At 36.8% G+C, this 72,089-nt stretch overlaps 6 protein-coding genes across 7 annotated transcripts; all 6 read right to left on the bottom strand.

The window, feature by feature from the left end:
- Nucleotides 1-21,637: 21,637 nt before the first annotated feature.
- On the bottom strand, nt 21,638-24,586 carry si:cabz01093077.1 (C-C chemokine receptor type 4). The gene is made up of 2 exons (XM_053494890.1): nt 24,322-24,586; nt 21,638-23,532 (listed from the first exon to the last, which is right to left on the bottom strand). The coding sequence occupies exons 1-2, from the start codon at nt 24,345-24,347 to the stop codon at nt 22,497-22,499; spliced, it is 1,062 nt and encodes a 353-aa protein (XP_053350865.1). The 5' UTR covers nt 24,348-24,586; the 3' UTR covers nt 21,638-22,496.
- An 18,711-nt stretch (nt 24,587-43,297) lies between these two features.
- Nucleotides 43,298-45,448, bottom strand: LOC128520386 (C-C chemokine receptor type 5-like). The gene is made up of 2 exons (XM_053494605.1): nt 45,101-45,448; nt 43,298-44,531 (listed from the first exon to the last, which is right to left on the bottom strand). The coding sequence occupies exons 1-2, from the start codon at nt 45,195-45,197 to the stop codon at nt 43,483-43,485; spliced, it is 1,146 nt and encodes a 381-aa protein (XP_053350580.1). The 5' UTR covers nt 45,198-45,448; the 3' UTR covers nt 43,298-43,482.
- A 221-nt stretch (nt 45,449-45,669) lies between these two features.
- On the bottom strand, nt 45,670-47,662 carry LOC128520779 (C-C chemokine receptor type 5-like). 2 transcript variants are annotated; one of them, XM_053495169.1, is made up of 2 exons: nt 47,537-47,662; nt 45,670-47,084 (listed from the first exon to the last, which is right to left on the bottom strand). In XM_053495169.1, the coding sequence occupies exons 1-2, from the start codon at nt 47,580-47,582 to the stop codon at nt 46,039-46,041; spliced, it is 1,092 nt and encodes a 363-aa protein (XP_053351144.1). In that variant the 5' UTR covers nt 47,583-47,662; the 3' UTR covers nt 45,670-46,038. The 2 variants fall into 2 exon arrangements, with proteins under 2 accessions (XP_053351144.1, XP_053351145.1); XM_053495170.1 differs by lacking the exon at nt 47,537-47,662 and having other exon boundaries at nt 45,670-46,925; nt 47,020-47,412.
- Nucleotides 47,663-48,328: 666 nt separating this feature from the next.
- Nucleotides 48,329-49,831, bottom strand: LOC128520003 (C-C chemokine receptor type 5-like). The gene is made up of 2 exons (XM_053494020.1): nt 49,772-49,831; nt 48,329-49,428 (listed from the first exon to the last, which is right to left on the bottom strand). Exons 1-2 carry the CDS (start codon nt 49,829-49,831, stop codon nt 48,331-48,333), a joined length of 1,158 nt encoding a protein of 385 aa, XP_053349995.1. The 3' UTR covers nt 48,329-48,330.
- An 8,263-nt stretch (nt 49,832-58,094) lies between these two features.
- On the bottom strand, nt 58,095-60,161 carry LOC128519811 (C-C chemokine receptor type 4-like). Its single transcript, XM_053493692.1, has 2 exons — nt 60,081-60,161; nt 58,095-59,150 (listed from the first exon to the last, which is right to left on the bottom strand). Exons 1-2 carry the CDS (start codon nt 60,097-60,099, stop codon nt 58,108-58,110), a joined length of 1,062 nt encoding a protein of 353 aa, XP_053349667.1. The 5' UTR covers nt 60,100-60,161; the 3' UTR covers nt 58,095-58,107.
- Nucleotides 60,162-65,291: 5,130 nt separating this feature from the next.
- LOC128520426 (C-C chemokine receptor type 5-like) lies at nt 65,292-66,939 on the bottom strand. Its single transcript, XM_053494664.1, has 2 exons — nt 66,887-66,939; nt 65,292-66,701 (listed from the first exon to the last, which is right to left on the bottom strand). Exons 1-2 carry the CDS (start codon nt 66,915-66,917, stop codon nt 65,653-65,655), a joined length of 1,080 nt encoding a protein of 359 aa, XP_053350639.1. The 5' UTR covers nt 66,918-66,939; the 3' UTR covers nt 65,292-65,652.
- Between the last annotated feature and the right edge of the window lie 5,150 nt (nt 66,940-72,089).

Genomic DNA, 72,089 nt, shown 5'->3' with positions numbered 1-72,089 from the left:
CAGTGAGTGTATGCACGACGGATTCACAGGTAGGATGAATTTAAAGAACACCGGCTAAAGATTTTTTTCCACTATGCCGCTGATTGGTCAACCGGAGTCACGTGATTATTGTTGCTGCGTCTGATTGGCGGTAGATCCACCAGCTGCATGTGTAGAATAAATGGTTAGAAAAGTAACTTCTCGATGGTAGCCGAGTGTAGCGGCAAATCTACTCAAGTAAAATTTAAAAGTATGGTGCAGAAAAAATACTCATAGAAGTAATTTTTTTCCCTCCAAAAAAAGTTACTCAGGTAAATGTAATGGAGTAAATGTAACTCGTTACTACCCGCATTCAGGGTATTCATGGCATTGTGGCCTTAATCTTCTAGGAAAGGCTTCAGGCTCCATGTGATCCTACACACCGCATAAGCAGTATGGATATGTTTGTGTTTTAAAATGTTCTCCAACAAACTTTGAGGATAGTATTTTTATTCAATTTAAAATTACAACTTTTGCACTTAATAATTACAGTATTTTCTTGTTGTTGTAGTAAATAAATAGGTTGACATTTTCTTTAAGTTTTTATTCCAGGTAAGTCCATTTCAGTTCCAAATTGTAACAAAATGCAGTAATGTTTGAAGTTGCTGAATTTTACATTCAGAAGTAAGTGATTCTAAGTACGTTGTGTAGGGTTGGTCTTCTAGACATGGTTCTTGTTTACACCTGGCTGTTACATCACTACAGACTGTGGGCTTGCAACCTTTTCATAACCACAATTAGAAAGAATTTAATAGGAAATCCAGAAAAGCCACCCAAAGAAACCAATATATTAGAAGTCTTATGGCTTGTACGCCTACTTTTTAGGGTTATGATGGTGCTCGGGAAAAACCTGGCCTCTCATATAGTGCGAGGCGACGTCAGAAATGTGGGTCAGTTGGTGAACGCTGTCTCGAATTCTTTTTGAGTTCTTTCGAACGCTGTCTCTGTTTTTCTTTTCTTTTCTTTTTTTAGCTTTGTACACTTAAACACTCACTTTTCGTTGCCGAAGGCTGAATAAAATGTAAAAAAATGTTTTCGAATGACTGGGGATAAAACAAAATTATATAAGTGCATTTTTCAGCACATAACATCAGCTTAAAAAAAACTATTAAGAGGGAATTCATGTAAAATTACTCCAAGCACTTAATTGATTAAATAACTAATTTTTAAAAGGGGTGAAATAAGATGGAACAATAAAAGTATTCAAGTTACATCAATGATACAATTTTATTTATTATAGGAAGTCACCTACACTAGTGATTCATTGATAGATTTTGTAATGTTCGCAAAACTTTTCTTCTTCTTGTAAACTTTCCTAGCTGCGGCTTTTTTTTTTTTTCACACAAGTACGTCGTTTTTACCATAAACACCCCACCTACCCAATCATCGCCACCCCTTCCCCCACGGAAATACACATTGTTCCTCTTCAGGCTTAGCAGATCTGTATACATGCCTCTGTTTGTCTTGTTATACTTTAGTTCTGAGCTGTGGTTTCTTGGTTTCCTCTTTTCCTAGTTGTCAAAGTCTGGTTTCAGGCCAGGTTCATCTGATAAAATATACACTTCATATTTTTAAAACTATTTATCTATATCCCAAAAGTGTTCAAGTCAAACCGGGACTTTTGCTTGTTCAGCATGACATAAGGTTCTGTATGGCACTGTAAAGCCACGTTACATAGAAAGAACTTAACCTCCATGAGAGGTATGTGGGTGTTGGGCCGTTTTTAGCTTTGAAGGCGAGCATCAGGATTTTAGATTTGATGCGGACGCCAATGCAAGGAGCAGAGAAATTGGGTGGATTGGGAGAACTTGGCAAGGTTGAAAACGAGACGTGCAGTTGCATCCCAGATCGGCTGCAGAGGACGAAAGGTGCACAGAGGCAGACCTGCTTGGAACAAGTTGCCGTAGTCCAGTCTTGAAATAACAAGGAACCGAACAAGCACCCAAGTAAGCTGTAAAGAAAGAAACGGCAAATTCTTCGACAAGTTTGAGTAAGGTTAGCAGTGTGTGGGGGGAAAAAAGGCAGTGGCTGAAGGAGTGGTCTGATTGTTGTCCAGGGAGATCGCAAGGTCTTGACCATGGGGTCATTGACTATGGTCCTGACCAAAAGTTTTTTTTGTCCAAACATGTTGAAATGCCTTGGCACAAGGTCAAGACTGTATGAGGGATATGGCAATAACTCCAAAGTGTGGCTTGGGGTCCCGTCAGGTTCTTGACATTTCCACACAAACGCACACATATGAAGCTAATTTATACCCATTATTCATTAATATAAAATTATATACATGTATGTCCTTTTCTATGAGCTTACTTTATACATACACTACAGTTACCAACTGAGTATAAAGGCTATGATATGCTGCCCAGTGTTGGGTGTAATGCGTTTTAAAAATGTAATCCGTTATTCAATTTGTGTAACTGTGCGCCAGACAGCAGTGATTCTGTTAGTGTGTGTGTGTGTGTGTGTGTGTATGTGTGTAAGTAAGAGAGAGAGAGCGAAAATCTTACAAGCCCCACCCTAGATAACCAGCCCCTCTCTGTTATTCCTGCTGTTAGTAGTTAACAGATTATGGGCCAAACTTAATGATAGTAGAGTAATTATAAATGTCTTGACTAAAACAACATGCATGAAAAATCACAAAGGAGTTTTAATTTTCTGCAATGGAAAAGTACTCTAACTAGTTACTTTTATCAGAAGGTAATGTTGTAATGTAACTGATTACCTTTTAATGACAGTCATTTTGTAATGCAGTTAGTTACTTTAAAAAGTAAGGCCTCCAACACTGATGCTGCCCTTGGTACATGTGTACATTATTATTATTTAGTTTTAACACAAAAAGTTTGGAAAGACAATCACAAGTACAGTCCAATAAATTAAGATCAACATTGTAAATTGATTAAAAATCAAAATATAATGAAGACAAAGATTAAGAGCCAGAGAGTAATCCAGGGTACCAAGTCCGAAAAAGAGACAAAAGTTGACCGGTCAGAACTTGCAGAAGAGAAGAATTGTGGTTGGGCCAAGATCTACCTCCAGGTCCGGGGGACAATTAGATCTGGATAAGGGTCTAAGATGTCCAGAAACCTAAGACCATACCCAACCCTGTCCATAGACACTGTCAATCGGTTAAGTTCTTTGTATAAGTTATTCATAACCACCCTCAATGTTCAGAAGGGGTAGTGGTTTAAGTGGTGATGTTCACCCCAGTGGCTCTTCTTGTTGGGCTCATAAAGTCTAATAGATAATTTTCTATTGAACAGGGTTGACATTCTATCTAAAGGGAAGAATGAGATTAACAGGGCATTTACCTAAAAATCCCATATTTTTAGGAAACTTTATTGTCACTATAAACCAGATTTTGAACGCTATTTAATTGACATTATGTTGAGGTGCGTAATTCGTTAGTAAGATCACAATGAAAAGCATGCCTGCAAATGCCACCATTTCTGCCTCCTGACACCGTGATATTTATTTTATCCTGAATGTAAATCACAAAGATGCATTTACTGAGCATCGAGTTTCAGTTCATGCTTTTAATATTATACTTTCTCATTATAAGAAAGTAAATCAACTAAAATAACTTAAATTAAATTGTCTGCACTCTGACAATAATTTAGAAAAGTTTGGTACAGTGGTAAAATATGCTACTAAATACGGTATTAAAATTAATAAAAATAAGTCAAAATGTTACCTTCATCCAGATTCATTTATGGAAACCTGTCCATTTGCTAAAAATATCCTTTTTTTTTTTTTTGCTTTATAAAAAGGCATTCGCACATCATAATCATTCGACTTTGTTTAAAATAGGCGGAACTGTAAAAATAACTTCCTTACAGTGTTTTTCTGTGGTCTTTAAGTTTTTTTAATAAATATTTTCAGTTCTTCTTTCCAAGAAATCGGAGACAAGCTTTTTCTAGGAGTTAGAGGGAAATATCTCTGCATGGCAACCTGTAAACAGATTCTAAGCAGAACTTACATGGTCCCCATCCACAAAAATATATAAAAAAGAAGAAGATAGCATTTAAGAAGGGTCAAGTTATTGAGCTTCATCAAGCAAAGAAGAAAGGAGAATTGAAATTTTCTTTATTGTTTAAAATGCTTCATATTTCAAAGCAGTAATATCTAAACATAAAGTATATACCGTAATCATGAACACGATATAGTGATACAGGTAAACCTTTAAAATCCTTGCATGCATAATTCGTTCCAGAAGCATGCTTGTATATCATTGCACTTGTATATCAAAGTGAATTTCCCCAAGGAAATAATGCAAACTCCGATGATTCATTTCACAACTCAAAAATATTTATATAAAAATAATTGATACAAAATATAAAGTAAAAATAAAACAAATTAACCTGCACTTTAAAAAGAATCCTGACAGAGCAGTGTTTCCGTTAGAGTGAAACAGTGTTTCCGTTTTACACAATAGCCCCCCCACCAAATAAAGTAGCCCACTCATATGCGTGCACGTGCATGCACAAACACGCACAAACGGAAACACTGCTCTGTTAAGAAACTTCAACAAGCAACCTCTCTAATGACACTTGCTTTTGCTTTATGTGCACACCCGCATGGTCACAATGTATGTACTACTACAGTGTACTACTATAATAAATAGTAGACGTGTGCATGGATGTTAAGTATATGTGTGGCGCACGTGTACTGAGACTGTGCATGGGAGATGATTACCTATAATCCCGCAGAGCAAGAGAGAAGAACCAGTGGCTCAGTTGTGATCACGTGACGCTTGGCAGACAAAGCGCATGCGTACTACTCGTATATCAAGACACACTTATTAATTAAGGTAAAAAAATATATATTTTTTAGCTTGTCTTGCAAAACGCTTGCAGACAGAGTTACTTACAATCCAAGGTACTGTATATTACTTTTATAAATACACTTATAGACAAAGTATTTGGCCAAACCTGTTAATTTTTGAATTCAGGTGTTTCAATCAATCAGGCCTTTTATCCTCAGTGAAGGGCAATCTTAATGCTTTATCATACCAAGACATCCTGGATGCTACGCTTACAACTTTGTGGCCACATGACTGTACCCCAGTGCACGAAGCAAGGACTATAAAGACATGGTACAGTGTGGAAGAGCTTGACCTGCCTGCACATGTCCCTGACCTCAAACCCCATTGAGCAAGTTTGGGATGAACTGGAACGTAGATTGTGAGCCAGGCCTTCTCGTCCAACATCAATGTCTGCCCTCATATCTAATTCCCACTGAAACACTCCATGATTTTGTGGACAGACTTCCATGAACAGTGGAAGCTGTTATAGCTGCAAGTATTGAAGTAAATGTGTTTGGATACAGTGTCATTGCAGGTTTGGCCAAATACTTTTGTCCATATAGTGTATACCAAAGGTAGCAAGCATTTCGGATCATGTAGCTTATTTAGCTACCATGTATACATGCATAACATTTGCCATTAGAATGGGGGAAAAACAGAAAAGTACAGTTTAAAGAACATATTTAGAGCTCCTTTTATGATGAGCCAATTCTATGACCATGCATACTGTGAGACACCAGAAGATGACTTATGATTGCATCAAATTGGCAGATACAGCACTAATGATTATTAAAATATGCAAATGCTAAGTTCTACTTATACATCTTTCACCTGTGCAATATATTAATTTTGCTGTTATCTGGAAAACGGTTTTGAATCTTTGTGTCGACTGACTGAGCTACCGTAGTTTGTCACAGGAAGAGCAGGGCTAAAAGCAGTGTTTGGAATATACATGCAAAGCCAAGAAAAAGTTGACAATGTTGTCAAGTTCAGAAGACAACGAGGAGCCATCGTCTGTAAGGCCTTAGTGAACCTAGAGATCATGTGACATTCTTGGCGAAGTTATACAGAGCAGAACCAGGACTGACAGGGATGATGACCTCAATAGAGCTACAGTAGACGACAGAGCAAAGACCTCAGTAAATCTTTTGGAGGAGAGTAATCCTCAGACATGGAACAACAACCACCTTGGTGAAGGGGCAGATCACCCTTTTTTTGATGAAGCCTGCATGCTGGGCTGTATCTACGTCTGTCTCGGCCTCGTAAGGTGGTGCCGGTGCCATGCCTGGTTCGACCTGCTTAGAGTCAGTCTTAATAGAACCTGAAAATTATAGAACTAAGCAATATTAGCATGCATATCGTAATTATATAAAAAAAAGCCTGAACACAAAGACCAAGAAATGTATATAAACTTGTCATTAAATCAAGATAAAGATTAATATTGGGTTAGGGTTTTACATGTATATCATTACCATCCTTGAATAAATGTAATTAATATTAAAATAGGTGGGTTGGGGTTTTATGTGTATCGTCACCGTCTTTTCAAGAAGTAGCAGCAGAAGTTTGTACACTTCCTGTAGTAGCTTAACCTTGACACTTCCTGCTGTATTCTTTCATAAACCCTGAAAGGCCCAATAGACTTGATGCCCTATTCTGCTTACTTTGGCTGATTGTTACTTCCATCATTTTTCTTTTTTTTATTTTTAGAAATACCTTCCTAAGCTGTTGCCTATACATAAAAGTACTATAGATAAGCTGTTGAAAAGACAACAATGAGAATTGTTTTTAAATTGGGCAGAATGTTTAAATGTGAGTTAATTTACCCTCAAGACTTATTTTAAGTCTGTTATATAAATATAATCCAGTGGAGGGCAGTAACAACTCTTTGTGTCATACTCAGGGGATTTTTCTGTGATATGCCCCAAATCTTAAAGTTTCAGAACCTACGTGAGCAATAGCAGGCACTCAAATGCTAATTATCTGCATCCGTCATAAAAATAAATAGTATGGCACAGTATAATGGTCTCACCCCAGGTCAATATACAGCCTATAGGCTAATTTACCTTGAATTATTACTAAGATGCCTAGTTTAAAAGTATAATATATATCAGTGTTTTGCTCTGCTAATTTTTGTAATTTACTTGTGTATGTAAGGGCTGAGAATAAAAATAAATAAATAAATAAATAAATAAATGACTAGCTTAATTAATCACACACTTTTTAATTAATTGAAAATGATTGCAATTAAATTTAATTACAAAATTGCAATAATATCTGTTTAAACTAATATTAAAATTATATGTGAATACTATAAATAATGTTATTTTACAATATTATCATATTATAATACTTTATTATTATATATTTAATATATTCGTACTAAAACTTTAACCAGTTAATTACCAATTTCTATAAAAATACCAATGAAACAAGTTCAAATTCAATTTCAGTGCTTTAAAGACAATTGAATGAGATCGATAGTGCCTCTGTTTGTCCATCAATGGTAAAACGATGCAGAAGTGCATGTTTAGCAAAAGCTCCAGAGAGGGAAATCAATGATATCTTTGAGACATTACAATATTATTGTGTTCATTCCCACATTTCTCTATATTTATATACACTGATAAACCATAACCACCTGTCTAAGATCAGGAGGGTCCTCTTTGTGTCATCAAAACATCTCTGACCTGTTGAGACACAGACTCCACAAACGTCTGAAGGTATTTTGTGGAATCTGACACCAGCAGACCCTTCAAGTCCGGTAAGTTGTGAGGTGGGCCCTGCATGGATCAGATTAGTTTATCCAGCACATCACACAGACACTCAGTTGGATTCAGACCTGAGAATTAGGAAGGGCAAATGAAAAGCTTAACCTCCTTGTCATGTTGCTTAAACTGTCCCTGAACCATTTTTGCAGTGTGGCAGGGCTCATATTACTGCTGGAAATCACACATATTTCATTAGACAAGGTAACCTTCTTCCCTTGCTACATGATCTTGCTCTGATGTTTATAAGCCCACTGTACGTGGTTTGGTGATGGACATGGGTCCTAATGGGCACAATGACCAGTCTGTAGATACACAGGCACATTACACAGGAAACTGTTGCGCATTGTGTTCTGACACTATTCTATCAAAACCGGCATTCATTTTTTAGTAGCTCACCTGTGGTCTGTGTAAACACTTAATAAAAATTATCTGATCATAGCAGGTCTTAGTATTAGGCAGATACAGCCTCAGGCAAACAAAAACATATAGCGTTTTTTGCCTGGCCATTATTTGTTTAACAAAAATGAAGAAAAAAAAATGTGGTCAATACTAAATATCCATATGAGTCAATCAATTGAAAATCCATCTTTAGTTGCAATAATTAGAAGTATTTATCAGTCTTTCACATTGTTTGGTCTGTTCTTCTTTATAACATTGCACTAAGGTTTTTATCATTGCATTGTCAGGGCCCGTATTCACAAAGCTCCTTAAGCCTAAAAGTTGGTCCTAGTCATGAAATTCTAAGAAAATTCTTAGAATTATAACATTTTCTTAGAATTTCACCTTAAATTTAGGACTAAATCTGAGTAAAGATAAAAACGATTTACAAAACATCTTGGCACTAAAAACAGCTCCTAAGGTTATAATTGTAAAGATGAGGACTTTTATGGCTTAAGAGTTTCTATAGCAGAGGACAAAATGGTGGAAAAAATGAATATTTTCTAAACACTGAATGTAAAGCTAAAAGTAAACACTGTCCAATTTGGTTTTCTTGTTGTTTTACTTCCTTCCATTTCTCTTGGATTTTTGGCTACATACCATCCAAAAGTGCAACTAAAAATAGACTGTCCTGCAATCATGTACGGTAAACTGGTAAAAGGTGAGCCATTTTGCTTCTATCAATCTGAAATGGATTACAAGTAGTAAAATCAGTATGGTAAATAAATGTAAGAACTTAAATATTAGTAACTACTGCGTGAAAATTGATTGCTTTAAAAGTAGACTCATTTTCAACATTTGACTGTTAAATTATCTTTAAGATATTTAGCATATAACAGAAACTTTGTATAAAGTAGCCTGTAGTCATGATTATACAAACATTATGATTTCACTGTCTGTTCTATTATCATGTATTCTATTTTCACGAAGAGCGCACTTCAAGACCTTTGCAGAGGTCAAAGGTAATTTTTTATCAATCAATCACAGTCTTTGAATTGCTGCATCATCCCTAGCAATGGGGTCAACCACACCTCCTCACTAAGATGAAGGTTTTTGTACTTTCTTTACTCAGAGTAGCTCTGAGAAGTTTCTTTAATCACTTTTAGTCTAGGCCTCCCAGCTAGGACTTTTAAGCTAAGATAGGAGATCTCTCATAAAATTCTAAGAAGCTTTGTGAATACGGGCCCTGGCCTTTCAGTCTTATCTTGGCCATTCTGAAGTAGATTTACTGATGTGCCCAAATTATCACACCTCTACTGCTGTGATTGACAGTCGGTATGAGGTGATCCTGCTAAAACTTCTTTTTTGTCTTTTGGCTGTCCCCTTTCAGGGGTCGCCACAGCGAATCATCTGCCTCCATCTAACCCCATCCTCTGCATCCTCTCTCAGAGCTGATTCTTGATGCAGACCCACCTCCACCTTGAACTCTTTTGTCACACCTACAGCACATCTCATCACGCTCTTACAGCTCTCATACATGTCCAGCACCACTCTAACATACTTCTCTTCCACTCCAGACTTCCTCATACAACACCACAGCTCCTCTCTCAGCACCCTGTCGTACGCTTTCTCTAGATCTACAAAGACACAATACAACTCTTTACCTTCTCTGTACTTCTCCATCAGCATCCTCAAAGCAAATATTGCATCTGATGTACTCTTTCTAGACATGAAACCATATTGCTGCTCACAAATGCTCGCCTCTGCCCTTAACCTAGCTTCCACTACTCTTTCCCACAGCTTCATTGTATGGCTCATTAACTTTATGCCTCTGTAATTGCCACAGCTCTGCACATCTCCCTTGTTCTTAAAAATCGGCACCTATACATTTCTCCTCCATTCTTCTGAAATCCTCTCTCTCTCCAAGATCTTGTTAAACAAACTAGTCAGAAACTTTACTGCCACCTCTCCCAAGCACTTCCATACCTCCACAGGTATGTCATCAGGACCAACAGCCTTTCCATTCTTCATCCTCTTCAACGCCCTTCTCACCTGACTTTATTATACACAATATTTGCTACTTCCTGCTCCACAACAGTCACTAAACTGCTAAAACACAGTTTGTTTGTTTTTGCCAAACATGGCACTGGCCATTAAGGCCAGACAACTCCACTTTAGTCTCATTTGTAAGACATTATTCTGGAAGCCCTGTGTGTTGTTCAGGTGCAGTTTTGTGAGCTGTGCTTCCATGTTCTTTTTAGACAAAAGAGCAACCCTTTCAAACAAACCATTTTTGTTCAGCGTTCTTCTAACTGTGCTGTCACAGATATTTAACATGCTTCGTGAGGCCTGTAGTGTCTGAGATGTAGCTCTAGTGTATTTCTCTGAGGATTGCTTGGTCCGACCTTAGGTTTAATTCTAGCACATCTACATCTACAGACTGGCAACTGTCTTAAATGCATTTCACTTGTGAATTTTTTTATTTTTGTACCTTTACAGATTAACGTGCAAATTGCTTTGCTAAGACCACTGCTTATGTCTAACCCTCTCGGCATTGTGTTAACACACCTGAACTGCTTAAACGTCTGCTTTTTTAGAGGTCTGCACATCTGCTCATGATTAGTCAATGAAGGGGTGATGATTAGCAGCACTTGGCTAATGGGGGTATTTTGTATTTGAGTTTTTTGGCATCTTTTTTGTTAAATAAATGAGGCATAGAGAAAAAATGTTATCTGTGGTTATATTTTCCAATACTAAGACCCACTATAATCAGGTTAGAAACACATCACATTAAAAAAGAGACATTAAGTTTTATACCTGACTGTAGGACCACATGGATTTGCTGCTCACGCATATCAGTGAGTCTTGCTTTCCTATCACTGTTTGACCGAGTGTTCTTTTTTGGACCACTTTTGGTACAAACTAACACCTTCAATAGCTAGTTCATTTGGCCCACCCATTAGATATGCTGGTAAACACCCTAAAGTTTTAACCTAAAACTTTAACCTTTTTTTTTTTAAATGAGTTGCTTGTTTTGGTAAGTTAATTCTGTTGACTAAATTTATTTAGAATTGAGTGACTGGCTTGTTCATTCATTTTCTATGCTACTTATTTTGTGTAGCGTTGTCAGGGGCCAATACAGGGGACACCCTAGTCTAATAAAGTAAAAAATACACTTTAGTGTATTACAAATATTTTCAGATCTTATTAAAAAAATGATAACATATAAAAAAAATTTCCTATAACTAAGATGAGACGATAACGAGGCATCATGGATATCAATGAACATTGACGAAATTTGTGTGCAACATTGTTGACGAGAAAAGATGAGACTAATTTGTGGTTTAAAAAATAAAAACTAATACTGTCTTTAGTTTGGTCAACATTTAATTTTTGTCACAATCCTCTGTGATACAGTGTTGATTTATTATGCCATGAGCTGCAGTGTTTCTCGCATCACGGCATTAACAGAAGTAGGTTGCTTGCGCAGCGATGGGATGTTACAAGCTCAGTTAGCTTTAACTCTTCGTTATATATCGAGTAATACACAGCAGTATTACTCGGGCTGATATTTAGGGCTATTTTCTTTATATTGAATCAGTAAAAAAAGCCAAGGTGTAGTAATATCAGAGGGGAAACAGTGTGGGCACACAATTGTTTTTACAGCAGTTTTATCCTCTTTGTAGAAATTTTTTACTTAATTATGTTGCGAGGGTGTAACAATGCAGGTCTCACGAGGGGCATAACCACGCATAAATACATTGAACAGGCAGAGGCACAGCCTTTTATACATGCGGGTGCCAGGCAATGCTGCCGCAAAGCAATCAGCCTGAATACGCTGCACATGGCGGCATGTATATTTAAGGGTCTTAATACCACCGCACTTGGTGCGATCGTTACGTACTGTAGCACCGGTAAAGTATCAGGGCCAAAGACAAATATAAACAAAAGAGAAGAAAAAAAACAAAGTGCACAGAAAAGCCCAAGAGGATGTAGTTTTTTATTTTTAGTTTCCAGAGTCCTGTCCGGTTACGCATAGACGTTTAATAACCCCACGCTATCTCCAAATGGGAAGGTCTTCCCATGCGTATTATAAGCACACTCACAACCTCCTGTTTCATTGACCCCCTCTGAAGCCCTGCATTAGGGCTCTTATAAATAATATTACATCTCGCGGTGGGACTCTCCATACCACACCACATAACAGAGGTATTTTATTTAATTTTATAGATAAACCGTTGCCAAACACATTAAGCTAATAGGTTAGCAAATGATTGTGACTCATATGAGCTAGCCCTACAACTGTGCATGTGTGTAAATTCATAATTATAAATATATATATATATATATAAAGTTTCAAAATCGGTCCAAAATATTGTCTATACTGCTCCTTTTGTATTGTAGTTAAAAAAATATGGACATGCAGCAGTTGTTGTGATGCTTAAAACAAATATAATTAGCTGAAATGTTAGGATAATTATTTTGTTAAAAAAACAAACATTAAAATGATGTTGGCTAGACTAGATTGACTGTAGGGTTAATTAATAATAATCTTACTGCTGAAATTGTATGTTTTCATTGATAAAAACTACATTATAATACTTAGTTTCCTTTGACTAAAACTAGACTAAAATGTCCAGACATTAAGTCGACTAAAACTTGACTAAACAAAAATAGAAATAGACTAAATATGATAAAAACTAACAGGGACATTTATCCCGGTACTAAGACTAAAATTTAAAATAGCTAACAAAATGAACACTATACTGTACCTGTATATTTTTGTTTGTTCAGACAACAGTTTAAATTTTTGTTTGTGTTTGTGAGACGTTTTTGACGTTTTGTTAAACACAGACTATGGTACTGTTTACCTTGTGCAAAATAAATCTGTTGAACTTAAAATAAAATATGCCTCATAACTGATGTAATGTGTTTGAAAAACATGTTATAGTGTAGAAAATGCATTCAGTATTTGTAAAAGTTTCTAAACTCGTTTATTGTTCTGGTAACGCATTTGTACACTATTATAGAAGACTGTGTGCACCATATTATATAATTAAGTATATTTTGATTAACCACAAAGTGTACTTTTTTAGTATTTGTAATTGGACAGAAGTATAACAGCATGCTACTGCTACAATAAAAATATGTTCATAGTATATTATGTATTTTTAAAACAGTGAAAATTCCTGTAATGTACTTATAATACGTTAAATATATACTTTCATTTTATTAATTACTGTCAGGTATGTGCATTAGTACACATCCAGCCATATACTTTAAGTGTACTAAGTATGCTTAGTTGTTCCACTTTAGCACACAAACATATACTTAATACATTTAAAATTGTGCTTTTGTGCAATTAAATTACAATCTAAATGCATAGTACAAAATTAACTGTTCCAAAATGGCAAACTTTAAGTAAACTAGTCATTAGTCTGGCTGCAAGTACACTTGCATGCTTTGGCATGCTAGGATTTAATATCCTTACAGTACCATATGTTTTTTTGACTTGCGAAAAGCAGCCACACACGTTCAATCACACACTAGGGGCAACTTTGAAACATCAATCATCCTACCACGTACGCTTTTCGACTGTGGGAGGAAACCGGAGTACCCAGAGGAAACCCCCAAAGCATGGGGAGAACATGAATCTCCACACACAGAGACCGGAGGCGAGAATTAAACCCTCAAGCTTAGATGCAAAAGGCAATAATGCTAACCACCAAGCCACCATACCGCCACACGCTGCTGTAGAATGAAATGTATAGTCAGTTTGTTCTGTTACTAGAGGGGATTAAGGATACATAATAACAAATAAATAAACAGGGTTTGGAAACATTGCATACAAAAAAGGAAATGCAAAACTGACAAACATAATTAAGTTAATTTAAGTTAATTAATTAAGTCATCCAGTTAAGGAAGATGTAAAAAGCATGTAATTATTTTATATTTACATGAGGCAAGGGTCTGTGCAAATTTAGGTCATGTGCAAATTAGTTGTTTTCAGGTACTGTAAAGTGCTGCATTTATTCAGTGCATCAGAATGTAAAAGGAAGACAGGGGTGGAAGTGGTTGAGGTGTGGTTGTTGTTTATAAGTCTGAAAGCCAGAAGAGTCTGGATGTTCTAAAGAATTAAGGAACAAAAAATTCTTGAGCCTATTGTAGAAAAAATGTAAACTTTATCGCTAGTATAAAAAGTGTGTGTGCCATGAGGTTAGCTCTACCTTATTTGCAACACCAGATCTGCTGATGTTACACAATTCCTTCAAGATAAGAACTCTTTCAAAATTTGTCTTATGAATCAGATTTCCTGCCACAATGATGCTGGTGTAGAATATCTTCATCTCCTAAGAATTTTCTCAATATATTTTTTACAATGTTTTCCAACTTTTTAGAAAGAGTTTAGAATCTTTTTCTTGACTTTAATTAACATCAACTCGATTAATTTACATGCCATTTTAAATGTTAGAAATTTCAAAGTCCCATTTAAAGTCTTATTTGTTACAGCATGAATTTGAGTGCTTGATTGTTATCAAAACCTGTGATTGGTCCGTGAGGATGCAGATAGTGAGGCTGATAAAATTCTGTTTAGAATGAGAGCACCGCCTCTGCCTTCTCAGAACTGTATACAAATCATGTCTCTGATAAAAATCAGAAGCTTGCTCACAGCAAGGAAGTGGGCTGTTAATCTATAGCTCTAGATTCAAAACTAGTTTATTTTTCATTTTAAAATGTGGGCTCACAACGCTGCTTCCTGCACTGGCTTCTTAACTTGTGCGTAACTGCCTGTGATGAGAGTTTCCAATTAACATTATTAAAAAATGCTATAAGTCAAAGATTGCCAAACAAAGTAATAAAACCTATATAAAAAATATGAAAAATATTTGCAAATAAAATAGACACAGAAAGTATAGACTATAACAATCAGGTTGTTGAGCAAGTCAAGGGTGATGGGGTGGCCCCAGGGTCAACTGTCCTAAGGTGACAATAGGAAAAAAAAAAAACTTTAGAGAAATCTAGTCTAAGACCATCTTCATTGCCATCAAGTAGAACCATCCTCAGTTACCACATGTATCCCATGCAGACCTGACCTCATATAATGCAATACCCTTCTCTGGCTTCTTGCTCAGCTTTGTCATTCTCTGGTGGACGTGGCTCGTCAATTGCTCATTTACACAGACACTGAAATAGCTCATTTGGAGGAGGAGCAAAGTAAATGGAGAATAAATTATTTAAAAAAATACTTTTATTTAGGGGTGTTTTAGCTGGATAATTAGTACCCACACTTTGGGTGACCTCTCAGACTTGTGTTTACTTTCAAGAAACCTTTAACGGGACCTTTAACATACCTAAAGGCAGGTTTTCTCAGTCATCATCGAGTTCACAATTGTTTAAACAGGTGTGTTTACTAATGCTACATTGTTTGGAATTACTTTAAGACTGTTAACATTGTCAGCTAGCATATTAACTAAGTTGCTAAAAATGCTGTAGCCTCTTGCAGCTGGGGGCCAAGAGAGAGCTGATTGGCTGAACTCTCTCAACTGAGTGGGATAAAAGGCACTTAGTTCTCTCACATCAATCACTGACCTACAGCCAATCATGTGTGTCTGAGAGTTCACACAAGTAAAATGAGCAGATAGCGCTGTCCTCCAAGTGTTTTACGCTGCCCCAACAATGTTTGAACGAGCAGTTCAAAAAGATGCGTTCATGGTGCAGAGGAAACACATGATAGTTTTCGGCCCTTCCTGACTAGTAGTAGCCATAATTCCCACCCTAGTGACCGATGGTTTAAAGGTTAAAGCTAAAAATAAGGTGATAAGCTTTAGTGTAAACAGTGATATCAATTCAGGTTATAGCCCATGTACATATCTGTCTGTCTTTCTGTTTGGCAGAACTTATTAATATAAAGAAATAGAATTTGTAAGAATTAATATCTTGCACCTTGTTCATGCTAAGTTGTATTTTTATTTTGTCGGTAGCCAAATGCACTCCTTTCAGTAATTCCTTTCGGAAATTACTCACTCATACCACTTCAGCTGGTATACCTATAAGACCTCCCATTCTGAAGAGGTCCTGACGCAGTCATCTAGTTAGTTCATTTGGCCCACCCATTAGGCTTACTTATTTTTCTTGCTTTCACCTGCTTACAGCTTTGATAAGTAAATGTGGACTTCTCGCTTTGTGTTTTCCACCTCCTTGTAACAAGATAATCTATGTCACTTACTTTATTTGTCAGTAAAGTTAATTTTTAATGTAGCAACTAAAATATACTGGTAAACCACCTTTAGAATTTTTATGCGTTTCTTATTTTCTTATTTAATTCTGTTGATTGAGTTTATTTAGAAATGGATGACTGTTTTGTTAATTGATTTTTTATACCACATATTCTGTGTAGGGTTGTCAGGGTCCTGGAGAGAACACAAGTCACAATACAGGGGACACCCTAGATAAGGTGCAGGACACAAGCAGACACACACTTTTAAAGGTCACCCTAGGGGCAATTTCAAAACATCCATCATCCTACAACGTGCGTCCTTTGACTGTGGGTGGAAAATGGAGTACCCAGAGGAAACCCCCAAAGCATGGGCAGAACATAAACCTCCACACGCAGAGACCGGAGGCACAATTTAAACCCCCAACTAAAGGAGCGGATAGCTGCTGTTATCCGAGTGTGTTATGCCACCCCTAACAGTGCGTGAACGAACAGTTCGAAAAAATTTGGTCAGCTGGTGTCTTATGGTTTGTAGGAAACACCTGATAGTCTTTGCCCTAACCTGACTGGTAGTAGTAGTAGCCTTATTTCCACCCTAGTGACTGGTGGCAATTGGATATTACAGACCGATTTCAGACCGATTTCAAACCTTCCATTCATATTAAAAATATTAGAAAAAGTAGTATCAGCTCAAATATGCACATTCTTGCAGGAAAACAACATCCTAGAAGAATTTCAGTCAGGTTTCAGGCCCCATCATAGTACAGAAACTGCACTAGTTAAGATTGCGAACGACTTGTTTTTAGCTTCAGACCAAGGCTGCATCTCAATACTAGTCTTACTTGATCTTAGTGCTGCATTCGACACCATAGATCATAATATTCTAATAGATCGCCTACAAAATAATATAGGTATTCAGGGGCAGGCATTAAAATGGTTTAGATCTTACCTGTCTGATCAATACCATTTTGTAGATCTAAATAGAGTACCGTCTGATGTAATGCCAGTGAAATATGGGGTCCCGCAAGGGTTAGTTTTAGGACCTCTGCTGTTCTCAATATACATGCTTCCCTTGGGAAACATCATTAGAAGGCATGGGATTAGTTTCTATTGTTATGCTGATGATACCCAATTGTACATCTCAACAAAACCAGATGAAGTACCCAAGTTGTCTAGATTAACCGAGTGTGTCCAGGACATAAAAGATTGGATGACCAATAACTTTCTTTTACTAAATTCAGATAAGACAGAGATATTACCCATCGGCCCAAAAAACAGCACACAACAGCTTTCACAATTCAGCCTGCGTTTAGAAGGATGTATTGTTACTACCAGCTCAACAGTAAAAAACCTGGGCGTAATATTAGACCCTAACTTGTCTTTTGAAAATCATATTTCCAATATCACAAAAACAGCCTTTTTCCATCTTAGAAATATTGCCAAACGTAGGAGTATCCTATCCGTATCTGATGCAGAAAAGCTAGTTCCTGCATTCATGACCTCCAGACTGACTATTGTAATGCATTACTAGGTGGTTGTCCTGCATCCTCAATTACCAAGCTAGAGTTAGTCCAAAATGCAGCCGCCAGGGTTCTCACTAGATCCAGAAAATATGATCATATAACACCTATATTATCATCCCTGCACTGGCTACCTGTTCAATTTAGAATTATTTACAAAATAGTACTACTTACATACAAGGCTTTAAATGGTTTAGCTCCCACATACCTAACCAGTCTTTTGATACGCTATAATCCACCACGTCCCTTAAGATCACAAAACTCCGGACTTCTGGTAATTCCCAGAATTTTAAAATCTACAAAAGGTGGCAGGGCATTTTCATATTTGGCTCCAAAACTTTGGAGTAGCCTTCCAGACAGTGTTCGGGGAGCAGACAGGGTTTCCCAATTTAAAAGTAGACTCAAGACACATCTCTTTAATCTGGCATACGCGTAACTCATCCCATAACCTCATACTCCAGTACACCTATCCTGAATGGCAACTACGCTAATTCTCTCCATCTTTTCTGTATTTTTTTACCCATCCCGAGGCATCTGGAGATTGTGGCAGCTTTAGTAGACAAAGGCCAACCCTGCAAGGTTTCTAAGGCATCCAGAGAAGGACCAGCTCCAGCTGGATTCTGCTTTATGATGGCTGGAGCTACACATCCTGCTCCTGTGCTTCCAGTGATCCAGACCCCATCTGCCCTCTGCACCTACTGACTCCCTGTGCTGAACTGGAGTTCATGTTAATCTACACAACTTCTGTTATATTGAACTTTCACCTGCACAACACACATGATGTTATTTCTATCTTTTATCACCCAGATGAGGATGGGTTCCCTGATTGAGTCTGGTTCCTCTCAAGGTTTCTTCCTATTGCCATCTCAGGGAGTTTTTCCTTGCCACTGTCGCCGTCACCCTTGGATGGCTCATCAGAGACATTTTATTCATCATTCATTCATCTCATTATTATCTAGACATATTTTTCTCACACACACACACTTCCAAATATTTTCTTTTCTTTTCTAAAAAGAAAAAAACAATTCTTTAATTTTTTGTGAAGCTGCTTTGAGACAATGACCATTGTTAAAAGCGCTATATAAATAAAATTGAATTGAATATTACTTAATTAGCTAAAAAATCAGGGGGAAAATATTTTGCTAGGTTGCATAGCTGGCAGTTGTATGTTGTGTCTTGGTTTATTTATTAATATAAAGAAATAAAATGTGTAAGGATTAGTATCTTGCACCTTGTTTAGGCTAGTACTTCTTTCGTTGTTAGCCAAATACACCCTGTTCGGTAATTGGAGAGTAAATTACAAATGTTTCATTCTCCAATTACCGAATGGTAATCATTAGCCAATGATAGCTAGATACTCTGTAAGGCCAAAGATATGTGAAAACTTCACCATCACACTTACATGTAAGTTGGAAGCACATCCAAGAAATGCCGTAGAACTTATTGGCTGATATACCACATGGATCACGCTATCGTACAAGGTTCTACCTGTATGGTAATATGGATGTACCAGTGCACTGACAAAAGTATTTAAACTTTTTAATACAAAGTAATCAAATTTTTTAAGGATTAGTATCTTGTGCTTTGTTTACGCTAAGGTTTAGAGAAAACATAAAGATATCATTGAAAGAGCAAGTTCTGACCAATGACAAAATATTTATTGTATATTTTAATAGTGATTATGAAGGGAGCAATCTGTGCCAGGAGAGCATTATGGTGCATAACACTGGTTTCTTAATTTTACCTCGGGAATGCTGTGGATACTGTATGTTTGCTCTAACAAACCGTGTTTTATCTCACAGTGGTGCTTCAAATCACTGCTTTTTTTTTAACACCACAGTTTTGGAACAGTTTGAAAAACAGCAAACTGGTTTTACATTTACATGTAGGCATTTGGCAGGCAGACGGTCTTATCCAGAGTGACTTACATTTTTATCTCATTATACATCTGAGCAATTGAGGGTTAAGGGCCTTGCTTAAGGGCCCAACAGTGGCAACTTGGTGGTTGTGAGGTTTGAACCTGGGATCTTCCGAACCGTAGTCCAATACCTTAACCACTGAGCTACCCCTGGCCCCAAGGGTTTTAAACTTCCCGTAGGGAGAATAAACATACATTAATCTGTCCATTAATTTTTGAATGTTTAGTTTTCATGGTCTACTTGGTGTAGTTTTTGCTGTCTTGTGGTTTCATTTGTGATACTTGGGGATTTTGGCAGCTTGTAGGTACAGTACATTACAATCATTTCTGTGTCTTCCACATACTCTGTCTATAAATGGTAAACTATCGCATTCATTGGCTTTAAGTGATACGAATAGCCATGCCTATTTCAAGAGGAAAATCCCTAAATTATTTTTTAAAAAGCGCTAGATGCTATGACATAATCTGGCACATACTTGCTTTAACTAATTAAGTTCATTTATGGCACAGGTTTACCTTCAGGCAAATTCCTAATTACTACCCAAGATAGTACTTACACAGTAGTCTGGACTCCATAAACAAATTTTGGAATGTACTTTGGGTGTCTGACACTCCCATTATCAATACAAGATCTTGAAGTGTAATTAATGTGCCTTTGAAATAAATGTTGTGGCATTGCTTAAGCTTCTTAGAATATCGCCCTGGCTGAAATAAAAGCAAAAGGCTGTCTAATAAAATATTATGTTTTTTTTGTTTGTTTGTTTGATTTTGGCCAGGCAGTGTATACCTATATTTATTTGAAAACGCATTCACTAAAAAATATTGGATTCAATTTGTATAGCACTTTTAACAATGATCATTGTCTCAAAACAGTTTTACACAAATAAAAGACATTATGGAACTTTGTATGAAATATGAATGTGTATGAACTAAAATGATAAGATTGTCCCTGGTGAGAAAGCTAAGGGTGACGGCAACAGTGGCAAGGAAAAACTCCCTGAAATGGCAACAGGAAGAAACCTTGAGAGGAGGGAACTCATTCTCATTTGGGTGATAACGGACAGCAGGGATTGATCTGCAGTCATACTGTGTGTTAGGAGGCTGGAAGTTCAATATACCAGTTGATGTCTTTAAGTTTAAATAGAGCTTATTTGTTTTTGGAGGCTCAGGTAATTCCAGCCCTGAACTATCGAGCGACTGCAGTACAAATACAGTACATTTACAGAAAATAACGTGAAAATACGGGGAAAACAATGTCTTAAATTTTTAGTTCAAACTAAATTTGGTTTAAATCAAAGCTACTGTCAGGTATCATTTACAGTCATAAAGTCAAGGATGTTAGTAGTTTCTCTATTTAGTGCCTCATTTGCATATTGCAACTCAGTTTTACTTGATGCAGCACTATCCTGTAAGACTAGTAATAATACATCCCACAGAAAAATCTGTCATGCATACCTACAGCTTTTTCAATATGCTATTGTTTTATAAAATCTATAGAAATGTTTGTCTCATTGTGCTCAAAATACCTACTTGAATTTATTCTGCACTTCTGCCTCAGCTCAAAAGGTAAGCAAAAATGTATTTTATGCTAAGTGTTTGCTCTATGAATTATGAATTGGTTTTGTGTATGGCTCTATGTTGGCAGTTCATGGTCATGATCTTCTTTAGGCCCTTTTAAACCCACAATCTATGGCTTTACTTAGTGCAACGCAACTGCGCCATGCAGAAAGGAAATAGGTGAGGAAATCACCTGACGTGTAATATACTGCTGTTACAATGATAGACCATACATGTAGTTATGCACACCACAGCATTTTGACAGATTTAAGTTTCTTCATCTTCAATTGTTACATGCAAGTTGAAGTGGTTTCTTGTAAGAACAATATGTGCAGGAAATCCGGTTCATACAGTTTCATGCTCTACAGTGGATCTTTCCACAAAAAAAAAAAAAAAACGTCTGTGGTTTGATGCCAGGAAAGGTTAAACTGTACATATTTTAACAATATAAACATGATTTAATGTTTCCAATGATGCACATTTGGCCATTTAAATGATTTTCATTATATTATATACATGTACATTTAATACATGATTCATATACTGTATAAACCATCATTCAGATAATATTGGAAGGACTGAACCTTGAGCTTTAAATATAGTACATTTCATTGTTTGTAAAAATGTTATGGCAGCTTGACTTATTGCTTCCTGTTTTAATCTTTAATACGTAATTTAGTAGGTGATATTCATTTAAATAAATATGAAAAAAATCTTTTAAAAAATTGAATTCGGACATAAAAATGGGTCTTAAATAATGGATCTGTGACTGAACGATTGAGAATGGATTTGTGGTTATAGTTTATAGCTGTTTTTTTTTTTTTAACCTTCGTCAAACACAATTGACTTAGCTTAATTTTCTTATGACTTTGATATTATTTATATAGCAAATGTAATATATGAGTATTATATGGAAATGCAGCATTTAGTAATATTGAAAAGTTATGTAATGGCATATGGTGTTTATTCTACAAAGTGTACAGTAGCAATGGATCTAAACTGTGTTCTGGAGCGACTGAGCATGACGTGGGAATACACATTTAATGGGACCATTCCATCTCACAGTGGTTGCACTGGTGGTTGGTGGAAACCAAAAAACCCAGGGAAAAAAACATAAAATGTTAAAGCAGACACAGACAGCAACCAGAGCTCAGGCTTGAACCAGGAACCCTGGAGTTGCAAGGTAGCATTGATACCCTAATATGGAAACTGGTATGGATAAAAGAAGCGTGTATATACAGTTTAACTGACTGTATATTCTGTAGCAGTTAAACAAATACATAAATATTTACAGATATTTTAAACAATGTATACAGTTCTCTTATAAAGGTGTGTTGGATGTTTCATTTTCTGATGTTTTTGAATACATAGATGTCGGTTTGTAAAACTTTGCACAAAGTAGCCATTTTGAAAACTCTCTGGCCAGAAATTTCCTGAATTTTTCTCCAACAAAAGCGTATATCACAGGATTCACACAGCAGTGGGATAATGCAATGGTCTCAGTTACAGTTAGGGCAGTGCTTATATGTTTACTGATCTCACAGTCATCAATGACTTCGTAGTCTTGCAGAGTCTGGAGGAACACGGCTATGTTGTACGGCACCCAGAAAACCACAAAGATGGCGACGATTGCAAAAATTAATTTCATGGCTCGACCTCGCTTCGAGTTCTTTGTCCTTCTAAGCACTAGGAGTATCCTGACGTAGCAGTAGATTGTGACAGGCAGTGACACCAAGACCCCCGCTGTATTTTGGCCAAAATTAAGGAATAGCTTCCACGTCTTGACTGAGCCTTCCCTGTAATCCCACTCACACTGTGTGTTGTTTTCCGAACTTTCAATCATGTTGTGAAAAATGACCCCTGGGAGTGCAGCACAGAAGGATATAGTCCAGATGACAAGACTGGCTGCAATACCATAACGCAAAGTCCGTGCTCCCAAAGATGCTACGGCATGCACAATGGCCAGGTAGCGATCAATGCTCATTAGCGTCACAAAAAATATGCTGCTGTAGAAGCCCAGGTGATAAGTACCAACCATGAGTTTGCATAAAGCATTAGAGTTGGATAAATGTCCCTTTATGTAAAGCGCCCATGATGGCAGTGAAAGCACAGTGATCAGGTCAGAAATTGCCAGGTTCAGCAGGCACACATCTGTCATGGTCTTTATGCGCATGATTTTCAGCAACATCCACAATATCGTGCTGTTCCCCAGAAGTCCAAGAACGAAAACCAGGAAGAAGACAGATGCCATGGCCATTGGTTTTAACACAGGAGTATAAGAGCAAGGTGAAGTGACATCATCATAATAATAATAAATATAAGTTGTGCTAATATTGTACATCTTCGAAGAAGTCATTCTGAAAGAACAGAAATTAGCAGTTATTATTCAGAAAAACTGTAGGAAGGAGAAATGTGGGGGGAGGCTTGATCAAGACATTCATTTGCATATTAAGCGAGAACAGAGATTTTAATGTTACTCATGGAAAAAAAAGTATTTTTCTAAATTTTTGAAATATTGAATTTCCTGGTAATCTTTCGGAAATGTGCAAAATTTCCAACGCTAGTATTTCGTTGTTGCTTTGGAGAATAAATAAACAATTGTTCATTAAAAATAGAAAGCAGTTATACATTATATACATTATATACATTACATACATTTTATTTAAATACCTTATTCATTAGGTTAGGTATACATATTCTTTTTTTTTTTTTTTCTTAGAAAACTAACTTTTACTCTCTCTACCATGAAAATCAGGTCAGTTCGTCCACTAGATATGAAAGATGAACTTCTGTCATTCCGTTCTGTCATTTTTTGGAATGTCTGCATTTATTACATTGAACTAAATTCTTAGCGCTGATTAAACGACACTAATTTCTCCCTAATATTAGAATCGATTGGACCAAGGCCTGAAATATTGCGCTGCACAAATATACAAACTTCTTCCAGCTGTGTTAATCCAACCACAACATATGCTCCTTTTCTAAACCACAGGCCCCTTAAAGAGCCCACCACAATCTTGCTACTCTGCTACAATTTTTTTTATCAGTGTGGTTTGATCTGTAGTTCCTGTATTATGATCATCTCACAACTGACACACACAAAGCTTAGGCCACCATACTGTATACAGATTTAGATTTCAGGTTACCTTTCTGTGCTCCCGGTTTCATCCATAATGGAAAAAAAAAATCTGTTGTTCTCTCTGGTGTTGTTTGGTGTCCTAGGCAAACTTTCAACTGAGACAAGGGCATTTCGTCGTGCTGTTTTTCTTGAACCCTAGCTCGAGCAAATTTCCTGTAAAATGCGGCCTGTATGAGTGTATGCATGAGTGTTTTTTTTCTGTATCTCTCAGAAGTACAGGGGGGGAAGATGAGGTGAGACTTCCTGCCATTTGCAAGTTAGCTTGTCTGGATGCACTGCAGAAATTCCAACAGAAGAGATAAGATGGCGCGTGACTCATTTAATCTAAGCAGCACTTTCTACCTAAAAGTTATTCGAGCTCCCCCACCCACGGCATTACTCTTAAAGAACAATAAAGGACATGGTCAAAACTACCATAGAATTCTTCAATAACTAATGATTGAGCAGTTATTTTCATTTTGACCTTTTAAGCATTTTGACCTTTTTAAACAGTTCTAGATTACAGGAAGCTTTAGTCACTTTTTTTTCATAGAGGCCCCCATGCTTTTTGCAAGCCTAAAAACCTCACTGATATAATTTTGCCAGGAAATTGACCGAATATTCAGATGTTAATGCATTTGCTTCATCAGGGTTTTTTGTTATTATTATGTTAACACTACTGCTGTGCACTAGACATATGACAGCACTGGAAAAAAAACAAAAAACAAGGCTGCTGGGGAAAAAAAAGTGCTTTTTCAATTCAATAATTCAACTGTAGAAACCTCAATATGTTAATATATTGTAATAAAAAAATAGATTTTAATTATTTATTCATTTTAATCTATGTATTAATTGTGCCACATCGACTGTAGAATCTTTAAAACTTACCTGTTGGATTGTAGACAGACAAGACTAAGGATAAAATAGAAACACACTAGTCGTAGTTGCTACGGAATGATAAGGTGAAGACATCTGGTCCGAGTCAGGTGAAAAAAAAAAATCAGCTCCTGTAATGTAGGAACATCATGTATGGGGTGTAGATTACATTAGCAGAGATGTTTGTGTATAAAATAGAACAACTCCATACTTTAACTGTTAAACTGTTTAAAATAAAACCATTGTTACTTTGCTCTCACTTGTGTTTTATAGGGTTTTCATGATTTCCAGGGGAGACACAAGCGCTGGCGCCTTACAGGCTTTTCACTTCATCCTCAATGGCCAATTGGCAATCGAGCATGAGACGACTGGGGATTCACCATATTGCCTCAACACCGGGATTAATTAAAATAACTAAAATTGTGTGGTAGGGATATGTAGTATAGGCTATTGATTGATGTAAGAATTGCACTTTCTCACAGTGACTCGATTTAGACTTGGCTCTATCACATGGGTAAGCGACCTGTGGCGTACCCAAAAGTGCAAGGTGCACAAAAAAGAGAGTGGCTATATTATGGTTTTGACGGTTTACGAAAACCTAGCCCCGCATCGGGGTGCAAGGTGCACAGGTAACAGTCAATGTGACTGAGAGTAAAAGTCAAAGGGACTGAGTTCACTGCGAAATAGTGGCACAGACAAATTGACGAGTAAATTATGGGTAAGAGCAAAATTAAAGAAATATCTTGTGGAGATGTGGTAAAGATAACATCGACAATCATCATGTTTGAAAATGATGGTTCTAAGTCTGTGACAGAAGTAGAAATGTGACATTCTAGAGAGAAAAAATTATTAAATTATTTAAATTAAAATTTAAATAAAATTAAATTATTGTGAACTGAGCTCCCTTTGATATAAGTATGTGTAAAGCACGTGTTAGGGACAGAAAAACATTGCAGAAAGGGACAGGTCAAATCACACAATCCCTTTAGTGTGTTAAGACAGATCCTCATCTGGATGGCTGCCCACCTTGAAGACATCCACAACCTACTGCTCCTGACCACCCTCCACCACCTCAGCTCTGCAGCACACACAGAAACAACAATCCTGATCTCACATGTGTCATCATATCTCAGAGGAATAGAATAAACAGAAGCCGGCAAATCGACACAGCAGTGAGTCTCTGAAGCATGATGAGAAATTAATAATAGGTAAATCATTACTTCTAATAAATAATAGTTAATTAATTACTCCACTCCACTCTGTAAAATGCCCATAGTCGAACTGGCAGAGTCTGATGGAAACCAAACAGCTGTCAGACAGAAGAAGGCTGGAGGACATAATTTTGGAGATGAACTGCTTGTATTTTGCCAGTGATTCAGACCAACTTTCCATCAGCCTAGAGGACTGCTCATGTCTAAACTGGGAGCTGATTTTCACAAAACTCAGGCAATTGGCCATAATCAGGAGTATGTGATGCGGATTACAGTGTTAATTGCAAACTGACAGATGCCTTCCCAGAGAGAATGACATGACAAACATACAGTATCTGCTTGAGGTTGAGGAACCGCGCAGAGAGCAAGAGAATGGGATGAGAGAATAACACAGAAGATGAAGGAGTAGGGGCAGGTGACTGAACTGAGGTGATGCAGCCAGAAGAGTAGTATGAAGTAAAAAGAAGAGTAAAAAAAAAAAAAAAAAATGATCTGTATTCCTACTAACACTTATTGCTCTGATGATTCTTGTGTGACTGATTAAGCAATATTTTATTTTTAAAACATCCACTGTAGGAACATATGTTAAATATGATCTTGAAACATACCAAGAAAATGCCAGTAAAATTGCAGCTGTATGGCAAAAACATAAAATTTTTGGTAGATTCTGTACAGTTTGTTCAGTCATCAAGGCATGTGAATTTTACAATGTAGTGAAACTGAGTGGCAGATTCCTGAACTTGGTGGGCACTTCCGGACTGGCAGCTCGAGAGAACTTTACACAGCCAAGTGTGTCCAAGTATGCATGAAAAAATTATTTAACAAATTTTTTAAATTTTGCTTTCTTATTGTTGCTCAGTGAATAAATGGTAGAAAGATTTGATATGTTACTTTGGTATAAAACGTCTGAGAGTAAAAAGTGATATCGAGCCTGAAGAATTTTGTCTTCTGAAATGTGATTAAATGTGGGTTACAGTAATTTGACATTTTTAGTTCCTAATGCAGTTTCAGTGCTTTTTTTTTAAATAAAGGAAAGCATCACATTTATCTGCAATGGAGTGGTTAAGATACAATGCTAAACTGAAATGTGAAAAAGGAGAAACCTTACTGTGGAACGATGAATAGTTCTAAACTCTGTAACTGTTCTTTCTAAAGAAGGCCAAGAACCACCAATGTGTTTCCCACTGTTAATCAACTTTGTTCCCGTATTTATTACTTTGATCCATAGGAAGTGCTGCATATGTCAAAAGGGGAATGGTTGATAGTATACAGTATGTGTATTGGAATACTAGAGGCTTAACAAACTACTCCTAAAAATTTTGTGAAGAATGGGTCATGTGTGTTATTAATAAAATAGGAAGAGAAATCAAGATGAGTCTGGGTGAGAAATCAGAATGAGTAAATTTAAAAGGGCATGAAGATGTGGTGTTATTGTGCAGGACTCTGTGGTTTCATCTTAAGTTCAGGCCCATTGAAAGTGTTTCTAAAACCACAAGCAGCAGTAAAGATAGCAAAAAGAGTGATGTGGATACATGCCAGCCACCGCAAACATGTTCCAGAACCCGAGAACCTGAGAGAAGACAACACAGAGTAAGCAGTTAAGTGTTAGTGATGGGTCGTTTATGAACGATTGGTTCTTTTTGATAATTCTTTAATGTGACTCAGAAGAATGAGTAGTCCCGTTTATTGTCTACTGGGTGTGCATGCGCAAAGCATCGCAAAACCTCCATAGGTTATGTACAGGAAACAGAACTGAGCAAAATTACCTTTGGGTCTTTTAGTCTGAGTCATTCGTTCTTTTGTCACTTGACTCCCCTAGACACTATGCAGTGCAATAGATTAAAAAAAATGAACGACTCAGACTAGAAAATATGAGAGGTGAGCTGCTCATTCTGTTTATTATCATATGCCTTCAGCTGCATTGTAATATTTTTATTACTGGAACTATAGCCAAAAGTTGTGTATGTAGACCTGTTGGGGGTCTGTTCATTCAAAATGTAACATTTTATTTTGAAAAAATAAAATGAGCTAAATGACTCAAAAAAGATTTGTTAATTTAAATGGACGAGATTCAAAGAACCTAGTTACTAAAATGATTCAAACATCCCATCACTATTAAGTTATAGTAACCTCTTCTGTAAACCCCAACAGACCCTCACCTACACACAAAGTGCATGGGTCTAAAGAACCAACTAGAGTGACATAAACACTGCAGAACCATGACTTTCCAGTCGAATCAATTCCCTGTTTAGAGAAAAAGCAACAATACTTCTGAGGCCACCACTCAAGGAAATTAGGTGTCAAAGTGCACTGCAAGCTTAAAACCATGTTGAAGTGACAATGTCTGATAAATATACCCAAAGAACTGTCTTACTGTTGGTTATAGTTTAATATAGTTTTGAAACGTGTAATGTTAAAATGTTTAAGTTGTCCCAGAATGACAATAAGGAAAACGTGTAACAGAAAAGTCACATATTGTATAATATTGCATATCCAAGATGGCGCCGGTGAGGTCGGCTGCCGTCACGACTGCTCCGACCACCTTTTCTTTGTTTCTGTTTTTTAAGTTAGTTTTAAGACCGGCAAAATCACCACCATTATGTACATTAGGTATGATAGAGACACTCTTGTTTCTATTGATATACAATGTACTCACAATTCAACGTTTTTAACTCCGGATCCGAGCTGGCCGAGTGAGATTCTAAGGAAGGACGCGACGCGAACGAGTACAAAGGACGTTTCCCAGAGTGAAACGAGCGGGCACACCTCTGCCTAGCATCCTGCTCGCCAACGTCCAGTCACTGGAAAACAAACTCGATGACCTCAGGGCCAGGGTAAAGTTCCACAGAGACATTCGGGACTGCAATTTCCTCTGCTTCACTGAGACTTGGCTGAACCTTGAGTTCTTCTCGGTTCACGGCATGGACAAGACACGGGACTCTGGGAAAGTCAAGGGGAAGCGACGTGTGTTTAATGGTGATCAGCAGCTAGTGCAACAGCGCGAACGTTGTTCCTCTTACACGCTCCTGCACACCAAATCTGGAACTACTGTTCATCATGTGTCATCCTTTTTATCTACCTCGGGAGTTTACATCGGTCATAATCAGCCCTGTTTTTATTCCACGGTGAGACCACAAGCAGACACGGACACTGCCTTATGCGAGCTGCATAAGGCACTCACACAGCACTGGGACGCACCGAACTTTTATCAGCATATCACCTGCCCCACCAGGGGTGATAGGACACTGGACCACTGCTACACTACAGTCAAGGACGGGTACAAGGCACAATATTGTCCACCGTTTGGTAAATCCGACCTCGCCGCTATCTTCCTCATGCCAAAATGCAAACAAAGGCTGAAACAGCAAGTTCTGGTTCAGAAGGAGGTTGCGCGCTAGACGGACCAATCAGTGACAGGACGCACTTGATGACATAGAGTGGGACATGTTCCGAAACAGCTCCAATGACGTCAGTGTGTTTATAAAAGCGGTTGTGGGATTCATCAGGAAACTAGCAGATGATACCGTGGAGAAAAAGACTATCAGGACATTTCCCAACTAAAAGCCGTGGGTGGATAAAACCATTCCCGACACTCTGAGATCTCGCACCGCTGCCTACAATGCTGGACCTGTACAAAGCTGCGTCATATAACGTTCGGAAGGCGGTGAAGGAGGTGAAGCAGCGCTACGGGAGGAAACTAGAGTCACAGCTCCAACAGAGTGAACCTAGGAGCCTGTGAGAGGACTAAGGACAATAACGGATTATAAAGCACCAACAACCGGTATGACGAACACGGACGCGACTCTGGGAGATGAGGGAGAGAACTGGTGCCTGAGGAACAATCTTCTCTTGAACATCAACAAAACAAAGGAGCTGATAGTTGACTTTAGTACAAAGCAGGAGAGGAACTACCAGACCCCTGTCATCAACATGAGCCCAGTGGAGAGAGTGGACAGCTTTTGACACCTTAGTGTTCACGTCACGCAGGACCTGTCATGGTCCTGTCAGATCAACACCGTGGTGAAAAAGGCCCGACAGCATCTTTACCACCTCAGACACTTGAAAGACTTCAGACTGCCCTCTAAGGTGCTCAGGAATTTCTACTTCTGTACCATAGAGAGCATCCTGACGGGAAACATCACAACCTGGTTTGGAAACAGCACCATGCCAGGCAGACGAGCTCTACAGAGGGTTGTGCGATTAGCTGAGCGCATCATCTGTACCGAGCTCCCTGACCTGCACTAGATCTACAGCAAGCAGTGCTGGACCAAAGCCAGAAAGATCTTGAAGGACCTCAGCCATCCCAACAATGGACTGTTCTTTCTATTGCGGTCAGGAAAGCAATTCCGCTCCCTGGAGGCCAACACAGAGAGACTGAGAAGGAACTTCTTCCCGCAGGCGATAAGGTCTCTCAATCACACTATCACACAGGAATAATAACAGCTTTTTAAACTCCCAACATTGACTGGACAATTATGGACACATTCATACACACTTGCACTAGATATTTATATTTTCATTTCTGGACCATTGCACAAGACACTTTAATAAGTCACTTTTTATGCATATTTGCACAACCATTGTCAATTTCAAATTTTATATATATATATATATATATATATATATATATATATATATATATATAATGTGTGTGTTAATTCTGATCTCTCGTGTTTCACAATGAATAAATGTTGCAGTTGTGACATTTCAACATACTGATGACTCAGGAAGTCATGACAGTAGTTACTTTAAAACTCTGGGGACCACCACCTCAGCTGGTGAGCCGTGTTACACATAGTTGTGAAATCGTAATGGTATGACTAACGATATATGAAACATCTGTTCAATTCTATGTGAATGTGTAGGGGAAATCGGTCTGTTTATACTGGAAGCACCAACTATTACAGGTATAAACCAACAGTACAAAAATTTGGCTTCTTACATTGTTTAAGTAATTACTGAAATTGGGCAATAAAGTAAAGAAATACCTATGCAGTATGGAACTGCTGCTTCTTGCAAAGGTGTGAATGATGGTTGAGAGGTGTGAGCCAGCTTTGTGCCATTCCTTTTTGTGCTTTGCCTATGAGATTAAGCATTGTGTAGTGTCTGTTAAGGTTGATAAAACTTAAATTCATTTCTTAAAAAAACCTGAAAAGAGGTTAGTAGTTTGTGCTTAACCGGACCACTGGATTCTCTGGAGAAGATTTACAATAGATGTGCAGACCATTTCTTCATTTTGGGATCACCATGAATATGTACTGCAGAGCTGCCTATTAGTTTGCTTTTTGAGGATTAACATGTACCGTTTTCCAGACCTGCTGTCTTTTTTTTCTCATCCATTCATCAACAGATTTGATGGAGTTTTGACTGAGATTCAGTGGTTCTCTGGGTGGCTGAAAAGTGTTGGTTGGTATTTAAAAACACTGTAAAAGGGTATGAGCTAGTGAGAAAATTCTATGGGTAGTCCATCAAGGTCACACTTCAGTTATTCTCTTGTATTCTTATGTATTCCCTTAAGAATTCTCCAATTTTTTTAATGGGTGTTGGATGGATGGATGGATGGATGAATAGTGTTGGGACAAACAGGGCTCCCAAAGACAATCATCAATTGATCACATCCTGGAGTCCCTCTCCCAGCCTGCATGTCACCAACTTTGATAATCTTATCTGATCCGCAAACATAAAGGCGCATCTGTGAAATGTCAAAAGGCATAGGACAGGAAGTTTGCTGGGGTGGGAGCCATGCTAAGACCAGATGCTTCGAAGTAAACCCAAAAATAAGGGTGTAAATCAGTAACCAGCCAACCAACGCCTCACCGAAGGGCTTTCCCGAAAGACGTCATCTCTACAACAGCGCACCAACCAATCAGCAACGCATGATTCCCTTCGCTGGAGGCGAACCACCGGATAAGAATGAAACTTAATTCAAGTAAACAAAAAAACTGCATACCTTGCTGAAATTGGCGCTCAACCAAAAGATTAAACCCAAGGCTCTGCTCGTGTTACTTTTTTTAGTCTAGTAAACAGTACTAAAATAAGTTCCTTAATTTTTACCTTCCAAACTGTTTGCATGAATGTGTGTGCGTGCGTGTGTTTAAGTAGCGTAGTTTCATCTGTTGTAGATTAGTTCAATAAAATTTTTGTTTCTTTATAAAGAACTGTTGTCTTGGTGATGGATTTTGAAGTCTAAACATTTGCCCAGATCTTAAGTTACCTTGCTTATAATTGCTAAATACTAAATTTTGTGTTATCATTGTTGGTCACGTGATGAGCAGAACTGGTAAGATACACTAATCTGTGCTGAATGCTGGATGGGTAGTCGATAAATTTTGATTCAGTTAAATAAATTAACCCGAATCGTTAAAGATTTGATACACCTCTGGCCCAGAGCTAAGCACTGCATATTAATGGTAAAGAATGTGACAGTCATTTGTTGTCATTATTATGTAAACTCTACAATAGAAATATAAGAAAGAAAGATAGATAGATAGATAGATAGATAGATAGATAGATAGATAGATAGATAGATAGATAGATAGAAAAAAAGACAACAAAAAGTGTCCTCATGTTAGTCCTCAAAGAGCAAACTAATCTAAATCTTCTCCTGGGAATTCAGTGGTCCAGTTAAGCACAAACTACTCACCTCTTTCCAGATTTTTTTAAGAAATAAGTTTTATCCACCTTAACAAACACAATGCTTAATCTCATAGGCAAAGCACAAAAAGGAATGGCACAAAGCTGGCTCACACCTCTCAACCATCATTCACACCTTTGCAAGAAGCAGCAGTTCCATACTGCATAGGTATTTCTTTACTTTATTGCATAATTTTGGTAATTACTTAAACAATGTAAGAAGCCAAATGTTTGCACTGTTGGCTTATACCTGTAATTTTTGGTGCTTCCAGTATAAACAGACCGATTTCCCCTACACATTCACATAGAATTGAACAGATGTTTCATATATCATTACTCATACCATTACGATTTCACAACCATGTGTGGCTCCCCACCAGCTGAGGTAGTGGTCCCCAGAGTTTTAAAGTAACCACTGTCATGACTTCCTGAGTCATCAGTATTATAAACACATCTGCGACATTTATTCATTGTGAAACACTGACGAACATTTCCAAACATTATTATTGTGTAATCCCCACAAACTTTGCTTTTGTTTAACATCCATGTTACTGGTCCTGCAGTATGTCTGATTGCTTGTGAACTAATGGACGTAACAAACTACTACTGACATACTGAAAAAAGCAAGAGTCTAGTAAGCAACGCTAAGGATTTGCTATATTTATATCTCTTGCAATATAGTGACATGCTATAAAATTTATTTTTTCTTAATGAATAGTGAAGCTTGAAGCTAAAACTGCAACTGGAATTTTAAGGATTAAGGCCGTGTTAGATAACAATAATTCTCACACAAAATATTGACACAGTTGACAAATATTCGGACACAGTTCTGACATATTCACTTAGGGTGCATTTATTTTGTTGCTAATTATTTAGACAATTAAGTCTGTATATTAAGTTATTGTTAGAGGACAGTAAATGTGTACTGCTATACAAGCTGCAAATTGCCTACTCTAAAGTATATCTAAGTTTAATTTCTATAGTATTGTCCTTTGGGAACATATAATAAAGTGGTTGCTGAAATGTGAGGGAAGTCCCAGTTTGACTTGAACGCCTCATATGTGTGTGCATGGTTCAAGTCAAATAGGGACTTCCCCTCACATTTCAGAAACCACTTTACTATATGTTCCCAAAGGACAATACTATAGACATTAAACTTAGATATACTTTGGAGTAGGCAATTTGCAGCTTGTATAGCAGTACACATTTACTAGGACTAAGTGTTTCCTTAATATATATATATATATATATATATATATATATATATATATATATTTATTTATTTATTTATTATTATATCTTAAGATTTTGAGATGAGAACAGATGTACAGTATAGTGGATGTAGACTTAAGCAGTGAGCACATGTCATTAGCAGGGGCAGCTCTCATGTCACAATAAAGTACAGTCCCAGAGAAACTAAAACTTGTGCAATGGTGTTAAGTTTGGGGTAATGTGTAAAAGAACTGGGTACATTATAGTTCGCAACATCTGTATGTGATCTGATTCACATTTATCACCAATCACTAAAATTTATGAGCTAAGGTCATGCACGCTGTAGGTTTAATCAAGGGAAATGAACTGGTGGTAATCACCTCAAAGTCAAATTTAGGTCCTGCAAATTTCGTACAGTATCCCCTTCTACCTGAGGCTATTGCTAAAATAATTCCAGTGTTTAATTCTTTATTGAAAGCTATTGTCATAGTACACACCAGCACCTCCTTATTGTATAGCAGATCATAAAGTTTTGAAGCAAGCCATATCAAAGCTACAATTCGTATAAACAAAAGTCAAATATTTAGGACAAATTGTTTTAAAGCAAGATAAAACCTTTGATTTAAGTAGTAATCCAAAATAGTTAAAGTTTAAAAACAGAAAATAAATATATCATTGTTGCAGAAAAGTTATTCTCATCTACAGTATGTAATCCTCAAGACCTTAATGAGCTATATAGATCATGGTAAGTGTCTAATGGCCCACAGTGTACTTAGTTGAACTCCCGAAGCAAAAACAATATTTCACTGAACTATAAACTACAGTGGAACCTTGAATTGCAAGCATACTTTGATCTGGAAAGTTGCTTGTGTATCAAAACAATTGTATATCAAAGAGAATTTCTCTCATAAGAAATAATTAAAACTCAGATGATTCGTTCCAAACACAACCCAAAAATATTCACATACAAATAAAACATAATATAAAGTGAAAAATAAAACAAATTACCTGCACTTTACCTTTGAAAAGAATCGTGGCTGTAATGATTGAGACCAGCGAGAGGAGAGGAGGAATGTGTGTGGGGGGGGCCCACACACATACACGCACACACATAAGTTAACTGAAATAGACTCTCACTCAACATAGCGCGCGCACACAGGAAGGGGGGGTGGGGGTCTGCTGTGTAGGATGACCTTTCTCTCCCTTACACACATTATTTTACCCAAAAGAGACTCACCATCACACAAGTGTTATTCGGTAAGCTTGTGAGTAAGAGAAAGTGTTTTTTTTTTTTTGTTTTTTTACTTTATTGCCTAATCATGGTGATTAATTTAATAATACAAGAAGCCAAATCTTTGTACTGTTGTCTTATACCTGTACTTTTTGGTGCTTCCAGTACAAACAGACCGATTTCCCCTACACATTCATATAGAATTGAACAGATTTTTCGTATGTCATAAGTCATACCATTACTATTTCACAACTGTGTGTAACATGGTTCCCCATCAGCTGAGGTAGTGGTCCCCAGAGTTTTAAAGTAACCACTGTCATGACTTCCTCAGTCATCAGTATATGAATACTGCCAAACACTGATGAACATTTGACATTATGACTGGGTAAGGCCCACAAACCTTTGCTATTGTTTAACATCCATGTTAGAGTTTCTATATTTGATTTCTTGTGAACTAAGGAACTTAAAAAACTACTACTGACATACTGAAGAAGGCAAGAGTCTAGTATGCAATGCTAAGGATTTGTTATATTGATTTCTTGCAATACATGCAACTGGAATCGCTTTTTTTATGAGCTTAATCAATACACCACACAGTGCTGACCCTGGTTTTTATACTCACTCAGGACATTCTGGACATTCGTTTACACTACTGCACAACTACACTTCGTGGTTATTAGTTAAATCACTCTATCACAAGCCACTTTAAATAAATCACTTTAAGCATATTTGCACTGCACAAGACACTTTAAATATGTGGATTGCACAACCCTGGACATTACCATTTTTTTATTACTATTTATTCTAACTTCATTCCACACAAAAATGACATAAATCTATACATACTTTGTACAGCTGTTCTTATTGTTCTATATTTCTTAAAATATTCTGTAAATATTTTCTATATTGTGTATTTTTGTTGTACAGTTATTTTATTTTAACTTTAATTTTATATTTTATTTTATTCTTTCTTACCTAAATTTACCTTTTATTTCATTTTTCATATTTATTTCCTATTTATAATCTTTTATTTTAAGGTCACGAGCAGTTGTCTGAGCATTTCACTGCATATTTTACTGTGTATGACTGTGTATGTGACAAATAAAATTTGAATTTTGAATTTGAACTTGCTTATTTCCTAGAGAATAGTGAACTTTGAAGCTAAAGGGGACTTAATTTTTGTGGGTGAAGGCAGCTTAAATTTTTTTAAAGAGCAGCATCATTGGGCAGAGGGCCAATGTTACAATATTACTGTGTCAAAGGGGTGTAAATATTACAATTTGTGCTGTCACCCAAACAATGGTGTTATGTTCCCAATATACCTACATGCCAAATAGCAATGGGGCCGGATACTTAACAAAGCACCTCATCATACAGTGTTTCTGCATGTTTTCTACCAAAAAAGTCCCATCCGACTGTCAATTTCTGAAAGACACACATGAAACTAACACAAATATAAAGCTTATACTCATATATTTTAATTTGGCACAATGTTGCCACTTGGAGATTTGGCTTTTTGCAAAAGTGTAGCATTAACCTTTCAGGAATTATAGCCATTTTCATACACACACCCCTTTTGTACTGCTTTTGTGGCCCAATCCCTCCTCAATTCAATTGAATTTTATTTGTAAAGCACTTTTAACAATTGTCATTGACGCAAAGCAGTAAAAAAAAATTATGGAAGTATGTTTGAAATGAGTATGAATCAAAATGATTAGATAGTCCCAAATAGGCAAACCGAGGGAGACGGTGTTAAGGAAAAACTCCCTGAAATGGCAATAGGAAGATATCTTGAGAGGAACCAAACTCAACAGGGAACCCATCCTCATTTGGATGACTACGGATAGCAGGGATTGATCTGCAGTCATACTGTGGGTCAGGAGGCTGAAAGCTAATTATAACAGTTAATGTCTTTAAGCTATTAGGTGTCCAGTTCGTTATTAGGCGCTCAGGTAGAATGTAGATAACTCCAGTCCTAAACTATCTAGCCACCGCAGTCACAAGTCCTCAGAGAACAGGTCTGAGGCCAGGACTGTCTTCATGGTAAAGTGGAACCGTCCCCAGTCACCACACACACCCCAAACAGGGCATCCATACGATGAGATCTCCAACCAGGGCGAGTAACACAGGTCCAGAGAGCAGAGGGGGCCTGATCACTGAAGTTAATTAACATCCAGTCTTTTATGTCCTTCATTATCTGGTTTTGCTGAGACGTATAACTGTGTGTCATCAGCTTAACAATGGAAACTAATACCTTGCTTACGAATTAGGTTGCCTAGAGGAAGCACGTAAAAAGAAAAAAGCAGTGGGCCTAAAACTGAACTCTGTGGAACACCAAACTCCACTTGAGAACATGCAAAATAGTAATTATTTAATCTACAAACTGATAACAATCAGTCAAATAGGATCTGAATAAGGGGAAGTTTCCTTAATTCCTACTACATTTTCCAATTTGTAAAGGAGAATACTTTTTATCAAAGGTATAACGGAATGATCAATGGTGTAAAAAGCTGCACTGAGTTTGAGCACAAGCATAGTAATGTGACCCTGATCAGAGGTCAACAGGAGGTAATTTATTAATGTAACAAGTGCTGCCTCTGTGCTGTGATGAGGCCTAAATCTTGACTGATACAGTTTGTGTATGCTATTTCCATGTACATAGCTGCTGTTCTACTATCTTTTCCAGAATCTTCGAGATAAAAAAGAGGTTTAATATCAGCCTGTAATTTGACAGCTAACAGAAGTTGAGGTCAGGTTTTTTTTAATTAGTGGTTTAATAACTGCAAATTTTTTTAGGGGTTCTATTATTGCTGGTACTATCTGCTTGAGAAAATGTGTCTTATTTGTAGTATAGGATCTAATACTAAGAATTTATTAAGAATTATTTTTGTTAGTTTCTATAGGAGGAGGAGGATGCAAGTTTCCTTTTAACTAGAGCTACATTATTAAAGGTATAACGGAATGTTGACTCTAAATATTCAGGCGCCTGACTGAGTTCTATGGGGTCAGATGCCAATCAAATCAAAGTTGATAACTCTGGAAGATTACTGATAGAGCTCTGTGTGTTAGTTGATATGAATGTACTGTACGTTTAATGCGGTAGCGCGGCGCTGTGCGTACATTGTTAATATGACACACTTCAATTGAGACAAGACAGGGATCTGAGATAACTTAAGACTGTGGAATTGTGATTACATTCCTTATACTTAAACCGAAGGATAATATTAAATCTAAATTATGACCTGCTTAGCACTGTCGCCTTGCACCTCTAGGGTATGGATTAGATTCCCAGCCAGGCTCGATTTCCGTCTCTGTGTGCATGGAGTTTGCATGTTCTCCACGTGCTTGGTGGGTTTCCTCCGCATACTCTAGTTTCCTCCCACAGTCCAAAGACATTATAAGGCTAATTGGCATTCCCAAATTGTGTGTGCCCTGCGATGGATTGGTACTATGTCCAGGGTGTACCCTGCCTTGTGCCCTAAGACTCCTGGGAAGGGCTCCAGGCCCACCATGAATAGAAGATAAAGTGGTATAGATGATGAATAGGTAAAGAGTGTGACCTGCTTTACGAATGGGTCCTACTACACACTGATTTACTTCTACTGAGTCCAGTATGAAAAAAATCCTGTTATCAGAGGGGCTTCTGCATTCTCAAAAGGAATATTCCAATTTCAGACAATTAATGCTTTGTCTGCAAAAGAACTGTAGAGAAATTCAGTGTATGTAAATGATAATTAGATTATTAGATAAATACTTTACTATTATTACTAATTGCTATTATTTGGTAAATATTCCTCCTTACTGGGAATGGCTTGTTACTACTTTTAAGGGAATCTGCCCATGGTTGTCTCAAGTTTTTTCCTAGGTTTTTCATATTTGGCCTGTAATTTCATGGGATTTGTATTATGGGCACACACTCGCGACATTCTCTGTGCCTGTGTGAGCGAAAGGACAGCTGCAGGGAGTGGCCCAACCCATGTTTCCTTAAATCACACACACACACGGTTAATTTATGGTTTTAATTTATTACTTTTTATTAGCAAGTTACCTAATTAGTTGGCTTAGCTAGATTTGTTAATGTAGGTTGTTCATTTTTATTATATGTAACAGCTTGATCCTGGAGAATGTTGTTTCATTTCAATGTGACTATGTTGTGTATGACTAAAATCACAATAAAAGCCTACTTGACCTGAACTGACTTTACACACACACACACACACTGGTTTCACAAGTAGTACTCAGGCACATATTTTTATAAGATGAGTAAAATAGAAATGAGCCTATTGTACAATTTCCTCAGGAATTGTCTTACTCTAGTTTCTTCATATTTTACTTAGAAAAAGCCAGACTGTATTTTGAACAAAGTTTTATAGAACAGTTCTCCAGGGACTTTTTGGCTCTCATTTTCTGTCCAGTCCCTGCACCTGACCAGTTTCAGGGGAATGTTTTTGGTGTGTTAAACCACACAGTGACCTATGAATCATTAAAGCATGAAACCATTTAACTTATGGCATGAATCAGTAAGAAACAGGTAGAGATGATAACAGATTATCAGTCTTGTGATTAGTATACTGTTGATACTGAAATGAGGTTGTGGCTGAAGTTGTTACATAGGCAACCAACTGGTAAATTGTATCTTTGTTTCCATTTGTTTCATATAAAGTCATGTTTAAAGGTTCGTACACCCTCTTTTAATGCTTTGTTTTTTTGTGTGTAAAACCTCATGAAAATCATCTCATCATTTAATATTTAATATTTAATATTTGAAAAATTAACAAACAAACAAACAAAAAAAAAAAACAGGCAAGCAATTATAAGTACCTGTTTACTGCTTCCACGTGATTAAGGAGGCAGCCAGGCACTGCTAATGATCAGCTCTTGATGAATTAATCTTCAGCTGGTGGACAGGAAAATAAATGGTCTAGGAGTCTTGTAAAGGAGTTTGTAAGGAATGTTCTGGAGGTGAAAAGAGTATCTCACAGATTGATGAGACTGAAGCTGGAAATTGATGGTGTGATGTATTGTGTTGTTAGTGGTTATGCCACACAGGTAGTATGTAAGTTAGAAGAGAAGCAGAAATTCTGGAGTGAGTTAGATGAAGTGATGCTGGGCATCCCCAGGGGTGAGAAAGTGGTGATTGGTAAAGATTTTAATGAAGATCTTGGGGAAGGGAACAAAAATGATGAGAATGTGATGGGCAGGTTTGGTCTTCAGGACAGGAACTTAGAAGGACTGATGGTGGTGGACTTTGCAAATAGGAAGGAAATGGCAGTAGTGATTACTTTCTTTCAGAAAAGGCAGGAACATAGGGTGACATATAAGTGCGGTGGCAGGAGCACTCAGGTGGACTACATCTTGTGTCGACGTTGTCATCTGAAGGAGATCAGTAACTGCAAAATATTGTTAGGGGAGAGTGTAGCCAGACAACACAGGATGGTGGTGTTTAAAATAACCCTGGTGGTGAGGAAGGTGAAGTGGACAAAGGCAGAGCAGAGGACAAAGTTTGGAAGTTGAAATAGGAAGAATGTTGTGCAGTTTTCAGGGAGGTGTTGAGACAGGCTATGGGTGGTCAGGAGGTGCTTCCAGTTGATTGGACAACTACAGCTAAGGTGCTCAGGGAGACAGGTAGGAGGATATTTGGTGTATCATCAGGAAAGGGAAAAGTGGACAAGAAGACTTGGTGGTGCAACGAGAAAACACTGAGAGGACTGAAGAGAGTAGCATATTGGAACAGGTGGAGAAAAGTGTCGGGTGTGTTGTGTAATAAAAGAATATCGGTGAGAATGAAAGGAAAGGTGTACAAGACAGCGATGCTCTACTAGCAATAAGACTAGCGATGCTCTACGGCTTAGAGACAATTGCACTGAAGAAAAGACAAGAGGCAGAGTTGGAGGTAGCAGAGATGAAGATGTTGAGGTTCTCTCTGGGAGTGATAAGGATGGATGGAATCAAGAATGAGTTCATCAGAGGGACATCCCATGTTAGATGTTTAAGAGATAAAGTAAAAGAGGCCAGATTGAGGTGGTTTGGCATGTTTAGAGGAGATACTTTGAGCAAATTGGTAGAAGGATGCTGATGTTGGAACTCCCAGGCAGGAGGTCTAAAGGAAGACCAAAGAGGAGATTTATGGAATGCATGGAGAGAAGACATAAAGTTAGTTGGGGTGATAGAAGAGGAAGCAGAGGATAGGGTTAGATGGAGGCAGATGATTAGCTGTGGCGACCCCTGAAAGGGAACAGCCGAAAGACAAAGAAGAAGAGGATGGTTCCATTGACCGCTGCTGATAATTCTGCTGCCTATAAAAAAAATAAAAAAAAAACACATGAACGATGGCATGATCTAAATGGTGGTTTAACTTAACAGATTATGAATGTAAACTTCAAAAATGTTAATTTTTTTTATTGGCATACCTAATCTAGATTACAAAAGTTGGTAAAGAGCTAGCATCTGTGCTTCTTACCTGTGCCTTACTAGCAACTTTATTTACTGTTACAGATTGAAAAAAAAAGTTATTTTCTTGCCACTTACCTCAAGTGAAAACGTGACCACTGACCCCTGATGTCGTGGGGAGTCGCCGTCTTTTATCTCATTGGTTGCAAGCGCAGAGAGTAGTACAGAACTGCTTGTTTTTTGGTGACTGTATAGTAAAATTAAGGCCATCTGCTTTTTAGATAAAAACTCACTAGAGCACTGAGAAGAGACTGCACAGTGGCATAGAAATCCCCCCACTAACTAACTAATTTGTGTAATTGCAGCACAACACAAACACACCAGCACACATGTATAAACACGTAACATGCTATAAGCTCTGTATAGACTTCACACAGAAGCATAAATCAGCCTGCCCAAACAGATATGCGTGGTAGCTGCTTCCTGTTGTGGTCCTACCCAAAGTCTATCTACCTGAGATGTTTTATAAGCTGGGAAACTAAACCACATATACAGTATCGATAGTTGCATTTTGTTGTAGATTGACTTGATTTATTGAAACCCAGTTTGTGATGTTTGGTTGGAAATATTTGCTTCTCTTTCATGTTTGGAATGTTTAGCGAAAGTTTGAGAGTTAATGAAAAGTTTTGTGAACTTTTTGAAAAAAACCTCTAAAGAGATAGGTTCAAGCACTTGAGAACATTTTTATTTATTATTTAGGAAATAAACATACTGTATTACTGTTATAGTCAGCAAAATCAGCGTGTAATAAACAGAATGGTGTTGCTTATGCATTGGTTAAGTTGGTTATTTTTTTAATCCAAAGACTAACTAAAACAAAATACTTTGAAATATTTAAGATTTTCTTGGTGTTCCATCTGGTACGGCAGCTCGGACTTATCTTCCTATCAGTAGCTCAATGATTTAACCAAGGAGCCAGCACATGACAAAATAATTTCTAAAATCAGTGAAATATCATTCTGTAATTTTGCATGTGGTAAGCCAGATCTCTGTGGTATCAAATTTTAAATTCTATGTGTGTCTTTGTATTGCCCATTGTGTAAACCGTTTAGAGTTTGTGGTGTTGTGTTAAGTGCAAATGGCTTCTCTACCATGTTTCATGTTGTGCGTACTTTCACATCGACACTTCTGAAACTTCTTGAAAGGGCAAACTTCCTAAAAGTCTTGTGAGAATGCATGAAGTATAAGCAAAGTAAAGAAAACAGATTCTTGGATAAATAAGTGAATAATACAATAATGGCATTGTGGAAATGCTTAAAATTTATTTACATTTTAAACAATAACTCAAATAATGTTCAATCAAGACATTACATTTGATATAATTGCTGATGCAGTCCATGTAGAATTAGTTTAAAAATTGAGCAAAAAAAAAAAAACGAGCTGTGCATAACTATCCTTAAAATATAGTAAACCATTTTAAAGTACCACACAGAAAAAAAGAGAAACCAAATAAAAGCACTGACATACTTTTAGAAAAATCAAAAGCGCTGCACCAGTAATGTTCTGCTTTACTGAGCAAACCTGCAACATTTTGATTTCCTCTGATAAGCCCCCTGTTTCCAGCAGCATTCTGTGGCTAGGCAATCTTTGTAGTGGATATCTCTGATGAGCGAGAATACATAGAGCTCCTCCTCTCTGAGAACTCACTGACGATGATTGTGCAGCGACCAAAGCAAACAGGAAACCACTCTTTCAGAGATTTGAGGACCAAATTCCTGAATTTCTGCCCCACAAAGGCATAGATTATGGGGTTGAGGCAGCAGTGACTGAACGCTATGGTTTCCACCCATTGCATAGCCATGCTCAGATCCTTTTCCCACTCACAGCTTTGCATGTAACCCAAGTGATGCAGGAACTTCAGGAAGATGACGATGTTGTAGGGCGTCCAGAAGAGGAAGAAAACAATAATCAAGACCAGGATGAGCCTAACAGCTTTGTGTTTCTTCTGAGACTTCATGACCATTAAGATGGGAATGATACGTGAGTAGCAGAACATCATTACTGAGAGAGGAATAACTAAGCCAAGGATGTTCAGCTTAATGTATGAGAAAGGCAACCAAGCTGTTCCTTGTGGATATTCCACCTTGCAATGTGATACATTCGAATTATGCTTCACATGGGAGAAAATTATGTTTGGTAGAGAGGCTCCCAAGCTCAGTGTCCACATAAACAAACCCAGTGCTATTCCAGCCTTGACAGACCGGTGCTTGGAGAAGAGTGAAGTATGGGCGTGGACGATGACAGCATAGCGGTCTGCAGTCATGAGAATCATGAAGAAGATACTTCCATAGAATCCCAGCATGTAGAGTGCTGTCATTGCATGGCACATGAAGTTTCCAAAGATCCAATCAGATTTGGCAGAGAAGTGAGCCCAGAAAGGCAATGAGAAAAGGAAGAGGAGGTCTGAAAGAGCCAGGTTAAAGAGGGACACATCTGTCACACTTAACCTTTTGTGGTACTTGACCAGGACACACAGAACCAAGCTGTTGCCAATGAATCCTACAATGAAGACGATGCTGTACAGGGTAGGTAGGAAGACTCGGCTAAACTCCTTTACATTGTTGTTGTTGCAGGCCTGGTAGTCATTATCTTCTGTGAGTAAACTATAGTAATCGTCAAATTCATCTGTTTAAGAAAGAAAAAACCTTTTTTATTATGCGATAGAATATGCATAAGAGCAGAAATCATGTTGCTCTGTTCAAATGGCATTTAACTTTGGTTAATAATTCTGTGGAAAATTTAGTAATGTGCTATAGTGTCCTCTAATATAATATTATCAACTGTTCTGGTAATCTACTCTAGACCAGCGAGATCACAACTCTGTGGAATCTGACCACCTACTTCCCAACACTTGATGCAAGTGACCAATTTGTACAGTTGCATCAGGTATGGTTGTAGTCTAAAAAAAAAAAAAGAGCTCCATCATAAGCTAAGATCCTCACAATGTACATAAGAAATCCAAAAATCCAAAACAGGTTAGTTTTTATTTGAAAAGTGTTTATTTTAAAACGAACCCACATTAAGATTAGAGAAAAAAATCGCCTGCTTATAAAATTCAAGAAATCAAATGAATTTCCACATAATCAATGAACCATAAAAAGTAATATGAAATATTACTAGAAATAATTATCTTCTATTTATTGCTAGGTTTAACAATTACGTGAATGGGATATGGTAACATATACTGTACTTACTGTTATTGTTGGAGGTTGTCATGTTTGAGTTTGTCATGTTGTTGGAGTTTGTCATGTTGTTGGAGTTTGTCATGTTGTTGAGGTATGTCATAGCCATGTCTCACTAGTTCAAAAGCTGCTCAACAAGTAAAGCTATGTGCTTTAGACCTCAATCTGATAACAGACTGAGCTGCAATTTCCTGAGGCGGATCTTCTTTCTTATTGATGAAATATTGAATATATGTTAAGCAGTCTCACCTAATATAATCACATCCATTTAAAAAATAAGCAGGATGTATTTTTTGAGAATTTTGTTTAATTGGACTTTACAGCATTACAGTATTGGATGTAAAATGCACACACACACACACACACACACACACACATGCACGCACACACACACATGCGCGCACACACACAAACACTGTAGTTCAAAAGTTTGAGATTGTTACAAGGAACTTTTACTGTGCCAAGCTTGATTTAAGAAACTACTATTTTTTTAGTTGATACATGTTTAATTAAATACGTATACATTGTTGTCAAACACTTTTATTTAAGTAAAAAAAAAACAATAAAAATAAATGACAAGGTCCAGACAGTGTTATTTGTGACCTTTTTCAACTAATGCTTTTTACAGCCTCAAATAGTGAATCTTTTTGTTATTTTAGTTATTATTGATAAATGTACAGTCGCATTAAGATTTTTTTTACCATTCAGCTGCAAATCCAAAAATGTACAAATGCTTTGCATAATCCAAAACAAAAATGCAGAACAATTATAGTTAAAAATGTAAAGACTAAAATAAATCACCTGAAACAAATGGGGGGAAAAACAAGCTAATGTAAATATCCTTAATGACATCTTTTTAGAAAATTAAAAGAACTGAAGCAGTAATGTTGTCCTTTATTGCTCAAATGTACAGTTTTTTATTTCCTCTGTTAAGAACTTTGTTCTTGTGGCTAAACAAAGTTTGTAGAGGATATCTCTGATGAGCGAGAGTGCACAGAGCTCCTCCTCTCTGAGAACTCACTAATGATAACTGTGCAGCGACCAAAGCAAAGGGGAAACCACTCTTTCAGAATCTTGAGGACCAAATTTCTGAATTTCTGCCCCACGAATGCATAGATTATGGGGTTGAGGCAGCAATGACTGAACGCTAAGGTTTCCACCCACTGCATAGCCATGCTCAGGTCATTTTCCCACTCACAGCTATGCATGTAGCCAAAGTGCTGCAGGAACTTCAGGAAGATGACAATGTTGTAGGGCGTCCAGAAGAGGAAGAAAACAATGATCAAATTTAGGATAAGCCTAACAGCTTTGTGTTTCTTCTGAGACTTCATGGTCATTAAGACGGGGATTATACGTGAGTAGCAGAACATCATGACTGAGAGGGGTATGATCAAACCAAGGATGTTTAACTCGATGTACGAGAATTGCCTCCATGATGTCTCTGGGGGATACACCACCTTGCATTTCAATGCATTTGAATCTTTTATTACTTTGGAAAAAAATAAGTTTGGTAGAGAGGCTCCCAAGCTAAGTGTCCACATAAACAAACTCAGGGCTGTGCCAGTTCTGGCAGACCGGTGTTTGGAAAAGAGAGAGGTATGGGCGTGAACGATGACAGCATAGCGGTCTGCGGTCATGAGAATCATGAAGAAGATACTTCCATAGAATCCCAGCATGTAGAGTGTTGTCACAGCATGGCACATGAAGCTTCCAAAGATCCACTCAGATTTGGCAGAGGAGTGCGCCCAGAAAAGCAATGAGAAAAGGAAGAGGAGGTCTGAAAGGGCCAGGTTGAAGAGGGACACATCTGTCACATTTGACCTTTTGTGGTACTTGACTAGAACACACAGAACCAAGCTGTTGCCAATGAATCCTACAATTATGACGATACTGTAGAGAGTAGGAATGAAGACCTGGCTGAATGACCTTACATTCCTGTTGGTGCATGGTGGGATGCCATCAGATGGGATGTTATAATACGAGGAGAAGTCATTGGCTGTTTAAAACAAAAAACATTGCCTTTGTTATGATGCATTGTAAAATATTTTATTCTTATAAGTGCATCAAGGCTTCAGTTGTCAAAATTGTGCTGCTTTGGTGAAACTGAAAAGGAAATTCCTTAGATTCAGTAATGTCCTCTTTGGGTAACTAGAGAACTCAGGTGACATGGTAATCTACTTTAAACCGGGGGTGGAGTACCTTTTTACAGAGTGAATTTATGCATAAAAAGTTTTAAAGAAAATGAAATCTTAAACAGGTTAGCTTTTATTTAAGATGATTTTGAAATCACAGTTCAGTTAGAGAAAAAAGTGTCTGGTAGAGCGTTCAAGAAACCAGATTCAGTTCCACATAATCAAGAAATGTTAGAAACAGTTTATTAATTACAGTAATGCCCTGCCAGCTTTAACGGTTATGCAAATAGAATAAGGAAACTTATAGTGCACTTACTTGCATTATCTGAGTTTGTCGTATTGTTGAAGTTTGTCATAGCCATCTCTTAGTAGTTCGAAATCTCACTACCAAATAGTGTGCTACTGTATGTGCATTAGACTTCTATCTGATAACAGACTGAGCTACAATTTCCTGAGTTTGCTTTTTTTTCTATTGACGAAATATCTTACCACATCCCCTTAAAAATAAAAAAAAAATGATCTTTGTTATTACAATATAAAGAGGATGGTCTTACATTTTAAGGTTTCTGTGATCCATCAGGAAACACAACTGCACATTCAGCAGTTTAAAAAGCTTGCGGTTGCCCACAGGAACTTAAAATTTTACCAGACATGTCTTCAACAACTAACAGAAAATATCCTCATTTAATAAATGTTTAATAAAATAAAATAGCATGTAAAGTCCTGACAGCGTTATTTGTGACTTCTTTAAAGGCAACACTTAATATTGTATCAAATGGTGCACTTCATTGCTTTTTAGTTAGACGCGTTGCGTAATGCATTTTTGTTGTTGTCATTGTTGTTTTGGAATGTCCATACGTGATAAATGTGTTAATTGAGGTGCACATGTAAAATAAGCATAACCTGTGTAACAATAACAAGGTAGTAAAATTATTAAAAAGCAAAACAGAATCTGCTCAGCAACTGAAAAACAAAGCCAAAGTAAATAAGTGCAAGAACATAATTTTAGAATATTAAATGCACTGCAGTAACAATTGTGTGCTTTTCTAAGCAAATCTGCAGCTCTTTGATTTCCTCTGATAAATGATTGTTTCCATCAGAATCCTGTGGCTAAATGATCTTTGTGGTGGTTGTCTCTGATGACCGTGAGTACACAGAGCTCCTTCTCTCTGACAGTTCACTGACAATGGTTGTGCACTGACCAAAGCAAACAGGAAACCATTCTTTCAGAGTCCTGACGACCAAACGTCTGAATTTCTGCCCCACAAATGCATAGATTATGGGGTTGAGGCAGCAGTGACTGTATGCTATGGTTTCCACCCACTGCATAGCCATGTCCAGGTCCTGATTCCACTCACAGCTTTGCATGTAGCCTTGTAGATGCAGGAACTTCAGGAAGATGACAATGTTGTAGGGTGTCCAGAAGAAGAAGAAAACAGTGACCAAAACCATGATGAGCCTGACAGCTTTGTGTTTCTTCTGAGACTTTATGGTCAATAAGATGGGGATAATTTGCGAGTAGCAAAACACCATCACTGAGAGAGGGATGATCAAGCCAAGGATGTTTAGCTCAATGTACGAGAATGGCTCCCATTGTGTCTCATTCGGATATATCACCCGGCATTTCCATTTATGTGATTCATTCTTCACTTGAGAGAAAATGATGGTTGGCAGAGAGGCTCCCAAGCTAAGTGCCCACATAAACAAGCCTATTGTTATGCTAGCTCTGACAGACCAATATTTGGAGAAGAGAGAGGTATTGGCATGTACAATGACAACATAGCGGTCTACAGTCATGAGAATCATGAAGAAGATACTTCCATAGAAGCCCAGCATATAGAGTGCTGTCACTGCACGGCACATGAAGCTCCCAAAGATCCACTCAGAAAGGGAGGCATAGTGAGCCCAGAAAGGCAAAGAAATAAGGAAGAGGAGATCAGAAAGGGCCAGGTTGAAGAGGCAGACATCTGTCACATTTGATCTGTTGTGGTATTTGATCAAAACACACAGCACCAGGCCATTGCCAATGAACCCTACAATAAAGACGATGCTGTAGAGGGTAGGAAGAAAGACTTGGATGAATTCCTCCAAAATGTTAGTATTGCAGGGTTGGTATTTGGAGTTTTCTGCTAGGCCATCGTAGGACGAGTAGTCCTCACCTGCTGAAAAGAAGAAAAAAACCAAAAAAAACAAAACAAACAAACAAGGCTTCAGTTATAAGTTCATCAAAATTGTGTTGCTGTGCTGATAATGGAAAAAAAAATGTTTGGAAACACTAAATCAATAATGTGCTGTATTATCACACAGGCAGCATGTGTAGCTACATGTATCCACTGTTTTGGTAAGCTACTGGATTCAACATCAGTAGCTCTCAGTTTCATTCCCGGACTTTAGCACTCCAGAGTTTGACCGTCTACCTCTCAACCTGACGCAACCAATCTACAGTATTTGTGCAGTTTTGTATGAGTACAGGGGGTATGAGTTTGCTTAAGTCAACTGGGACTTTTAAAAACCAGAATAACATATCCCAGTGTTTGCCTAGTGCTTGTACCGTATCAGTGTAGAGAGTATTCTCAGTACGCCAGGGTGATGATCGGACTCCCTGGATCATGTCTGAAACGCTGGCCTTCCTTTAATGGCCGAACATGTTGAAATGGAATTGAGGATGTCAATAATGTACGGAGCATGTGGCAATGATTCACGGCCGAGTTCCTGAAAAGTGTACGGGTTGTTGGTTGATGATTGTATGTACAGTTCCCTCACTGCATCTCCTCTGCAAGTTGGTGACAAGTTATTAGATGATTTTCAAAGATCAGGCGTTCTACTCTCACTCACAGGAACGGTGGCGCAGTCATTCAAGGACGTACAGTCTTCTTTAAAATGTTTGCACCAGTCAAATATTTTACTGCTGCCAAGATCTCATCATCGTACTGTGCTTCAGGTCTTCTGTAATTGTAAATCAGTTTTACGCCTTCATTCATCAGAAATTTCATCATGAGTCCAGGTTTAACTTAAACACTCCCCAAGATCTCAAAAAGGTTTTTGTTATAAAACATTTAACCATATTTAAGCTTGAGGAAAAAAAAAAAGTGGTGTCGTTTATATGAAACCTAATAATGAAAAAGTTTTGCAATTGCAATAATAACCCTTAAGTTAAGATAGATTTAACAAATTTGCAATGGGATAAGATAAGTTATACTTACTTGTCTCACTGGAGTTTGTCATATTGTTGGAGAGCGTCATCGCCATGTCTCATTAGTTCCAAAACCGACTGTCAAATAAGGCTATGGACATCAGACGTTAGCGTACCACACTGACCTGCAATTTCCTGAGGAGGATCTTCTTTCCAATGACGAAATGTCAAATTTAAATTCGTGCAGCTCACCAAATAGTACCACTTCTCTTAAAACTAAACAAAATATCTCCTTTTCATAAGAACTTCAACATGAAATACTCATGAAATGATGCCAAGCTCTTTTCCTTTTCTAAAAAAAAAAATGAAGGTCCTGACAGTGTTTTTGTGACCATTTAGTAACACTAAACACTGACTCAAATAGTGCACTTCTTTTTATTATTAGTTAGAAACACTGTGTAATTTAGTTTTCTTGCTGATTAAGAAGAAATTTTTGGACTTGTGTGAATCATAATTTGCTTAAATGTATGGTACCAACTTATTGATTGTGTAACTATTGCAACTGTTAAAGTGCATGAGCTATAAACACATGCTTTGAAAGATAAGGGGAACTTCTCTATCCTGTTCTGACTCAGTATGCAGCATATTTCACATCAATGTTTTTTAGTGATAAGAATGTAAACAAGCAGCAATAGAGAAACGTTTTATCAGCTTAATGACCTAGTCCCTTGTTTATAAATTTAAATTTACCATTTGATGAAAGTATAAGTCTTCAATATCAGGGTCCCCTGTATTAAAGTATCCATACATATTGCAAATAGTCTTCATTTTTAATTGTTAAATAATTCTGTACACCCAAGTAAAATGCAACACATTTGTTACGTGCAGTATCTTGCAAACCCTGCACAAAAAGCACAAAAAAAACTGATGCAAAAAGCAAAAAAAGATGACAAGACAAGTGCAACATAAGTCTGACAGCTTTGTGCTTCTTCTTAAACATTGAGGCTTTTAAGATGGATATTATATGTCTGTTTTTATTCACACATATTATTGAATATTAAATAAAAACCATTATTGAAAGTGAAATGAACATTGAATGTGATCTTCAGCTCAATGTAAAACTGGAAGCCATACAATTTTTTTTAGGACATCCAACAACATCCCTCCAACCCATAGTTCACATGTAAGAAAATGAAACTTTCATTTTTAACAAAGTTTTACTAGTCCCAACAGATGCATGGTTGAAGAAAATGTGGGTTTGGTTAAAGTAAAACCACACCTGGCTGCATAATTCGCATTATTTTTTTGTTCCATTTCATTCTAAAATTTAGTGAATTATTTCAGGACTGTCCTTACGAAACCTCCTAAAAGTCCCTAATACACAGCGTCATGTTCTAACATAGCCTTATGCCCCATAGTTAACTCGTAAATGTTGTGCAGCTACATCACATGGTTGTTCCCATGTCTTGTCGAAAGCTTTCCCGGGAGATAGAGACGCGTATGGATATGATGGTCAGGTCTCCGCAAACTACAGTATATAGTGTATGGGTATGTGCATCACTGTGGGTCACTTTTTAAAAAAATTTTGTTAGCAATGTTCAGAACAGGGATGCTAAAATCAGTTTAAATATATTGAATCGTAGTTCCTTTTGGAAACAGCTGTGTTTTCTGAAAAAACATCTGCTAGTTACGCTAATCAGGAAAAAGTATTTCACTTTGATAAAGAGCCTAAAGAATGGACTTTGCTGGAGAGCCTAAAGAATAGAGCAATTAAAAAAGGCTCCACACTGTCTCTGCATTCTCCACACAAGAATGCAGAGACATACTTGCCCTGATGTGTCCATCAGTCTGAAACAGGTTCAATTGCTAATCATCAGATTACTACAAGTCCATCAGCCTTATTTTTAATGAGTTTTGATGATTTTTTTTTCTTATGGCCTACAGCTGCTTAGTTCCAATCCTGTCCCAATACTTATTACACTGTGTGCATATGGAAATGCTTTTCCTTTTCTATTAAACATAGCTCTGTTTTTTACTGTTGATTTGTTTATTATGCAAATTCATCAAGTGTTGAAGTAATCTTCAGACATGATTATTTCCTGGCCACATTTTTTCCACAAAGCTGGCGGCTTGTGATACAGCATGAGTACTGATGATGTGTTAAAGGGTTTTTGACCTAGTTTTAGTCATTTCAAATCTCCTAAGTTGTTTTATTTGCTTTATGCAGCACAATAATTTGAAAACTGTGAAATGGCAATTTTTTTTTTTTTTTTTTTTTGGCTGGAACGTGCATATTATAGGTGTGAAACCACCCATGTGTTTGTGAGAACCAAAAGAATGCAGATGTCCGCTAATTTTCAGCTTTGGTCATGCTGTATCACAAGCCTTGCTTAAAGGACTCCTCCCTTTTTAAAGCTGTATCTAGGGTACTGCATAACAAGAGTCTTTAAACCATTTTTATTTTCAGGCAATTCTTCACATGTGAACTCTTTTCAACTAAAAAACTTTCACATTTTATAAGTCATTTTATGATTTTCATAGCAAAGCTGAGGTCAAGATGAGGTCTAAGCATGAGAACGGGGAGATAACATTACTACAGGTGCATCTCAATAAATTAAAATATCATAGAAATGATTTATTTCCGTAATTAAATTGAAACCGTGAAACTCATTTGTTCACTACACACAGACTGATATATTTCAAGTGTTTATTATTTTTTTTTATTTGATAATTATGGCTTACAGCTAATAAAAACCCAGAATTCAGTGTAATGAATCTGTATAACATACAAGTTTTACTTTTTGATTTAAATTACGGAAATAAATCAACTTTTTGCTGATATTCTAATTTATTGAGATGCACCTGTTCTTTCTGCAGATGATGATGTTCTCTTGGCTTCATCACAGGATGAAATTGCGTTTGCCCTTAAACAGCTTGCAATGTGATTCAGTTGGTAAGCAAACCAGCAACTTTAATGGAAATGCCTGGGAGGCCATCTTGCTATATGGCCAAGATGACGACTTTCATTTCCCTCTCTCAAAGGCATCTGCTTTGGAGAGGAGAACATGATCACTCTAGTAATATACTCTGAAATCCATGGCCTAAATTAGGGAAATGAGGTACAGCATTTATTATTTCAACACCGTTTGGACACAGCATGATCGTGGCTAAAAATCAGCAAACAGATTGGTCAAGTGCTTTTTTTTTTTGTTTTAGCGGTGGACACTTGTGTATAGTTTTTTTATTTATTTTTTTGATTGTTTGTTTTAACTTTTTAGGCTCTGTGTTTTCACTGTAGTCTTGTCTTGCATCTGTTGTGTCAAAGTTGGATTACTGGTTTGATATCTTGAAATTTCCTGTTTGGTTTCCTGTTTCATTGATTGGTTAGTTATTAGAAGTTTTAATCTGTTTTCACACTGTACCTCGCCTGCCTGTTTCTCTAACCAAAATAGACACTTGTGTATTAACTTTCACAAACACATGGGTGGTTGATTTTCCGGTGTTGAAAATGTGCAATATTAGATTTATTTTAACATGTAAAATTAGTTTCACAACTATACCAAAGCATAAAATGTATTCCTCTACTCTTCTACAGTGTACATACCTGGTCTGATCTAGAGAAGTCTTTACTTATTAATTGGATATTTAGTGACACTTTCATGGTGTTATATGATTGAAATTCACCAAAAAAATAGCAGTTTTAAATTGTATATTTATAATTTATGGGAAGTAAAGCTACTATATATTGCCAAAAGTTTTTCTGCCTACACATTCATATAAACTTCAGTAACATTACATTTTTAATCCATAGGGCTTACTTAGATGTTGGCTTCAACTCTTCTGGGAAGGCTTTCCACAAGGTTTGTTTATGGGAATTTTTGAGCATTCGCATTCTTCCAGAAGCACATTTGTGAGGTCAGACACTGATGGATGAAAAGACCTGGCTTGCAGTCTCTCTTCTAATTCACAAAAAGGTGTTGCATCAGGTTGAGGTCAGGACTAGTGTGCAGACCAGTCAAGTTCTTCCACTCTAAACTCTGCTCACCATGTCTTTATGGATCTTGCTTTGTGCATGGGTGCACAGTCATGTTGAAACTGGTGTGGGGTTGTTTTTCAGGAGTACTTCCGAAGAAAGGAACTCTTCAGTGTATTCATATATATAACATTTTTGGACAATTTCATGCTCTCAACTTTGTGGGAACAGTTTGTCTATGGCCCCTTCCTGTTCCAACATGACTGCGCACCAGAGAATAAAGCAAGGTCCATAAACCTTGCTGACCTCAACCAGATAGAACACCTTTGAGATGAATTAAAGCGCGTCTGCAAGCGAGGCCTTCTCGCCCCCTATCAGTGCCTGGTCTCACAAATGTGCTTCTAGAGGAATGGACAACAATTCCCATAAGCACACTCCTAGAAGAGTTGAAGCTGTTATATCTGCAAAGTGTGGGCCAACATCATATTTATTTATTTATTTATTTATTTACTCTGTACATTTAAAGTAAATGTTCTACTCCATGGGCAACTTGTAATACAATGGAATTACACTGGTTGGTGAGAAAAGTGATTATTGACATGAATCAAGCAAAGAAAACATTAAAATTACTGAAATTGCCTTAAGAACTATTCAATGCTTTATGAAAAGCTAAAAGGATAGTGCAGAACCATGAACTTCACACAGGACATAGGAGATGTGGTCAGAAAAAAAAATATGAATAAGTGTGAATTATAAAAAAAAAAAAAAAAAACGGCAATAGTTTAGATGTCCAATACCGATAACACTTGTCCTTGTAAAATTGCTCCAATAATACCCTACAAATACCATTTTAAGTCAGAGCAGGTGCACATCACTACACAAATTGCCTCTCATCCCCCTTGTGTCAAGGTATCATCAGTGTTGACAACTTTGAAAAGAGACAGAGGTGAAACTGAACACAAAAAATAATAAAAATAAAAACAACAAAAAAAGTCTAAATCAAATTAAAGTAAGTCTTTTAAGGTAATGTTTGCTTGCCAGTCACATCCAGAACTCTGACAACAGTGGCAAAAGTGAGATTGAAATACAGCATTTTTGGATTTTGATAATTACAAAAGGAGAACAGTGTTATAACCTTTAGCTCAAAAAGTATCACAAGTGCAAAAGAAAAATGAGGCAATTTCCTGCCAAACAGAAGATGTTTACTGTTAATTATAACAATCAGGAATGTTAGAGTGCTTGGCTGATCCAATAAACACAATTGCATGTGAATTAAAAAATATTAATAATAATTTGTTCGCATTATGCTTTGGGACAATACAAAGTACTGGTGTTGGTACTCGGTACTGGCAAGTACCCAGATGGAAGTACTCATATTTTGTCTGAGTAATATCGGTGTATCCTTAGACAATAGAGATCAGAGCTAATAGTGAAAGTAAGAGCATTTCCATAAACACACAACAATGTGATCAAAACTCACAGAAAAGGAATAAAACTGTGTGAGAATAATAAATTTTTTTTTTTAAGGAAGGCTAATAAGGGAAATAAAAGATTTCAGTTTGCTAGGAAGCACAAAGATTGGACTTTGGACCAATGGGAACATGTCATACTGTATGCTTTTTTTTTCTTGGTAAGCAACTTACCAACTTACCACTTACAGCTTAAGTGATCTCCGAGGACTCTGATTCATGATTTTTTTTTTTTTTTTCACAATTCTTCCACGAAGTGGACAGTTTAGCAATATCCTTCCAGGGTTTATGAATATATTAAACAATGCTTAACATATTTCCAGTCATTTTAGCAAACTGCTTTTGAAATTTTAATAAATTCCTCTTTTACTCTCTGAAACACAGTGCCCACTTGTCCATGGACACAGGATACATTTTCTGACAGGGTTGGTTTTAAAATTGAGAAGGACACACTGCATCTGGGTCAAAATAACAGCTGAAATATATTAATCTCTACAGTACATCAATCAATCAATCAATCAATTAATCGCTTTTTAGTATTTTAATATTTTAAATTAAAATTTAATTGAAGCAGTGTATTATTTTTCAGACGTTAACCTTAAAAAAAAACAAGTACTATAAACAGTATTAGGATGTTTACAGTGAAGCACACACATGCTAACTATTTCCATGAACAAATGATAAAAAAACAACCCACTTCCCGAATATACTTGATTCTGTCAGATTATCAGTGTTATAAGCAACTTTTTCTGCGCAGTGAAAGTTCCACCACAAGTACAAGTAATAGCACGTTGCAGTGTCTTGTACAGCTGTACAGTACACCGTACTTCAGGGTAATTTTTCACTGACACATTTCAGTAACATGCTGCAGTGCCCTCTAGGGGGAAGCTAAAAATGTTGCCTCTTTTTAGTACTTTAATCAGGCCCAGGGGTTTCGAGATATCAACTGCCCTACAGAGTTTGGAGTCCAAATGTAAACAGAAATAATTTAACTACTCCCTTTTCTCTGGAGCATCTGCGAGCTACTTGTGAAAAAAAAAAAAGGATTCTCCTGTACAGTAACTTTCCAGAACTTGAGTTTGGATGTATATTCATTTTAAATCCACAGAGAAACAAAACTCTTTGCGATCTGCTTTTATTTAAAAAAATGTATGATAAAACACCGCCTGTTCATTTATTATTATTATTATTATTATTATTATTATTATTATTATTATTATTATTATTATTATTATTATTATTATTATTATTTCTTTTTTGAACAACATGTTTTTTTATTATTATTATTATTTCCTACTTCCAGTGGGATACTGGCTGTAGAAACATTTTTACTTATCCCATCATTACTAAATGTCTCATTTATTCTAAGCATTAAGTGTGCAAATACTGCTTTGAATCCTTTTGAAGTTCTATGTCTATATATAATCTCCATATAAAATAAAATATTTGGGCTCCATATACCTAACGTCAAATATATGACAATAATACTTTTACATCTTATCGAGATTTAATAGCATTTGATATAATGTGATTACATATTTAAAATGTTAGATCCAGTAGAATACACTCATCGGCTACTTCATTAGGCACATCTTGCTATTACTGGGTTGGACCCCCACTTTACATTCAGAACTGCATTTATTTTTTGCATGAAATCAACAAGGTAGGTAAAACATTTCTTAGAGATTTTTGACCATATTGACATGATAGCATGACGCAATTGCTGCAGGTTTGTCAGGTACATAGCCGTGATGTGAGTGTTCAGTTCCAACACATCCCAAAGGTTCTCTATTGTATTGGGATCTGGTGAGTGTGGAGGCCAGTAAAGTATAGTGACCTGATTGATATGTTAAAGAAACCAGAATGAGATGATTTTAGCTTTGTAACATGGCGTGTTATTCCGTGGTCATAAAGGGATAGGCATGGACAGGTAGGCTGTGGAGGTTAAACAATGCTGCTGCATATCAATTTCAAGGTTGGATGTTTTGTGCATTCAGAGATGGTCTTAAACATATTTTGTTAATAATGAGATGTTGCTTGAGTTACTGTTGCCTTTCTATCAGCTCGAACTAGTCTGACTGTTCTCCCCTGACCTCTGGCATCAACAAGGCATTTTCACTCAGAGAACTGCAACTCACTGGATTTTTTTTCCCTTTTTAGATCACCTTTTTCAAACCTTAGAAATGGTTGTGTGTGTGTATATATATATATATATATATATATATATATATATATATATATAAAACTAAAAGAAAAATTCAATCAAACCAAAATATTTGTAAAATGTGCAACTAAAAAAAGGGGAATTTTGGCTAGACAATCTTTGTGCTGGAAATAACTGATGAGCGTGATGACATAGAGCTCCTCCTCTCAGACAACTCACTGACGATCGTTGTGCACTGACCAAAGCAAACAGGAAACCACTGTTTTAGCACCTTGAGAACCAGTGTTCTGAATTTTTGCCCCACAAAGGCATAGATAATGGGGTTCAGGCAGCAGTGACTGAACGCTATCGTTTCCACCCACTGTGTAGCCATGTGTAGGTCCTGCTCCCACTCACAGCTGGTCATGTAGCCCATATGACGCAGAAACTTTAAGAAGATGACAATGTTGTAAGGTGTCCAGAAGAGAAAAAAAACTGTAACCAAAACCAGGATGAGTCTGACAGCTTTGTGTCTCTTCTGAGACTTCAAAGCCATTAAAACAGGAATGATACGTGAGTAGCAGAACACCATTACTGATATTGGAAAGATCAAGCCAAAGATGTTCAGTTCAATGTAAGAGAATAACTTCCACTTTGTCCCTTCTGGATATTCCTCAGTGCAGATTGATACATCTGATTCATTCTTCACTTGTGAAAAAATGATGTTCGGGAGACAGGCTGCAAGGCTAAGCACCCACATAAACAAAGCCAGAACTATGCTAGCTCTGACAGAACGGTGCTTAGAAAAGAGTGAGGATTGGACATGTACAATGACGGCATAGCGGTCCAAGGTCATGAGGATCATAAAAAAGATACTTCCATAGAATCCCAGCATGTAAAGCGCTGTCACTGCATGGCACATGAAGCTCCCAAAGATCCATTCGGATATAGCGGAATAGTGGGCCCAGAAAGGCAATGAGGTGAGGAAGAGTAGGTCTGAAAGAGCCAGGTTGAAAAGGCAGACGTCTGTTACGTTTGACTTTTTGCGATACTTGACCAGGACACACAGGACCAAGCCATTTCCAACAAATCCCACAATGAAGACAATGCTGTATAGGGTAGGGAGGAAGACTTGGTTGAAATCCCTTACATTGTTGTTATTGCAGACTTGGGAGATGTCTTCTACGTTATAATATTCGTCATAGTCTTCAGCTGTTTGAAAAAAAAAAAGGATTGGCTTTAGTTATTACGGATTTCAACTCTGGTCCTGGATAACCACTGCCCTGAACATTTTAATGTGTTTTCAGCTCCCAACACACCTGATTTAACTAATCAACAGCCTTTCTTAATTGAAGTCGGTGTGGTAGAGCAGGGAAATATTAAAATGCAGGGCAGTGGTCTGCCAAAAATAAGGTTGCGAACCAATGCACTACACAATGTACCAAAAGTAATGCAGCAGTGGTCGTAGCTTATATTAAATGACATACGTGGTTCAAGTTGCAGCATTTGGTAAAGTAACCATTCACAAGTACTGCTCTACATAGTCTTCATCACAAGTGAGACATTTGCACCATTGTTGAATCTGACTTTTGAATTATCTTTGTTGCAGTTAATGGACTCGCACTACACTGCCAAGTGTTTACTGAGGTGGCACCATTGATAAGAGCAAGGTGCACAGATGGATGAGGACATTTAAAGAAGGGGAAATGAGCATTAAAGAAAAACCACACACTGGGACACCTTCAAATGCAACAACGAGGATTTGCGAAAAGGATTTGAGAGTTGGGTTCAACAGTACAAAAGCATCACTTGTGATGGAGACTAGGTTTTGTACAATCTTTCTATAGAGAAAGAGTTACTCTACCAACATATGCAATTTAAATAAAAGAGTTATGCACGCATTACTTTCAATACAGACCTCATTTTGTAAAATCATCAACAACATTTCAGTCTCTTTAGGTCAGAAATTGTAGTACTGTGCTGGATCGCCATCTATTGGAAGCTTTTAATAACATCTTTTATTTAAATAATCTTTTTTAGACTTTGTGAAAAGTACTAGAAAATTTAGTAATACGAGTTATAACTAAAGGATACAAATTGGATACAAATTGAAATGATGCTAAATGGAAGTATTCCACCTACTTGACATGTTGTTGTGCATCGTAGTCTTGTCTCCTCAGTTCCAGACTAACTGAGAAAGCAGGCCGTGGAAGCTGCTTTATGACTGTGACTAGGCTGAGCTGCGATTTCCTGTGGTGGGGCTTCTGCCTACTGACAAAAAAAGTTACTTTTTAACATCATGCTTTTCAGAATAAAACAGAACCCTTAAAATATAGCAACATAAAATAAAACATACCTTCAGTAATTATGATCCAGAAATAAAACCTAAACTGCCTAAATTTATTAATAGGCTTTTTATTAGACTTTTATGTAAAAATCTAATAAAAATATTAGACTATTTTTTTTTCTAATGGGAACACTAATAGTAATAATGACAAATTGCTTTGGCCTCACCCTCGATGCTTTAGGATTGATAATTACAACTTTTTTAAAATTACATATTTTCTCATAATTTTTATACGCAAATCCATATTGTTCACACAAAGCTGCTTTGTAAAAATGACCATTGTTGAAAGTCGCATGTACCTTTTATGAAAAGCATTTTTTTAAATGAGCATTAAATTATTAAATCAGCAAATAAGTGCATAGAAAGCAGGATTCTGTGCAGGAAAGTGCAACACTTCGTCTAATGATTTCCTCTCAGGCCCAGGAGAATAAACATATTCTAAGAATGGACCTTTTTAGGATGATATTTTTAAGTAATAAGTGCAAAGTGAAATTGTGTCATTTATAAAAATGCAATGTAATTCTCAATGTTGCATCAAATTACTTATCATTATTTAAGTGTAATCAAATATAATGCATTAAGTATCATGAAAATTAAAATGTTACATTTATCACACATTTGCCTTAAAAACTATCAACACCAGACAAATTGCTCAATGATTATTTAATATAATATATAATTTTCACAACTTTGCTTTTGTGCCGTAGGACACTTTAGCATTATGCTGCAGTGCCACCTACTGGAACTAGTTATAGTTTTAACTGACTATAAAATCCCTTTTGTCATAAACCTTGCACAAAAAAAGTTTTTAATGTATAGCAAATGTAAACTTGAATGTAAAATGAATTCTGTAAATGACTGTTAGTGGGATGTTGGAAGGTATCTGCTCGTTACACAAAGAGACTATATCATCACTTTATCAAGTCTTACCACCTCACAGATTTGTGGTTCGGTTCGTGAGCTTCTGAGAATTGCTCTTTCACTAACTTCTGTACAGTGGCACTAATGTAATGTATGATAGTATGTTGAATCTGCTTCCTCAAGTGGATATCTATTATTCTTTGGTTTCATGTTTATATTCTGTTTATTAAACAGTTTATAAGACAAAGAGTTTTATGCTCTTAAAGGAGACAGTGTAAATGTTGACAGTTTGGACATAGTGCTTTGTGTCGGTGTCAATTATCTTTATCATGTGGTCATGAGTAAAGGTATTCCATGGGTAAAGGTATTCACCAGTAAAAGAAAGTAATACAAGGTGTCTAGGTGAATAAAAATAACATACAATTTGAAAAAAAAAAATTTACACCCACTTCAGTGGTAATTTATTACTTTTTGTTAGAGCAAAAACATTATGGAAATGCACTGCAAGCCCACAAATATACAAAAATCAAATCAAATGCTAAGAAAGAAATGCTGCAAAAGAGATTTACTTCTACTGAAGTGCTCCATGTCTTGATTGGACTAGTGGCTACTTGGACCAGGATGTAACAATAAATGAGATGTCAATCAGTATTTCTAAGACGTAAATACACAAAATTAACCACTTGTTTTGACGTTATAAGAACCATATGATTGTTGTAAAGAAAACATGATTTAAAATATTAAAACAATAAGAACAATAAGAAAATATATTCTTAAAATCAATGAAATAATATATCTAACAAATAAAGCAAATTAAATGCCAGTTAAAAAATAAGTTAAATTAACATCTTAATATATTCTTTAATTAACTTAAACATGGAAAATCATATCAATTTCAGAAGAGATCATTACTCACAGAACTAAAGCAAATTACTCATGGAACTAAAATCAAACACAAAATGTCAGAAACGTGTCATTTCAGCTACCTAGCAGCAAAGAAAAGGAGGATATTACTCCACTTCAGATAATTTCTTTATTGTTTAGAAATACAACTCAATAAAATAAAACACTAAAATGAGATGATGTGTGGTATTGACTCGAGAAATAAGATCTTAATACAACTACGGTAACACCAGGAGTAAAATGAAAATGAAGAAATGATTAACATCAAAGTCTTAACTCTGTCGGAAAGATGTTCATGTTTATTATAAAACATTTACGCTTTACTCCTACACTCAGCCTAAGAATTTCAGAATAACTTAGACCTTTTTATCGCAGTCTAACATCTTAAAATGTGTCACCACAATTAACCACAGTGAGCTGTACCACGTTTATTCATTCAGTTTGAATTAAAAATTATCTTTCTGCCATTTTCAATACAATTCAACCCTTTAATAAAGATATCATCATAAACAGAGCAAATAAAGTAGGGGAAGTTATTGTTTGGGGAAAAAAATGCTATACTCAAAAATCTTCATGATGACCAGACAATCAAGAGTATTACAAACTTTTTCTCTCTAATACCATTGAAAGATTCAAAACTGAACTAAGGATTTATCAATCAATCTTGTGGTAAGAATGAAAAATGTTTAACAGACAATCACATTGTTCAGTTTCATTCATATTTAATGGCAGTCTTTGGAAACCAAGTCTTGATTCCTCTAAAACTTTTTTATTTTATTCAAAAACAAGGAAGGCTGTGTGAAAATATTATTTGAAAGGCTTTGAATTTAAATTTAAACCCAAAAATAAATAAATAAAGTACCAGAGCAAAGGGTGGAAGTGTCCATACCAAAAGAAAGCCTTTAATTAAATAAAAGAATATGACCATGAATTATTTATTAGTCAAAAAGAAGGAGCTACAAAAAGTAAAAAAAAAAAAAAATCATTCAGAAAAACTTGAATATTTTAAGGAGTGATGGTACATGTAAGGAGATTTTTAAAGACCTACCTTTCTTTAGCTTTAGATGAGTGCCTTAACCCTTAGGAGTCTGAGGGTGTTTTGGAGCCCTGAAGAGATTCTGACGTGTCCTGGCATTTGTGTATTTTTCTGTTACTTATAAACATGTTAAATGTCTAAAGTCTGATATCATTTTATTCATTTTTGAAAACAACAACAAAAAAACAACTTACTGAAATAAGACCACAAAACACAGTCATGACATTTGTGCACAAGACTTTTGTGACCTGGATCTTATAATGTAGAGGTTTTACTTCACAAAATGATGTGACAATCATCTCCCTTACTCATTTACAGAAAACAATACATTCGTTTAATTTTCTAAGACACTTTTTGTTTAGAAAGACCGTATGCGATGCGGCGTGAATGATCATGAAAAATGCTGTAATTCACACCAGAGAAGACAAAGACCTCACACCAGTGAAGACAAATTTACCTTTTGACACCAGAGAAGCAGTGTCCCTTGGGGCGTGGCTCTGCAGCAGGTGTGCTGTGGTGTCTGGCACCAGTATATAAAAGCAGATTTGAGGCTGTGGGTTGCCAGGACGGGGACACCTTGAATTGAAACTGTTGGTTTGGCGCATCCTATAAATACTTGCTGGTATTATGGCCAGGTCAAGATTGAACTCTTTGCTTGCTAGGCACAGACAAAGGTGTGCTGATGACTTTCTATTGTGCCCAGCATTGACTTTCAGTGATTGGTGCTTTAGTGGCCTTTCTGTAGGATTGGACCAGACAGGCCCCATGGAGGACCAGCCTTGGGTGGCCATGATCCTGTCACCAGTTCACTTGTATAGTTATAGTTATAGTTAGATTAATGTTATTAATAATGGGAGGGCATGTCCACTGGGCAGGTTGTTGGTTTGTAATCCAGTCATGTCTGCTTCAGTCAAAAGGGATACGCTCTTTATTGGCATCTACAATAATTACTGCTAAAGTAGGGCAGAACATTCTGTTCCAAAATAAAAAAAAGGCTAAAAAAAAAACCAACTCTAAATTAACATTGTTTATAAGGCCCCAACTTTAACTTGAGAGCTTCTCTCAGCCCTGGAGTTTACCAGCACTTCCCAGGGTAATGGCAGTAACAGGCACAGACAGCCTTCTGGCCATGGTCTATATCAACTGCCTTCAGATAGGTAAATGTATTTGGTTACCTTCCACATTTGCTTTAGCACCACCCATACATCTCTCTATCTTCGGCAACATGGACATTTGTGTTCCTAACCATTTCTATCGAAAGCACCTACTTCATAAGAGAGCTCTCGAGTAGGAGGGAGCTCAGCTTGTTCAATATGTTTGTTGCAAGATCTTTTAATGTGTGTATTTGTATTAAGTCTGGCTTCAGTGACATTACATATTTACAAGAACATAATTAATTGGATGGTTTGAGTTGGTTGTTAGATTTATTGTACATTTAGGCATTTGGCAGACACTCTTATCCAGAGCGACTTACTTTTTTTTTTTTTATCTCATTACACATCTGAGCAGTTGAGGGTTAAGGGCCTTGCTCAAGGGCCCAACAGTGGCAACTTGGTGGTTGTGGGGTTTGAACCTGGGATCTTCCGAACCGTAGGCCAATGCCTTAACCACTGAGCTACCCCTAGCTTCAGTCATATTGTGCTTCATTTGAGTTGCTTACCAGCGGAAAACATTTAAATGCAATAATGTATATGCAACAAAATAAAGTGGAGTATGCTTGTATATGCACATGCATGTTCCTAGTTCTGTGTGTAACTACTACATCCAATACTGATTCAATGGGCACAGTTAAATTCATTTATTATAGTAAATGTGTTTGATTTTATTCAAAAATGGAAAGATTTTCTTATTAATCATCTTGATTGCAAGTTGTTCTTAATTGTGTATCTAAACTGATAAAAAGTTTTATTTTACTTTACACCAGTGAATATAAATGTAAATGGATTAAATAGGACTCAGGATATGATGTTACAAACACATGGTTTTTCTAAGAATTTACTGCCTAAAGTATTTTTAAAGTTCATAGGAAATGATTAAGCTGACCAAATAAAATGGTACAGAGTAGAGTGATAGGTCAAACTCTTCAAAAAGCAACCGTCATACTTGAAATCATGCATACAGTACATGACATATCATGCAACAGAGACAACATATACACAATACCTGTGCAAGTAGTTTAAAAAATACAAGAAAATATTTAGTCTTGATAAAATTTAATAATGTTTAATAAAAATCTGCTTACATAGCATATGAGATTGCACTATTTAGATTCAGTAGAATATATTTCTAATATTGGCTCACACTGCAAAAATAACACAACAAAATAGAAAATTATATATAAAAAGTATAAAAAAAAAACTATATATAAATCACATCGACTGATAAAGTAAAAAATGTACATGAAAATAAAACGTCTCCTTATTAATGAATGAAATCAAACTAAAATGTGAAATTAAACATTGTTTATAAATGTAAATGCATGTTTTAAAACAATAACAGTTGCAATATTTAAAAATCGTTTCATGAGTAAACAAGATTTTGACTGCAGCAGTTTTGCCCACTTTTGGCTAGACAATCTTTGTGCTGGAAATCACTGATGAACGTGAGGAAACGGAGCCCCTCCTCTCAGAGAACTCACTGACGATCGTTGTGCATCGACCAAAGCAAACAGGAAACCACTGCTTTAGCACCTTGAGAACCAGCGTTCTAAATTTTTGCCCCACAAAGGCATAGATAATGGGGTTCAGGCAGCAGTGACTGAACGCTATCGTTTCCACCCACTGTGTAGCCATGTGCAGGTCCTGCTCCCACTCACAGCTGGTCATGTAGCCCATATGACGCAGAAACTTTAGGAAGATGACGATGTTGTAAGGTGTCCAAAAGAGAAAAAAAACTGTAACCAAAACCAGGATGAGTCTGACAGCTTTGTGTCTCTTCTGAGACTTCAAAGCCATTAAAACAGGAATGATATGAGAGTAGCAGAACACCATTACTGATATTGGAAAGATCAAGCCAAGGATGTTCAGTTCAATGTAAGAGAATAACTTCCATTTTGTGCCTTCAGGATATTCCTCAGTGCAGATTAATACATTTGATTCATTCTTCACTTGTGAAAAAATGATCATTGGGAGAGAGGCTGCAAGACTAAGCACCCACATAAGCAAAGCCAGAACTATGCTAGCTCTGACAGAACGGTGCTTGGAGAAGAGCGAGGTATGGGCATGAACAATAACGGCATAGCGGTCCAAGGTCATGAGGATCATAAAGAAGATGCTGCCATAGAATCCCAGCATGTAGAAGGCTGTCACTGCATGGCACATGAAGCTCCCGAAGGTCCATTGAGCTATGGCAGCATAGTGAGCCCAGAAAGGCAATGAGGAAAGGAAGAGAAGGTCTGAAAGAGCCAAGTTAAAGAGGCAGACATCTGTCACATTTGATCTGTTGCGATACTTGACCAGGACACACAGGACCAAGCCATTACCAATGAACCCCACAATGAAGACAATGCTGAAGAAGGAAGGGAGGAAGACTTGGCTGAAATCCCTTACATTGTTGTAATTGCAGACTTGCGAGATGCCACCTTTTAATTCATCATAGTAATCAGAATAGTTCAAGTCTGTTTATAAAACAAATAACGATTTCATTAACCACAAAAATTGCAATGCAACAATAAATACTAAAAGGGCTATTTTTTGTATATTACTTTTTTGTGCAGTAAATGCTATTGTTTAGACAGACACTGACAAGTTATAGTCAGTTGCTAAAATTAACAATGATGCAAAACCGAAACGTTCATCCTACCTGTCATACTGTGTTGTACTGTGGTTTCCATGTCTCCTCAGTCCAAGTGTGACTAAGAAAGCAGGCAGCTGCATGACTAGGCTGAGCTGCGATTTCCTGGGGAGGTGCTTCTGTCTGTTCACAGAAAATTTATGTTAACCACATGTGTTTCAGAACAAAACAAAACCCACTATATTTAAAATATACTTATATTCAAAAAGGATTTAAAATCATTATGTAAAAACGTTCGTGTTGTAATCTACATTTAAAAACTAAACATGAATTAAGGACAAAATGTCTCACCAGAACTCTTAATAAAAAACACTTTTTCTTAAATATTCAATTACTTAATCATTAGTTAAAAATAAGATCATCGAATGTCCAACAATTTACCTAAAGGCTGAGTGTTTCAAGTAATCAGTGTATAATGTAATTACATTTTCAACAAGATTTCATCATATTAATGATTATTTATACAGTGAAAAAAAAGGACAGTATTACAGTGCAAAGTGATAAATTGTGTAAAGTTAGTATTTAATGCTAATGTCATAAAATCATAAATTTGTTTTGAACTATAGAAAGCCAAAATCTAAAATACAGAATGAACTTGTGTTGAAAGTCACCAGGCAAATTTGACAAATTATTATAATTTTCCAAGGTTTTCTTTTTTACTTAAAAGAGAATTAAGCATAAAGAATATTGTACTGTAATTTAATTCTTTAGCACTGTATAGTAGTGCCACCTGCTGATAAATTGATGAACTGACATCTTAAGTTAAGTATCTCAAGTATCAGAGTCTTGAATGTTCTTGGGAATAACTGCAGTGGGTTCCAAGTCATTTACTTATAAGCATTATAAAATGCTTAAAAGGTTTGTATCATTCAAATGTTTTCCATCATCATATTGTGCTTGAAGTCTTATGTAAATATCACTCGGTTTTACTCCTTCTTTTACAAGAAGATTTATCAAGTCAACCAAGTCCTGGTTTGACTTGAACGCCCCTCATAGATTGCAGATCCTTTTTTAAATGTACCAGAGTGCAGCAGAGCCAAATACATAAGTATCCAGAAAGACATAGTATTTCATAAATCAAACCTCTGGATGACCCAGCAAAAAAAAGGAGCTCCAACAATTGAGCAGGTAAAAAAATAAATAAATAAAATGACAGGCCGAATGAACTTGTCTACCTTTTTAAATCTTTCTCGGTATATAGTCTGGATCAGGAGCTTTTTTAGTTATTACTCTTCAGTATATTGTATATTTCCAATAGATGAATTCAAGGGGAAGTATGAGACACTGCGAATGTCTTATTTATAATATTTTTAATTATAGTCTACTGATTGGAAGGTATAATACTTTACTGATTGGAAGGTTGAGCATTTCCAAGCTGATGCTGTTGAGCTCTTGAGCGAGACCCCTTAACCTTATCTTTATTCTCCATTCGTTTTTTTAGATTAAGGTTAAAATAATAAAGAACCCAAATAAAATCCTAGTTTGTTATGAACTATGAGAATGACACAAATATTAATTTTAACAAATTCTGCTGCTCCCTTGTTTTTAGATCTTTTTGTGAGATCTTACTGTGGTATACTGAAGTATAATTACAAACATTTCATAAATATTCATAATTAAATCAACATCATCAAATGTTTTCAATTAAAAATAATATTCATAAAGTCAATATTTCTTTTCATCTGCAATTAGCCAGGGCTTGTTGTCAATCAACTTCTGGGCCACATACAGTACTAACTGATGGAAGCCTATTTTTGCATGAAGTCTTAAGGAGTCTTATGAAGCTCGGAGTTTATCAGAATTTGTGGGTTTTTGTTTGTCCACCCACCTCTTGAAGATTGACCACAAGTTCTCAATGGGATTAAGGTCTGAGAAATTTTCATGCCATGGATCAAAATGTTGGGAGAAGTTGTTTTTGGTGGATGTTTTTGTACTTTTCTTAATTCATGGCTGTTTTCTTAGACATTCTTGTGAGTGAGCTACAGTAGCTCCCTTTGCTGAGAAGCAACCCTACACATCCTTTAGGGTTGCTCAGGATGATTTACTCTTGGCATTACACAGGACTGGTGGTCCAATTTTGAAATGCTAAGCAACTTAGAACTGTTCCTTATATTTGAGGACATTCTTATTAGACCATTTTCACTCTCACTCACTCACTCATCTTCTATAGCACTTTATCCTGCATGCTGGGTCGCGGGGACCTGGAGCCTATCCCAGGAGGCTTAGGGCACGAGGCAGGGTACACCCTGGTCAGGGTGGCAATCCTTCACAGGGCATATACACATACACACACTCACACACTACTGGCAATTTGGGAACACCAATAAGCCTAACCTGCATATCTTTGGACTGTGGAAGGAAACCAGAGTACCTGGAGGAAACCCACCAAGCACAGGGAGAACATGCAAACTCCATGCACACAGAGACGGGAATCCAACCTGGCCGGGAATCAAACTGGATGTTCAATGCGACAGTGCTAACCACTACACCACCGTGCCGAAAGACCATTTTCATTGTATTTTAATTGCAGTGTCACCTAAGGGGAAAATGTGCCACTAGGGGGCAGCAACGACATGTATATGTTAGATGGACAGGAACAATAAAAGCTTGTCCAAGAACTTATAACAACAATCAATGCATATACATTTACCACATGTTTTTTTTTTTTTTTTACAATTCCTATATATATATATATATATATATATAATTCTTTAGGAAAAGCTCATGGTTTGCTTAGTTCATACTGTATGCAAACCTTTTAAAATCTTTCTCGGTATATAATCAGGATCAGGCAGCAACATTATTGGTTGTATGGAATTGCACTCATTATACTGTATATTGTAAGGATTTTACAAGTTTTTTTAATGGTTTATAGCCGTTTAATTTACATTAACCAAGGATTAACAAAGTCGTAAATGGCACCACCATATACACCCCCCCCCCCCCCACACACACACACACCATATACAGGATAAAGCTTTATAGACGATGAGTGAGAGTGAGTAAGTTCTGATGGAAATAAACCATTATTATTACAACATAAATCTTTAAATAAGACAGTTCTGAGCTGTACAAAACATGTTTATGATCCGTATTTGTTACAAGCGTGTAAACCCTGGATTTTGACAGGAATAAACTGTTTTTATAACAACATAAACAGTTAATTATACAGTTACAAACCCTAAAAAAATAATTAAAACCTGTAAAATATACAGTATAATGAGTGCAATCCCATACAACCAAAAGCATTGCTACCGTATTTTTTACAGTAAATTTCTGGCAACCACAGCTGCCGTTTTTTTTTTACCATAAAAATAATATATATATATATATATATATATATATATATATATATATATATATATATATATATATTTTTTACAGTGCAATAACGGTGCTACCGTATTTTTTACGGTAGAATTCTGCCAACGACAGCTGCAGGGTTTTTACCGTAAAATTTACAATTTATTTTTTACAGTGTATAGCAGAGTAAGGCCTAACCTGAACAGGGTTATCAGGGAAGCAACTGGACCCAAGATGTATGTGGAAAGGCATTCAATCCATCACTGACTAAGACCCAGAAACACAGACTTTCCCACCCAGCAGGGGCATTCCTCCCAGGAGAGCTGAATTTTTGAGCCATCTTAAAGTGGGCCTAACACCAGTGCTGGGCTCCCACCAGTCTGCCTACCAGGCACCCAGGATGACAAAGAATGCCACTTCTACTGCACTTCATCTAATCGCATACTGAACATTGGCATCCCACATGGTTCTGTGCTGAGTCCATTAATTTTTATCATGACTGTGTGCATAACTCCGACATGTGTATGCTTTGCTCACGGAGTACCTGTACTGTGCAATAACAATAAAGTTGCATCTATTTCAGTTGTAATAACTTTTAACAATTAGGTCCTTGGATGTGCAGTCACTAGTTTAAAGGGAGAAGAGCAGTAGGGAGAGGACATATATCTGGGGAGCACCAGTGCTAACTGCCTGTATAGTATGAGGTACAGTAGTTTAAAAAGCTTTGTTTATTTTATAAGCTCTGTTTATTTTACAGTATTCAGTGAAATTTTCTACTGACAGTCTGACCCCCGGGGATGAATTCTCAATGCTCAATGGTGGAGAAGTTGAGGCGAATGTTGAAAAAGACAATGAGCATGTGTAACAGGTTACTACTAAGGTGCTTCCACTTGCTTTAATTTTTTACATGTGTATGGCATTTTAATAAATATCAACCTGCACTCTCTGTTCATTGGCTGGAGCCATGTTTGAAATTGGTTCTGTAAAATTTGGTAATATTCACACCAGGCAAGAGAGTGGCTATAGTGGGTAAGTGCTCTTGATTTTTTATTTTTTTTTGCTCTTTTTTATATTTTGATGATGCATTTTTCTTCTTTTTTGTAAAAAGATATTGTAATGGTAAATTGCAGGACGTCATGTAAGAATAGTGTGAAATTGACCACTTGATTTGAATATCCTTTAGCAGGTACATGTTCTACTATATATTATTGTAATTTGCAAACTGTGTTGTATATTTGCTTTTAAAAAAGTTTAAAGGTTAATATTATAATAGTTATAATAGAGATATGTACCGAGGGTGATGAAAACCTTTCACACAAGGAGCAGTAGGCTTTTGGAATAAAGAACCGTGTTTCATCGCTGACATCAACATTTTTGGACAACAACAGCTGTTGTAGATAAAATTTTGAAGAATATGTAATTAAATGAAAAAATTTCTGAAGACTATTTAACAAAAAAGGAGGCATTTTTGATGACTGAGGTTAACAAAAATTTTATTGTGGACTGTAGACTGTAATTTGCACGAATACATTTTAATTAGACTTTAGAATTGGAAACTGGGATATATTTGCACATTTTATTTTCTCTGAAAGTCTTATTCGTAAGTTTTGAGACAACACTTTTTTTCAAAACGGGGGAACGTTTTATTTTATAATTTTTTTTTTTTTTTAGTGGGGATTGATCATATGGGATGAATCTTAGCAATGTTTGAGCATATCTTAGAGAATGGGCCTACTCTACCTGTGAAGTGTGTGGAGATGATGGCCACACCATCCATCTTCACTGCAGAGCAAATCATATGTGGTTTCTTTGTTACAAGGCAGGTCATGCATGTGTAGAGTGTCCTAAACCTAAAGCCTGCACTGTCAGTATAATGCCAGAGTCTGATGCTTTTTCACACATGGGAAAT

Source organism: Clarias gariepinus, chromosome 4 (assembly GCF_024256425.1).
Source record: "Clarias gariepinus isolate MV-2021 ecotype Netherlands chromosome 4, CGAR_prim_01v2, whole genome shotgun sequence".
Lineage (NCBI taxonomy): Eukaryota > Metazoa > Chordata > Actinopteri > Siluriformes > Clariidae > Clarias > Clarias gariepinus.
Note: the sequence above shows the minus strand (reverse complement) of the source record. Positions and strands in the feature narration are given on the sequence as shown.

Bases quoted from the DNA above. Each gene is read 5' to 3' on its own strand.
- LOC128520779 (XM_053495169.1), bottom strand. From the start codon at position 47,582: ATGGCTATGACAAACTTCAACAATACGACAAACTCAGATAATGCAA. The intron at 47,085-47,536 runs GTAAGTGCACTA...TGTTTTAAACAG, and splicing joins GACAAACTCAGATAATGCAA to CCAATGACTTCTCCTCGTAT.
- LOC128520003 (XM_053494020.1), bottom strand. From the start codon at position 49,831: ATGATCCAGGGAGTCCGATCATCACCCTGGCGTACTGAGAATACTCTC. The intron at 49,429-49,771 runs GTACAAGCACTA...TTATAACTGAAG, and splicing joins ATACTCTCTACACTGATACG to CCTTGTTTGTTTGTTTTGTT.
- LOC128520426 (XM_053494664.1), bottom strand. From the start codon at position 66,917: ATGGAAACCACAGTACAACACAGTATGACAG. The intron at 66,702-66,886 runs GTAGGATGAACG...TTTTATAAACAG, and splicing joins AGTACAACACAGTATGACAG to ACTTGAACTATTCTGATTAC.
- LOC128520386 (XM_053494605.1), bottom strand. From the start codon at position 45,197: ATGGCTATGACATACCTCAACAACATGACAAACTCCAACAACATGACA. The intron at 44,532-45,100 runs GTAAGTACAGTA...TTTCTTAAACAG, and splicing joins GACAACCTCCAACAATAACA to ATGAATTTGACGATTACTAT.
- si:cabz01093077.1 (XM_053494890.1), bottom strand. From the start codon at position 24,347: ATGGATGAAACCGGGAGCACAGAAAG. The intron at 23,533-24,321 runs GTAACCTGAAAT...CTGTTCTTTCAG, and splicing joins GAAACCGGGAGCACAGAAAG to AATGACTTCTTCGAAGATGT.